This window comes from Lycium barbarum, chromosome 5 (genome assembly GCF_019175385.1).
Source record: "Lycium barbarum isolate Lr01 chromosome 5, ASM1917538v2, whole genome shotgun sequence".
Classification (NCBI taxonomy): Eukaryota; Viridiplantae; Streptophyta; class Magnoliopsida; order Solanales; family Solanaceae; genus Lycium; species Lycium barbarum.
The window spans coordinates 73708615-73780703 of record NC_083341.1 but is presented as its reverse complement, the minus strand read 5'-3'; the positions used below and the strand labels follow the sequence as shown (position 1 = coordinate 73780703).

Genomic DNA, 72089 nt, shown 5'->3' with positions numbered 1-72089 from the left:
AAAACTATTTTCCAAATTTCCAATTTTGCCCTTAGCCTTCCTCAATATTTCCGCATCAATATTTTCATGAACAACTTATGTATTAAATAAGATAAAAAATATTGCCTTATCTCTTACTAGTCACAATTATATCAAATTATCCGAATGTGCAAAAATACGGGATATAACAAACACAACACTTTATGACCCTTCCTCCATAACTATTTTCATTTTTAAAGCTTGCTAGACCTTCAAATAAACTCAATACAAGAGATGGGATGAATAACATACCTTATATTTGAAGAAACTCAGCCACATCAACCTTTTTCCAACACCAAGCGTAAGTAGAAGCAAGAATAATCACCTTTGACGGACTAGTTTGGCGTAATCTTGTTAAAATCTTGATTTACCGGACTATAATGTTTGGGAGATGTTTTGAGAGACTTCTAGGAACTTTTGGAATGTTATTATGCTGAAAATAATGAGTTGATGGGGGTATTTATAGCCCCCCTAGGTCGGTTCCACCCACTTACCCATGTGGGGCCCGCGGAGCCATTTTGGCAGCTTAGAGTCTTGATCTTAAAATGGCCATAACGTTTGATCCCTTTATGATGTGAGGACCCACGACCTACGGTTGGGAAGTTCTTTCAATTATCTACAACTTTCATTCTTTGTGTTTTTCGAAATTCCAAACGTATAATAGCGTTTTGGCCCCTCCAAGTCAGGTCGTCCGAAAACGTATCTTTAAATCATCCTTTTGGAGGGCTTATGCCCATATTTGGTTCAAGGGTTCTTCTTAGGACTAACTCAAATTCACATGTAATACTCATCTATCTCTTCATATGTCCTTTATAAAATCCCGACACATGGGCCCCACCTTAACTTATAGTTACGAGGGCTATCATCGAGTAATCGTGTTAACTGATTTACTCCATACGATCTCCAAATGTCATATGTATATTCTTATACTCAGATAATATAATATTCATCCCTAATCCTTGTATATCTCCCTTGAGCTCATACTAAGCCGTCGACAGTCTTGGTAACGCAAAATTTTCTGGGAGTCAAGAACTCTGGGGGGGGGGGGGGGGGGGGTCCTCCTTCCTGGGAGTCAAGAACTCTGGAGGAATCATCGCTGGGTCCTTCGAGGGATCAGTCTCAATAGAATCACTGAGGCTCCTTCTGCTCGGTCCTGGAGCCTGGGGTCCTGGATCAACTCTGGGGGTCTTCTTAGCACTCCCACTGTCTGAGGCTGATCTCTTCATCTTTCGTCAGTCTGCACTTTCCTACAGGAAAAGGGGTCAGAAACAATCTGTAACTGTGCTATACTGTCTCCCGAATAATCAACATAAAAGACACCGTACCGGGGACTCACAACCAACACATACATATAAACATAAACACCGAGAATAAAAGCGTGAGCCGATTTGGCCGCCACACATATATACTGTATAACAAAATACACGCCGACGAGGCTGCATAATATCACGACTACATATCACTGTCTACAGACCTCTATGGAGTACAAACTGTAGAAATGACAGGACAAGGCCCTGCCGTACCCATATATGTACGTAACAAGATGGCATACCAAACGGACTGAAGCTCCGGATCAATGGAGCGTACCGACTGCCACTGAGGGGAGGTCCTACTGCTGTGAATCATCCGACTGGCTACCTGATCCTGCGGGCATGAACGCAGCGTCTACAAGAAGGGACGTCAGTACGAGTAATGTACCGAGTATGTAAGGCATGAACAGTAACATAGTAAGGGATGTAAAGTATGAATAATAACAGAATGGAAATATAGAGCATATCGTGAGATAAAAGAGTAACCTGTACATGTGAGTGCCTCTTAGGGCGGATGCCATGCATGCTTAGCTTTCTTTGAAAAACATTTCTTGTTCATATATACAGAAAATAGGCTGAGGTGTCGGCTCCGATCCATTTATCCACATGTGTCCCATGTCCGGGATGATATCATGTCATATAATACCAACTGATCCGGTGGATACGCGTCTATAGCGCTCTGGCCCTCTTTCCCATATTCATATACATGTATCATGTTCATGTATCATATACATATATGATATAAGCAGCATGCAGGAGAGCCCAAGGAAAGTTATGTCTCTATCGGAGTGACGTAAGGTCGGTAACCTCCGATTATATTATGGAATAATCATCATCTCTCTATCTCACCTTGAAGGAACAATTATTTTAAGGTGAGACTATCAATGAAGAATAATATCAAGAGAAAACATAGAATAAGGTCATTAATCTCATAAGGCGTCAATTCATACACTTTGAAGTCTTTAGAAAATAGTCATTACCAAGGAATAAAATTGAGGATCAAGAAATAGCTCAATATTCTCATATTCATATTAAATCCACAACTTGAGACTTTCAAATATGAAACCATTCTCATCATAATCATCATAGACATATTCTCATCTTTGACATCTTCATTGTCACTACAAAACCATGTCCGTCGTTGTAGTCATAAAAGTATACAAAATCATAAACCTTTGTTTTGGAAAAATACTGACATTTTGGAAAACATTTACGGGTTATCAGGAAGAGAATCATGCCTTGGAGTCATAGACTTTTAACTTTTGATAACAAGGAAGATATGGAAACATTTATGAAATCATAACATAGGAATCATGCCTTTCAAAAAGAAAGGGGCAAGCCTTAACATACTTGTTCAGCCTCCTATTTTCTACGCTTATACGTCCGTACTCGTAAATCTACATTTGAGAGAATTCACACTATCGTTAGACTCATCATTGCATACGTGTACTAATCTTTCAATTTAAACTACTTTATATTCTACCGAAAATCGGGCAGCATCTCCCCTATTTATATGCCTAGCCCGAAATCATAATCCAACAACCAACAACACAAGAACAATACCAACATCAACAACATCATTTCCAGCACCAATATGTACCATAAAACAGCCCACACGCTGTTTTCCAACTTCCATAACTAACCAATTTACTACACAATTATTTAACGGCTTTATCTCCGTATATAAGCCTTAAATAATACCAAAAGAGAAAGGCCCATACCTTATTTTTGTTAAAACAGCGATATCTTTAATATCCACCTTGAATCCACCGCAAAACCATACTAGAATCACATCTAGGCGTTTATCCGAGCTTCGATTAATACTCCGTCACTTGAAAATTGTTTACTTTTCGTTTCCCTCTCTCTCTCTCTCTTCAAAAATATGGAAATTTCGGGGCTAAATCTGGTGAAAAAAAAAGCGTTATTACCCTTTTTATAAGGGTCAAATTCGGGTCAGGTACTGTAGAAGTACTGTAGCAAGTCGGTGCTGTAGCAGTACTGTAGCACGCATTTCTGCTCTGTCAGCCGAACTTGTAACGTCCATAATTCTCTACTCCAATCTCCTATCGATGAGCGGTTTGTTGAGTTGGAAACTAGAGTCGACGAACTTCATTTTAGGCTTTTGTTTCACATTAAAACACTTCATATGTAAGAGATATTCGCCCCCCAAGTTGGACCAAAATATTCACACAAAACATTACCCATCCTTTCTCCGAAGTCGTGCTACTTCATTTCTTCCACTCATTTCCTTATAAAACCTTCCGGTATATCTTATATACATCCTTCACTTATTAAATATACTTAATAATGCTTGCTCCTTATATTCCAAAGTGGTTTTACTTAACCCTAACTAAACGTACTTATGTTTCAAATTTGATAATTGCTCTTCGAAGATACGGGGTGTAACCGTTATTACCACCGGACTGCAGCCGTCGGGCAGTTACCACTGATCAGTTGGGCAGTTAGTATAGGATGATTAGTAAGATAAAGGCATAGTACTACTGTACATAGATATGGTTAAGCATGCGAGAGTATAGAGAAACATGTATCATATATGGATCGGGTTGCACGCCGCAACACATGTTCAGATAATGTTTGATGATAAGGTAACCAGGGCTATGGTAGGGTATACAGACCTAGTAAAGATTGCAAGAAGATGAAGAGGTATGTATACATATGCTAGATTTCCATCGGTAGTTCAGAAATGCCAGGTTGATTCTTATTCTTCTCATATTTAGTATATGGCTATTTTGTTGCACTTTCCGCCTTGCATACTCAGTACATTGCTCGTACTGACGTTCCTTTGCTGGGGCGCTGAATTTCATGCCCGCAGGTCTTGAGATATAGCTTGACGGAACTTTCAGTAAGGATACCAGCTCAGCAGGAAGAGTCGTGGCACTCCACTTGCTACGAAGTTGCCCTGTGAGTCAGCATGGCTGCATATGCATCTGCATGGGTATGGTGGGGCCCTGTTCCGGCCACTTTATGTCATGTACTCCTGTAGAGGCTCGTAGATAGATATGCACAGTTAGATATCTTATAACTATCTCGACTTATATTATGTTGTATCATTATTATGGATAGCCTTACCGGCATGTGCACTCGAGATTAGTTTGAAGACGTAAGTATGTTATCTTTTGGGCTTGTGCCCCTATGGCTTATAGTACCTTGGTCTTATGTTGCCCTTCGAGATATAGAAAACGTGAGTTACAGTTTGGTTCGCTCGGTTCCCGTAGGGTGCCGAGTGCCAGTCACACCTTACCAAGGTTGGGGTGTGACACAGCTGGTGCACTATGATGATGATATATGGATCGAGCTGCACGTTCCGCAGCAATGCATATGATGATGATGATGATGGCCGTAGTGAGGCCAATGGGATATGAAATAAGGGATCGAACTGAACGTTCCTCAGCACTATGACCTATATATATACATGAACATGATTATCATTGAGAGCATGCATGTTATGTGCCCACAGAGGCATTGTCAGTATACAGATTTATGCAAACACTTTCAGATACTCAGTCATACAGATTCATATAGGTAGTCAGTTGGTTTCTGAATTCAGATTCAGTTTATGATTCTTATGGTTATATTACTTCTATGCCTTACATACTCAGTACATTATCCGTACTGACTCCCCTATTGCTCGGGAGGCTACGTTCATGCCCGAAGGTTCAGGTAGACAGAAAGATGAACCAGCTCAGTAGGACTTCCCCTCAACTGTAGTCAGAACGCTCCACTCGATCCGGAGCTGCGGTCCATTTTGGTATGTTATTTTGGGATGCATATGCATATATGGGTATGACGGTAGCCCTGTCCCGTCCTCTCTACAGCTTGTAATCCATTAGAGGTCTGTAGATAGTTATACATAGTTGGGATGTTATGTAGCCTTGATGGCTCTCATCTTGTTGTACAACATATGTAGCGGCCTAATAGGCTTGCATCGTTCTTTCCATTTTATATATGTACAGATTATGCAGGGTTCATGATGACATCCTTTCATGAGTCAGTATAAGTTCGGGTTGAGCTATTTATGGGCCCTTGTTATTTAATGTTATTTAGATACAAGTATAGGGGTGTTTGGTCACTAAATATCTGGCACTCGTCACGACTCATCGATTTGGGTCGTGACAGAAGTGGTATCAGAGCAATTCTGTCCTAGGGTTGTCTATAGACCGTGTCTAGTAGAGTCTTGTTTATGGGTGTGTCATACACCACACTTAAAAATAAGAGGCTACAGGACATTTAGGATACTGCTATTCTTTCTATCCTAGATCGTGCGATAGAGTCGTGAGATAAGAAGTTCCTTCCTAATAATTTGTTCTGATTTCAGCGATGCCTCACAAAAAGGCTACAGTTCAGCGGGCTACTAGAGCTCGGGGTAGGTCTCAAAGTGAGAGGCCATCTCAGACTTCACATACCCCACCTCTAGCACCTACCCCAGTACCCCCAATTCCTCAGCCAAATGCACCGGGCCAGGATGTACAGGATGCTGTACAACTATTGATGTAGCTGCTCAGGCTCAGCGGCAGGGAGTTGGCGTTGACCAGGAAGACCGAGCTGGTAGTGCGAGGGTTAAGACTTTACTTAGGTTAGATTCTCCAGAGCTCTCTGTGTTAAAGCAAAATATGGATCATCAAGACTTTATTGATAGTATGCAGAGGACTTTGAGGTTTAAGCACGCATATGAGGTCTAGTCAGTGGAGTTGGCTTCGTATAGACTCCATGATGTTGCGGTGCAGTGGTACCAGGCATGTGAGATGTCTAAGGGAGAGAATGCCCCTCCAGCCGTTTTGTAAGAGTTTTCGGATGCTTTTATTTGCCATTATTTACCACCAGAAGTCCGACGGGCCCGAGCAGATAGTTTCTTGCGTATTGAACAGGGCAGTATGAGTGTTCAGGAGTATTGTGCACATTTCGATTCCTTGGCTAGATATGCCCCATCCATGGTGCCTGAGTTGCACGACCCAACTAGGGGCCATGACGGGTACCTGGGGCTAACCACCGAGCACCACTCATTCTATTACTTATCATATTCATTAAGCATACATTCATTAATTTATACTCAATCATAGGAAAATCATTTTTCATTTGGAAACATAATTACTTTTATATACATAAGCCCTTCGACTATAAAAATAATAATATAGATACAATAGTAACATCGTAAGACCATACTACCCACACATGCGTATCTACGAGCCTCTACTAGAGTACTAGACATATGGATGGGACAAGACCCCGTCGTGCCCAAAATACATACATACATATATATATATATACATATATACATACATACATATATATATATATATATATACACAAAAGAGTGAATCAAATAGCACCTCTGGAATAATGGGGTGCTCCTGTAAATCTGCTGATAGCTTCTATGGATCAGCACCCTCTCCCTGTCTACCTGTGGGCATGAACACAGCGTCCAAAGAAAACGGACGTCAGTACGAATATTGTACTGAGTATGTAAGGCATGAACAATAATGATATATCAATGAAATACGGAGACATCGAGTGAAGAGCGATCTGTAGCTGACTGTCACTTAAAACTGAAATAATGCATGCTAACTTACTTCATAATCATCATCATATCATGTATGCATATATGTATAAGCTGCCCGACCATATAGGTACGGTGTTATAATCATTAGCCTTCGTCTAGGCCTCCCGTGTCCGGGGTACCATCTCATGCCGCCCACTAGTGGTGTCTGCCCATGCCATCTAGACATGGTGTATACGCTGCCCGCTTTAGCGGTGTCTGCCCGGCCATGTAGGCGCGGTGTGATAGCATCATGTACATCTCATAGACTTATCATATTCTCATCATACTATTATCATAATGCATGACTGGGAACTTAAGACAATTATACTCTATCGGGGTGACATAAGGTCGTGAACCCCCGATTCTGTTATGTAGCATTCATAAGCATTCTGCCTCACCTTGAAGGAATTAGCATATAAGGTGAGTGTATACAATGAACAACATCAATGGATCATAATAAGAATCATTAGTTTGTAGAAACATAGTATCATGGGCCTTAGACTTTTTAGACTTAGACTCATCATTATCATGCTCGTAACATACCTCTTATCTTATCTCACATGAAGCTCTTTACTAAGATTGACTCATAATTTTCGGGATTTAGGAAAGTCATGAAGAGATAGGGAATATCATGTCACACGAATCATGCCTTAGAAAGAAGGGACTAGCCTTACATACTTTTTTATTTAGCTACTCTGTCGCTTGAACGTTCCTCTCCAATATTCACGTTTCTACCTTCAAGAGTGTTTATACTCATATTAGATAATCAATAACATAAGCGTGTTTGAAATAAACCTATAGAACATTGAGCAGCGTCTCCTTTATTCATACTACTTTCTCCATATCATATATCAACTCCCAAACGTCAATAACAACATCCATAATATTATTATCAATAACTTTTATCAAATTCATAATTATCCAATCCCTACAATTTCCTCTCAAGGTCATCCATAATCATGATCATAGTACAACATTACATTCATTCTCATGTAATGTTTCTATCATGCTCTTGACATCATTCATTACGTAATTACAATCACAACATATCAATATTCATGATTCATTCCAAACTACTACTCAAATTTTACACTATTCCCACTTTCTTGACCCATTTCCTATACCCTTCCACAATCCAAGTGTTTCAACTTTTCAACACCTTAAATAACATGTAAATACCATAAAACTTACCTTTGATAGTGTGGGAATGAGCTTTAAGTGGAAATACTTCACTTGAGAAAAACCCTAGTTCCACTTCCCATGGAATTTCTTGACTTGGATGAACTTTGATGTGTTTCTCACACTTAGTTTTGTTGATTTGATGAAGTTGATCATCAATTTCTCATGAGTTCTTGTATATGGAGTGTGTGGAAGATTCTAGAGAATTCTTGAGTTGTGGAGAATGAAAATGAAATGAAATAAATGAACTTGGGTCTCTTATTTAAAAACTTAAAATTTGTCTCGACGTAATTATACGGACACTTATACGGTCCGTATAAGTAACCGTGAAATTGCTTCAACAACCATCCCTTTCTATGTCAGTTATACGGCACATTATACGGTCCGTATAAGTGACCGTGAAATCACCCCGTCAACTTCTCGCTTTTGTGTTCATTATACGGCACATTATATGGTCCGTATAATTTTATATGGTCCGTATAAGTGACCGTATAATCCCATCAGTGAGGGACTTCACTGTGACGATTCTGAGGTCCATTATATGGACCGTATAATCGGCCGTAGAACCCACCTTTTCTCCGATCTTGTTCTCGTCACTTCGTTTGATCTCAAATCCTTATGGAACCTTCTTGACACTTGTTTAACTCCTTATCTAAGGGACATTATAATTCTTCTCCAAGGCACTATTAAATCATCATTAACTGGTTACTTGTAAATCCTTTCCGATACCTATCGTATGCCCTGCCTTTTCTTGGCAAACTTTCTTCTCTTACTCCGATTGTCTTCGAGACCTTAATTAGGGTCATGAAATGTCATTCCTTACTTATTCAATTATCGTATTCTTGTACTTTTCATTAGTCTATTCATTATGCATCAACGGGAAATTTTTCGAGGTGTAACACTGAAATGGAGGACAGAGTTCATCATTTCGTGGCTGGTCTAAGGCCACATTTGATAGATAAGTGTACGACTGCTGCATTACAGTCGGGCATGGATATTTCCTGTATACAGGCATATGCACAGAATTTGGAAGATCGTAAACATCAGCGGAGGATAGAGCGTGAGCGTGACCAGGGCCGTGGTAAGAGGGATAGATCTTTAGATGTCGGGGGTGATTTCAGAGGAGGACAGAGACATCAGTATTCTCGGTATGCATTCCATTCGGCAGGGAGTGCACCTCCGCGATTTTCAGGACCGAGATTTGACCGGTCTTTTATTCCGAAGTGGGCCAGAGTTCTAGAGCATTAAGTTCTCAGTACAGACCAGAGTCAAGACAGGTGAGACCACCTTTGCACCAGTGTGGTAAGTTACACGCTGGACAGTGTCGACTGGGATAAGACGCTTGTTATGCTTGTGGTCAGCCAGGCCATAAAATGAGGGAATGCCCGATGAGGAGTGGTGTAGGCATTGTTCAGCCTATGGGATCTATAGCTGGATCTTCTTCAACTATACGCCCTCTAGGGTAAGGTTTGCAGACCCCAGCTAGACGAGATAGAGGAAGGAGTGGAGCATCTAGCTCGAGTGGGCTTCAGCACCGTGTCTATGCACTAGCCGCTAGACAGGATCGTGAGTCGTCTCCTGATGTTGTCATAGGTATACTATCAGTTTCTTCCTATGATGTATACACACTGATTGACCCCGGATCTACTTTGTCATATATTACTCCATTTGTTGTTGGTAAATTTGGGGTAGAGCCTGAATTAATTAAACCTTTTGAGGTGTCTACGCCAGTTGGCAACCCAGTCATAGCTAGGCGGGTGTATCAAGGTTGTGTAGTTATAGTGTGTAATCATCATACCATAGCAGATTTGATTGAGCTAGATATGATCGATTTTGATGTCATTATGGGTATGGATTGGTTAGGTTCCTGCTATTGTCGATTGTAGAACGAAGGTTGTCCGATTCCAGTTTCCAGGTGAACCAGTTTTAGAGTGGAAAGGTAATGCTGCTTCGCCGAGGGGTAGGTTTATTACCTGCCTTAAAGCAAGCAAGATGATTAGGAAAGGGTATATCTATCACCTGGTTCGGGTGCAGGATGTACAAGTTGAGTCAACAACCCTTCAGTCTGTTCCTGTGGTTAATGAATTCTCAGAGGTGTTTCCAAATGAGCTTCCAGGAATTCCGCCAGAGTGGGAGACTGATTTTACTATCGATCTATTACCAGATACTCAGCCAATATCCATTCCTCCTTATAGAATGGAACCTGCCGAGTTGAAGGAATTGAAGGAGCAACTAAGGGATTTCCTTGAGAAGGGATTTATTAGGCCCAGTACATCGCCGTGGGGAGCACCAGTATTATTTGTAAGAAAGATGGATGGCTCCTTGCGAATGTGTATTGATTATAGGCAATTGAATAAAGTGACTATAAAGAATAAGTATCCACTTCCGAGGATTGATGATTTATTTGATCAGCTGCAGGGTGCCAAGTATTTTTCAAAAATAGACTTGAGATCGGGGCATCATCAGGTTAGAATGAAGGAGGAAGACATTCCAAAGACGACATTCAGGACTAGATATGGGCACTATGAGTTTCGTGTCATGTCATTCGGATAAACTAATGCCCCAGCTGTATTCATGGACTTGATGAACCGTATATTTAGACCTTTCCTAGATCTGTTCATGATCGTGTTCATAGATTTTATTCTGGTCTATTCATCGTCAGAGACTGAACATGCTGATCATCTACGTGCGGTGCTTAGAATTCTCCGAGATAGAGAGTTATATGCGAAGTTTATCAGATGTGAGTTCTGGTTGAACTCTGTGGCTTTTCTTGGTCACATTATTTCAGATGAAGGCATTAGAATGGATACTCAAAAGACTAATGCTGTAAAGAATTGGCCAAGAACCACGATCCCAACAGAAATATGTAGTTTCTTGGGTCTGGCAGGATATTATAGGAGGTTCGTAGAGGATTTTCTTCTCTTTCAGCTCCATTAACCAAGCTGACACAAAAATCAACTAAGTTTCAATGGACGGATGCATGTGAGTGGAGTTTTCAGATATTAAACGATAAATTGATCTCAGCACCCGTCTTGACTCTTCCGGAAGGAACAGATGGCTATGTGGTATATTGTGATGCTTCAGGTATTGGATTAGGTTGTGTATTAATGCAACACGGTAAGGTTGTTGCTTATGCCTCCAAACAGCTGAAGAAGCACGAAAAGAACTATCCAACTCATGATCTTAAGTTAGCTATGGTGATCCATGCCTTGAAATTGTAGCAGCACTACTTATATGGTGTTCATGTTGATATCTATACCGACCATAAGAATCTTCAGTACATCCTTAAGCAGAAGGACTTGAACTTACGTCAAATGCGATGGTTAGAGCTGTTAAAAGATTATGATGTTGATATTCTATATCATCCTGGAAAGGCTAATGTAGTAGCTGATGCTGTTAGTCGTAAATCCATGGGTAGCCCGTCATATGTACAGCCAGAGAAGAGGGAGATGGTCCGCGAATGTCACGACCCAAAACAATAAGTCGTGATGAGTGTCTGACCGCTAGTGACAAAACACCCCTATAAATATATCTGAATATCAAGGGCTTATAAGTGACTTAAAATGATCTCATAAATGGGGGGGGGGGGGGGGGGGGGGCGGTGACATCATAAACTCTGTACAATATGAATTTATATACATATACATGCTGAAGGAATAGTGCAAGCCATCTAGGCTGCTCCATATATTGTACACCAAAGTATAGAAGCTGACAAGGCCACATCATCTGACTAATACATACAACTGTCTATAGACCTCTACTGGAAGAACAGCTGTAGAAAGGACGGGACAAGGCCCGTCATACCCATATACATATACATCTCAAAGGAATGGCATACCAAAATAGACTGCAGCTCTGGATCAAATGAAGCGCACTGACCACTGCTGTATATAGAGGTCCTACTAAGCTGGACCGCCTGTCCGTCTACCTAAACCTGCGGGCATGAACGCAGCCCCCCGAGCAATGGGGAGTCAGTACGGATAATGTACTGGGTATTTAAATCATAAGAGCAATATATAAGTAAGAATCATGAATGAAATCTGAAACTCATAAGCTGAAGTGACAATTTGCTTGCATTTGTATGAGCTAGTATCTTTATGTATCTGCATAAATCTGTATAACTGACAATGCCACTGTGCGCGCATAATCTGCATGCTCTTAATGATAATCATTCCCATGTATATAAATATAGGTCATAATGCTGAGGAACGTTCAGTCCGATCCATATCCCATTTAATAGTGTCGAGCAACGTACGGCCCGACCCATATATCATATAATAATAATGCCGAGGAACGTACGGCCCAATCCATATATCATCATCAAGGTGCACCAGCTGATCAGGTGGTAATGCGTATATAACGCCTATTCCTTCCCCCCATACCCCACATACATATAATACACGCGTATATAATGCTTTCTAGTCATGGGTCAATATGTATATGTCTACGAATGCAATGCATAACTGAAATGTATACATAGAACTCTCAGAGTGACCTAAGGTCATATTACCTTTGATGGACAACCTTTGAGCTAACATTATCAACATAAGTAATCTCAAGACCCATGAACAGAAGGAAAAATCATATGGGGTATAGGAGCATCAAAGACTGAAGTACTCCTAGTGCTTCTAAGAGTAGAGTAATATGAAAGCTCGTTTACTCACTTGTTGGTTCATATCATAAGATCATGCCAAAAGAAGGAAAGGATAGCTTTAACATACATTGAAGTGTATCCAATCGTCCAAACTTCTACTTCTCGAACTCGTAGGTCTACAATCAAGATAACATAGGCCTTAATTAGACTATTTACCTTGCTTACTAACCATTTTAAAACACAAATAGAGCTTAACAAATTGTGGACAACATTTTCCTTGTAAACTTAACAATCCTTCAACTTCCGGCTCAATCCAACATCAACCACAATACCAACAAAACAATGACAACACTTACACATCAAAGTACACTCAAATCCATCCCCAATCATCTCTTAAAACAACCCCAAAATCACTATTTTTACCCTTCATCTACTTACCACTTTCATAGTTATCTTCTCTTTACTTAAAACTGCAAAAACTCTTAGTAATAACTCAAGTACAAAGGTAGAAATCATTTACATGCCTTAAGGGATCTAAGATTCCAAGGATCATCTTCAACTCCAACTTCCTAAGCTTCACAACCTTGAAGAAACCCTAGAAACAACCTTTTTCTTCACAAGCTCGGGTTTACGTTGCTCGGACCTTACCAAATCACCACTATAATGATGGAAAATGTTGGGAGTAAATATACTTGGGTTTTCTCTGATTTGGAAGAGAGAAAATGAGAAATAAAGTCGTGGGATCATATATTTATACTCGGAACTAAAATGTTCCAGCGGTGCTGTTCGACGAGCGGGTCGACGACCCGTCGACTTGCTCCGTCAACCTGCACCTGTAGATTCATAGCTGCGTAAACTTATCGACGCCGCACAACAACGGTCCGTCGACGATGACTGGTGTCTGCAGATTTTCCTGAATCAATTCAGGTTGCGTCGATTCGATTCATTCAACTTCTAACCCTGTAAATTACCAAGAATACCAGCTGGTACCTTTGTACATGGGGTAAGACACGTTCTATCTCCAAAACTCGGGCAGGGGTCTCTATGCCAAAGGCATACCCGATTAAGAAACCATAAGTTGTTATACGACGAAAACGAGAGGCGTAACATTCTCCCCCCCCCCCCCCCCCCCCCCCTTTAGGAACATTAATCCTCGAATGTTTAAACAAATCATGAGCTATAAAAATTTCAACAGAGTTTCCCCTGTAAATATACAATCCAACTTGCACACAACAACCCAAAATACTGCCACACGGGGCCATATACTACAACATACAATACCATGGCCTCACACGACCAATCACGATAACTGAAAAAGAAATAATACCCGGGGGAGTTGATGCCTTAGACTAAACCTCCTGAAAAGCCAGAAATAAATACAGGTTCTTAATCTTCATTGCCTCTTCCGCTTCCCAATTCACTTTCTCAACATTATTATTCCTCCATAAAACTTTAACGGAAGCTATATTCTTGGTTCGCAACTGACGGACCTGTCTGTCCAATATAGCCACTGGGATTTCCTAATAGGCTAACTGCTCATTCACTTGGATATCATCTACTGGTACAACTTTTGAAGGATCTCCGATGTACTTACGAAGCATAGATACATGAAATACCGGGTGTACAAACTCCAACTCAGAAGGCAATTGTAACTCATATACCACCTTACCCACAATACGAATGATATTATATGGCCCAATATATTAAGGGCTCAACTTACCCTTCTTGCCAAACCTCAACACTCCTTTCATAGGCGAGACCTTCAGGAAAACCCAATCGCCCACATCAAACTATAACTTGCGCTGTCGATTATCTGCATAGGACTTCTGTCGACTCTGCACCGCTAGTAGCCTTTCTTGAATCATTTTCACCTTATCAACTGCTTGTTGAATTAAGTCTGGGACTACTAACTGATTTTCCCCGACATCAAACCATCCTATAGGCGATCTATATCTCCGCCCATATAAAGCCTCATACGGAGCCATCTGAATACTAGAATGGTAACTGTTATTATATGCAAACTCAATAAGAGATAAATAATCATCCCAGCTACCTTGGTAGTCAATCACATAAGATCTCAACATATCCTTAAGTGTCTATATAGTACGCTCCGCTTGACCATTTGTTTGCGGGTGAAATGTAGTACTAAGACTCACCTGAGTCCCCAATCCATTCTGAAAAGACTTCTAGAAATTGGTTGTGAACTGTGTTCCCCTATCTTAAATAATGGTTATAGGAACTTCATGAAGTCGCACAATCTCTTTAAAATAAAGCTTCGCATAATCCTCGGCTGCATAATTAGTTCTGACAGGTAGAAAGTGGGCTGACTTTGTAAGCCTATCAACTATGACCCATATCGAATCACACTTCCGCTGAGTACGGGGCAAACCTATAATGAAATCTATATTAATTACCTCCCATTTCCATGTCAGAATCTCCATAGCCTGCAATAAACCTTCGGGCTTCTGGTGCTCTATCTTGACTTGTTGACAATTCGGACACTGAGCGACAAACTCCGTTATATCTTTATTCATACCATCCCACCAATACACTTCCTTGAGATCATGATACATCTTTGTTAAGACTGGATGAATAGAATAGCGAGAATAATAGGCTTCCCCCATAATCTGCTAACGGAGGCCTGCAACATTAGGAGCGCACAATCTACCTCGATATCTGAGTACCCCATCCCCCATAATCACAAAGGGTGTCTTTTCTTTCTGAGATGTCGTATCTCGGTAATGAAGTAAAACATGATCCTTATACTGACGCTCCTTTATCTCTACTACCAGAGATGACATTGTTGTATCCTGAACTGTAACTCCTGCATCACCTGAGTCTATTAGCCGAACTCCGAGGTTAGCTAATTGACGAACTTCATGGACTATCTCCTTTTTCTCTGGTTGCACATATGACAGGCTGCCCATGGATTTACGACTAAGGGCATCGGCTACTACATTAGCTTTTCCAGGATGGTACAAAATATCCATATCATAATCCTTTAACAACTCCAGCCATCGCCTTTGACATAAGTTCAAGTCCTTCTGCTTAAAGATGAATTGGAGGCTCTTGTGGTCTGTATAAATATTAACATGAACACCATATAAATAATGCTTCCACATTTTAAAATCATGGATTACCGCCGCTAACTCAAGATCATGGGTTGGATAATTCTTCTCGTGCTGCTTCAACTATCTAGAAGCATAAACGATAACCTTACCGTGCTGCATTAACACACAACCCAAACCAACACCTGAGGCATCACAATATACCACATAGCCTTCTATTCCCTCTGGAAGAGTCAAAACGGGTGCTGAAGTCAACTTCTCTTCAATGTCTGAAAACTCTTCTCACAAGCATCTGTCTATTGGAACTTAGCTAATTTTTGAGTCAACTTACACTCAATACTCCTGGACACTCACACTGCCCTGCTCAATGCACAGAAACCTATCTGCTCGGGCTCATCGGACTTTTGGAGGCAAATAATGGCGAATAAATGCATCTGAAAACTCTCGCCAAATAGCTGGAGGGGCATTCTCTCCCCTAGATAACTCCCAAGTCTGATACCACTGTACTGCACTATCATAAAGCCTATACGAAGCCAAATCCACAGACTCGACCTCATCTACCTGCATAACCCTCAAGGTCCTCTACATACCATCAATAAAATTTTGGGGGTCCATATTTTTTTTTATCACAGAAAACTCTGGAGGATCTAACCCGAGGAAAGTATTAACCATCGAACTATCAGCCCTGTCTGCCTGATCAACACCAACTCCCTATCGCTGAGCCTGAGCGGCTACCAATCTGGTAAATAACTGCACCGCATCCCGCACATCCTGGCCCGATGCATCTGGCTGAGGAACTGCGGTAGGTGCTGGAGGCCGGTTGTGCGATGTCTCATACGGGCTCTCACTCTGAATCTCATCCTGAGCCCTAGTAGCCTGTCGAGTACGACTAGTGGCCTCACCTGTCTCTTTCTTGCCCTTCTGGGTAGCTGTAGCTTTCTTGCAGGGTATCGCTGAAATCAGAACAATTCATTAGAAGGCGAACGCTTAACACATAGCTCTATCGCACGATCTAGGAGTGAAAGAATGACATTATCCTAAATTTCTTGTAGCTTCCTGTTTATAAGTGTGGTGCACATCACACCCATAAACAAGAATTTACTACACACGGTCTGTAGATAACACTAGGATGGAACTGCTCTGATACCACTTCGGTCACGACCCAAACCGATAAGTCGTGACGAATGTCTGACCGCTAGTGACCAAACACCCCTATACACATATCTGAACATTAAGGTCCCATAAGTGACTTAAACTGATCTCATAAATTGGGGGGGGGGGGGGGGGTGACATCATAAACTCTATACAATCTGGATATATATACATATACATGCTGAAGGAACAGTGCAAGCCAGCTAGGCTGCTTCATATACTGTACACAAAAGAATAGAATCCGACAAGGCCACATCGTTTAACTAATACATACAACTATCTACAGACCTCTACTGGAATAAAAGCTGTAGAAAGGATGGGATAGGGCCCTGTCATACCCATATACATCACAAAGGAATGGCATATCAAAATAGACTGCAGCTCCGGATCAAATGAAGCCCACAGACCACTGCTGGATATAGAGGTCATACTAAGTTGGACCACCTGTCCGTTAACCTGAACCTGCAGGCATGAACGCAGCCTCCCGATCAATGGGGAGTCAGTATGGACAATGTACTGAGTATGCAAAGCATAAGAGCAATATATAAGTAAGAATCATGAATGAAATCTAAAACTCATAAGCTAAAGTGACTATTTGCTTGCATTTGTATGAGCTAGTATCTGTATAAATCTGTATAACTGACAATGCCGTTGTGGGCGCATAATATGCATGCTCTCAATTATAATCATATCCATGTATATAAATATAGGTCATAATGCTGAGGAACGTTCAGCCCGATCCATATCCTATATAATAGTGCCGAAGAATGTACGACCCGATCCATATATCATCATCAAGGTGTACCAGTTGATCAGGTGGTAATGCGTATATAACGCCTATCCCTTTCCCCCATATCGCACATACATATAATACACACGTATATAACGCCTTCTGGTCATGGGTCAATATGTATATGTCTATGAATGCAATGTATAACTGAAATGTATATATTGAACTCTCGTAGTGACATAAGGTCATATTACCTTCGATGGACAACCTTTGAGCTAACATTATCACCATAAGTAATCTCAAGACCCATGAATAGAAGGAACAATCATACGGGGAATGGGAGCATCAAAAACTAAAGTACTCCTAGTGCTTCTAAGAGTAGAGTAATATAAAAGCTCGTTTACTCACTTGTTGGTTCGTATCATAAGATCACGCAAAAAGAAGGAAAGGATAGTCTTAACATACATTGAAGTGTATCCAATCGCCCAACTTCTACTTCTCGGACTCGTAGGTCTCCAATCAAGATAACATAGGCCTTAATTAGACCATTTATCTCGCTTACTAACCATTTTAAAACACAAATGGAGCTTAACAAATTGTGGATAACATTTCCCTTGTAAACTTAACAATCCTTCAACTTCCCGTTCAATCCAACATCAACCACAATACCAACAACAATAATGACAACACTTACACATCAAAGTACACTCAAATCCATCCCCAATCATCTCTTAAAACAACCCCAAAATCACTATTTTTACCCTTCATCTACTTACCACTTTCATAGTTATCTTCTCTTTACTTAAAACCACAAAAACTCTTAGTAATAACTCAAGTACAAAGGTAGAAATCATTTACATAACTTAACGGATATAAGATTCCAAGGATCAACTTCAACTCCAACTTCTTAAGCTTCACAACCTTGAAGAAAGCCTAGAAACAACCTTCTTCTTTACAAGCTCAGGTTTACGACGCTCGGACCTTACCAAATCACCACTACAATGATGGAAAATATTGGGAGTAAATATACTAGGGTTTTCTTTGGAAGAGATAAAATGAGAAATAAAGTCGTGGGATCATATATTTATACTTTGAACTAAAAAGTTCCAGCGGTGCGGTTCGACGAGCGGGTCAACGAACCGTTGACGTGTCGACGATCCGTCGACTTGCTCCGTCGACTTACACCTGCAGATTCATAGCTGCGGAAACTTATCGATGCCACACAACGACGGTCCGTCGACATGTCGACGGCCCATCGACGATGACTGGTGTCTTCAGATTTTCCTGAATCAGTTCAGGTTGCGTCGATTCGATTCGTTCAGCTTCTAACCCTATAAATTACCAGAAACACCTGTTGGTACCTTTGTACATGGGGTAAGACACACTTTAGCTTAAAAACTTGGGCACGAGTCTCTATCTCAAAGGCATAACCGACTAAGAAACCATACATTCTCATACGATGAAAACGAGAGGTGTAACGGCGAAGTTTTTTGATTCTCTAGTCTTGGTGTTCGGCTGTTAGATTCGGGTGATGCAGGAATTATGGTTCAAGACACAGTGGTGTCATCTTTGGTAGGTGAGATAAAGGAACGCTAGTACGAAGATTCTGTTTTAGTTCATTATCGGGATACAACTCCTCAGAAAGAAAAGACACCTTTCGTGATCACAGGAGATGGAGTACTCAGGTGTTGAGGTAGATTATGCGTTCCTAAAGTTGCAAGCCTCCGTCAGCATATTATGGGGGAAGCCTACTATTCTCGCTATTCTATTCACCCGAGTACAACAAAAATGTACCATGATCTCAAGGAAGTTTATTGGTGGAATTGAATGAAAAGAGATATAGCATAATTTGTCGCTCAGTGACTGAATTGTTAGCAAGTTAAGATAGAGCACCAGAAGCTTGGAAGTTTGTTACAGGCTATAGAGATTTCGACATTGAAATGGGAGGTAATTAATATGAATTTTATTACAAGTTTTCCCCGTACTCAGCGGAAGTATGATTCAATATGGGTCATACTTGATAGGCTTACAAGTCAGCCCATTTCTTACCTATCAAAACTACTTATTCAGCTGAGGATTATGCAAGGCTCTATCTTAGAGAGATTGTACGACTTCATGGTGTTCCTACAGCCATTATTTCAAATAGAGGAGCGCAATTTACAGCTAACTGCTGGAAATCTTTCCAGAATGGATTAGTGACTCAGGTGAGTCTTAGTACCGCATTTCATCCGCAGACAGACGGACAAGCAGAGTGTACTATACAGACACTTGAGGACTTGCTAAGAGCTTGTGTGATCAATTTTCGAGGTAGCTGGGATGATCATTTGCCTCTTACTGAGTTTACATATAATAACAGTTACCATTCCAGTATCCAGATGGCTCCTTGTGAGGCTTTATACGGGCCGAGATGTAGATCACCTATAGGATGGTATGAGGTTGGAGAGAATCAATTAGTAGGCCCAGACTGAATACAACAAGCGGTTGACAAGGTGAAAGTGATTCAAGAAAGACTATTAGCGATGCAGAGTCGACATAAATCCTATGCAGATAATCGGCTGCACAAGTTAGAGTTTGAGGTAGGTGATTGGATTTTCTTAAATATCTCTCCTATGAAGGAAGTAATGAGATTTATTAAGAAGGGTAAGTTGAGCCCTCGATATATTGGGCCATATAGAATTATTCGTACAGTGGGTAAGGTAGCATATGAGCTAGAGCGACCTTCTGATCTGGAGTCTCTACATCAAGTGTTCCATGTTTCCATGCTCCGTAAGTGTATAGGAGATCCCTCAAGAGTCATACCATTAGATGATATTCAGGTGACTGAGATATTATCATATGAGGAAATCCCTGTGGCGATATTAGATAGGAAAGTCCGTCGGCTACGAACCAATGATGTGGTTTTTGTTAAAGTACTCTGGAGAAATAATAACGTCGAAGAGATAACTTAGGAGGCGGAAGAGGAGATGAAGACTAAGTACCCGCACTTGTTTCCGTTGTCCCAGGAGGCCCAGTTTGAGACATCATCATCCCCAGGTATTGGATTTATTTATAGCTATTGTGATTGGTCGTGTGAGGCTATATTGTTATATATTTTAGCATGTGGCCCTGTGCAGCATTATTTCGGGTTGCTGTGCAGGATTGTAGTGGTATAGTTACAGAGGAAACTCTAGCAAAATTTTCGTAGAATTCGTAAGAGTTTTAACATTCGAGGATGAATGTTTCTATGGGGGGAGGATGTTATACCTCGTAGTTCTTGTACGTTGAGATTCGCTAGGTGCTAGTTGTTCAATTGTGGGCACTAGAGTCATTGTCGAAGATATATGAGATTATACGTGATTATCTTGTGGTTATGAAGGTTTAAGATCATGCAATAGGTTATGGAAGGATTGGAGAACAAGTGAATCAAGGAGATTAAGTTTTTGGAACCGTGGAGAAAAGATGGGCAAGATTTCGTACGATAATGTTGGTCTAACTTGGGGAAAGAATATTTTATATCATATGAAGAGTTTTGAGGTAAAGTAAAAGCCTAAAATGAAATTCATGAAGTCTAGTTTCCAATGCATCAAACTGCACATCAATCCTACATCAGAATCAAATGTTATGGGCATTTTAAGACAGGCTGCCAGAGCTGGGATTAACGCTGTGCGAACGCGCCTAGAGGTGGCGCGAACGCGCAGTGGACCAAGGGATAACCCAGCACGAACGTGCCCCACGGTGGCGCGAACGCGCTGAGCAATTTCTAGGTCGGTGCAGGCAGACTCTAGATGTTATAAAAGGAGGGGGGGCTACCCCCTTATTCTTCATCCAAACACCCCAAAACTTCCCCAAAATCTCTGAAATCTCTCCCAACTTCCACCCATAAAATTTTAACGCAAATCAAGTGGAATCTCCGAATTTAGGTTCGGACAGCGTGTAGTTACGATTATAATATCGTATTGTGGGAAATCTGGGCTTGAAATCAAGGTGAATATTGAAGATATTGTGATTCTAGCGAGAGCAAGGTATGAATCCTTCCTTATTGATATTGAATTAGGTTTATTTATGGAGGTAAAGTTATTAAATAATCGTACAACAAATTTGTGGATTGAGAAATTGGATAAACATCGTGTGAGATGTTATATAGAATATTTTGGTATGGATGATGATGTTGTTGATGTTAGAGTTGTTATTGTTGTGTTGGTTGTTGGTATTGTGATTTCGGGCTAGGGATATAAACAAGGGAGATGTTGCCCGAATTTTGACAGATTCTAAAAGAATTTAATTTGAAGGCTTGAGACAAGCATATGATGATAAGCCTAACAATAGTATAATTTTCTTGAATATAGATTTACGAGCTTGGGAGGAAAAGCGTTAAATAGTTAGGGTTAAGGCTGTCACGACCTCACTAGAGGCCATAACGGATACCCGGTGCTAGTATACCGCGCACCTCTGATCTGACATTCTATTCTCACTACTAGGTGGGCCACATCTCACTTAATAGAGTCATCAATAGCAATACCTGTAAGCATATTTCAATAAGCTTTACCAAAATATTATTCAATAACAAGGACAGACAATGTTACGAAACATCTATCCATATACGTATGTATACGAGCCTCTAAGTAAGATACATAACACCACGAGGACGGGGCAGGATTTCACCATGCCCACATGTATACACAAGAGTAGTACCAATGAGTTGTAGCTCCGGAACAACTGGAGCGCTTTCAAGATGCTGCTGATGGAGCTCCTAAGGATCAATTGCGTCTACCTGTTTAACTGCGGGCATGAACGCAGCGTCCACAGATAGAAAGGATGTCAGTACGAATAATGTACTGAGTATGTAAGGCATATATGATAACATAATAAGGAAATATGGAAGACATAAGAAGAAGGTATAACTGTAACTGCTTGCCTCTTAAGGTAGAATCATGCATGCTCACCTTTACCTTTTCAATATATTACACCTACACACATGAATTGTCTGAATCAAATAACATCATTAGCCCGCGTCCGGGGTAATCATCTCATGCCGCCCACTAGTGGGGCTGCCCGTGCCATATAGACACGGTGTTATTATCATTATCCATAAGCCGCCCACTACGCCCACCATAGTGGTGCTTCCCGGCCGTATAGGCACGGTGTAATCAACCATAAGCCGCCAATTACGCCTATGGTAGTGGTGCTGCCCGACCATATAGGTGCGGTATAATCTTCCTCACATAAGCATGCATAAGAGCCCAATCAAAAGCTATGACTCTATCGGAGTGACGTAAGGTCGGTAGCATCCGATTGTATTATGGAATAATCATTATCATCATGTCTCACTTTGAAGGAACTAGCATTATGAGATGAGACAATCAATGAAGAATAACATCAAGGGAAAACATAGAATAAGATCATAAATCTCATAAAGTGTCAATTCATACACTCTGCAATCTTTAGAAATAGAGTCGTCATCCATGAATAAAATTGAGAAAATCAAGAAATAGCTCAACATTCTCATATTCACATTGAAACCATAAGCTTGGAACCTTTAAACAAGAAATCATCATCATCATCATAATTATCATAGAAAACATCTCTTCTTTGGTATCATAAGAAACTTATTAAAAATCATAAACGTCTAACTTTTGGAGGTAAGAAGGGGGATGAAAACATATATGGAATAATAACTTAGGAATCATGCCTTTTTTGAAAGAAAGGGACAAGCCTTAACATACCTGTTCGACCTCCTATTAGTTACGCTTATCCGTCCGAGCTCGTAAATCTACATTCGAGAGGATTTACACTAACGTTAGACTCACTATCGCACACTTGTTCCAACTTTTCAAATCAAACTATTTTATATTCTGCCGAAAATCGGGAAGCATATCTCCTCTGTTTATATGCCTAGCCCGAAATCTCAATTCAGCAACCAACAACAACAACAATAATACAAACATTAACCATCATATTCTCAATACCAAAATACTTCCTAAACATCCCATATGGTGTTTATCCCATATTTCCACCAACAAAGTTATGTAATAACTATTTAACAGCTCTATCTCCATAAATAAACCAAGATTAACATTAATAATAAGAGATTCATACCTTTCTCTCGATAATATTGCTATATCTTCACTTCTCCACCTTGAGCTTAAGCCACAACGCGTCGCTATATGATTTTGTAATCGCAACTATACGCCGTCTAGACGGAAATTCGGGAATTATACCTGATTTAGGCTTGAAAGTTGGTGTTGGGAGTTGGACAGAAGTCTCCAGATTTTTGGAGAATATTTGGTGTCTGAATAAGGAAAATAAGAGGGATAACCCTTTTATGTAACGGTCCAGGTTCTGCCTGGGCCGACTTAAAATTTTCTCAGCGCAATCGCGCTGCCACGTGGCGCATTCGCGCTGAGTTGCAGGGTCTTGGCCTGTGCGTTCGCGCCACCTTCTAGCGCGTTCGCACAGGGTTAATTCCCTGCCCTGACAGCCTCTCTTAGAACGCGCATAACTTTAGATTTCGATGTCCAATCGACGCACTGTTTGTTGCGTTGTAAACTAGACTTCCCGAACTTCACTTTAGGCTTTTGTTTCACTTCAAAACTCTTAAAATACTAAAATATCCTTGTCTTACTTTCCTCCAGGGTTTCGAAAACTTAATCTCTCTGATTTCCTTGTCCTCCAACCCTTCCATGATCTATTATATGAACTTAACCCTAATAATCATAGGATGAACATATATAACCTTGTACATCCTCAACTATAACCCCACATCCGCAGTAGTACAACTACCACCTAGCGAATCTTAACGTACCAAGCTGCGAGGTGTAACATTCCTCCCCCCTTAGGAACATTCATCCTCGAATGTTAAGCTCTTACGGATTTCTACAAAAATTTGCCAGATTTCCCTTGTCATTGCACCACTAGTGTCCTATCACAATAGCTCAAAATATACAATGCCTACCCGGGCATCAACATCTATATTGAACTGGCCACACACGACCAAGAAATTATTTTAAAGAAACATTACGTACCTGAGAGTACGGATGGCTCTGTTTGCACGTCTTCTGGGGGTGGAAATAAATGCGGGTACCTAGATTTCATATCTTCCTCGGCTTCCCAAGTCATTTCCTCTATGTTATTATTACTCCATAGGACTTTGACTGAAGCTACGTCCTTGGTTCTAAGCCGTCGGACTTGCCTATCCAGAATAGCAACAGGTACTTCCTCATAGGATAGCTTCTCAGTGACTTGTACATCGTCTACAGGTACAATCCTAGAGGGATCTCCAACATACTTGCGTAACATGGATACGTGAAACACTGGGTGGACTGATTCTAATTCTGGAGGCAAATCCAACTCATAAGCTACTTAGCCTACTTTGCGCATAATCTCATAAGGTCTAATATACCGAGGACTAAGTTTCCCTTTCTTGCCAAATCTCATCACGCCTTTCATCGGTGATACTTTCAAGAATATCCAATCATTAACTTTTAATTCTAAGTTGCGCCGACTTTTGTCTACATAGGATTTCTGACGACTTTGAGCGGTTAGTAGTTGTTCTTGAATAAGCTTGACCTTTTCTACCGGTTGCTGAATCAAATCTGGGCCCACTAACTTTGTCTCTCCCACTTCGAACCATCCAATAGGCGATCTACACTTCCTCCCGTACAGAGCCTCATATGGCGCCATCTGAATACTAGAATGATAACTATTGTTGTACGCAAATTCAATAAGTGGCAAGTGATCGTCCCAATTGCCTCCAAAATCTAGCACGCATGCTCTCAGCATATTTTTAAGGGTTTAGATAGTGCGCTCAGCCTGTCCGTCGGTCTGTGGTTGGAACGTTGTACTAAGTCTCACCTGCATTCCCAAACCTTCTTGGAAGGATCTCCAAAAATTGGCTGTAAACTATGATCCTCTATCCGTAATAATGGACACTGGAACACCGTGAAGTCGCACTATCGCTTTGATATATAACTTTGCTTAATCTTCAGCGGAATACATCATTCTGATTGGCAGAAAATGGGCTGACTTCGTGAGTCTATCCACTATCACCCATATAGAATCATACTTACTCCAGGAATGAGGTAAGCTTATAATGAAGTCCATATTAATTGCCTCCCATTTCTTAGTTGGGATCTCTATAGCTTGCAGTAATCCTCCCGACTTCTGATGCTTCATATTGACTTGTTGGCAATTAGGACATTAGGCCACGAACTCCGTTATATCCTTTTTCATGCCATCCCACCAATACACAGACTTAAGATCACGGTACATCTTTGTTGCTCCTGGATGGACGGAATATCGAGAGTAATTGGCTTCCTCCAGGATCTGTCGACATAGCCCTGCCAAATTAGGAACACATAATCTTCCTCGATATTTGAGGGTTCCATCCGCAGGGACATCAAATTGTGACTTCTCCTTCTGGGAAAGCACACCTCTATAATGCACTAACACAGGGTCTTCCTGTTGGCGCTTCTTTACTTCCTCCATTAAGGATGAAACAGCCAAGTCCTGAACAGTGACTCTCGCACTGCCTGAGTCCGTCAAGCGAACTCCTAGGCTGGCTAGATGTTGAAGTTCCCGAGCCAGCTCCCTCTTTTCTGATTGAACATCGTACAAACTACCCATGGATTTGCGGCTGAGAGCGTCAGCTACCACATTAGCCTTTCCCGGATGGTATAAAATGCTTAGATCATAATCCATCAATAGCTCCAACCATCGCCATTGTCGTCAGTTCAATTCCTTCTGTTTGAAGATATATTGGAGACTCTTATGACTGTATAAATGTCCACATGAACACCATACAAATAGTATCTCCACATCTTTAATGCATGGATAACCACAGCCAGCTCTAGGTCATGAGTCAAGTAGTTCTTCTCGTGTTTCCGCAACTGCCTTGAGGCATAAGCTATTACTTTGCCATGCTGCATTAACACACAATCTAGTCCAACACCTGAAATATCACAATAAATAACGTAACCCTCCGATCCTTCAGGAAGTGTCAGAACTAGGGCCGAAGTCAACCTATCCTTTAGCTCCTGAAAGCTGCTCACACGCATCTGTCCACTAAAACTTAGCCAATTTCTGAGTCAGCTACATCAGTGGTGCAGCGATTGAAGAAACTCCTTCTACAAATCTCCTATAGTAACCGGCGAAACCTAGGAAACTACAAACCTCTGTAGGCGTTGTAGGCCTTGGCCAATCCTTCACAACTTCGATCTTCTGAGTATCTACTCGAATACCATCAGCGGAAATAATATGACCCAGAAAAGTCACAAAATTCAGCCAAAATTCACATTTTGAAAATTTGGCATATAACTCCCGAGCTTGAAGGGTTCCAAGAACAGTACGCAACTAGTCTGCATGCTCATCCTCCGATTGAGAATACACCAGAATATCATCGATGAATACATTTACAAATAGATCTAAGAAAGGCCTAAACACATTATTCATCAAATTAATGAATACCGCTGGAGCGTTAGTCAACCCAAATGACATCACACAAAACTCATAATGACCATATCTAGTTCGGAAGTCTATTTCTGGGATGTCCTGTTCCTTAACCCTCACTTGGTGGTATCCCAATCTCAGATCTATTTTTGAGAACCACTTGGCGCCCTGCAACTGATCGAATAAATCATCAATCCATGGAAGTGGGTATTTGTTCTTTATCGTCTCCTTGTTCAGTTGTCTATAGTCAATACACATATATAAAGAACCATATTTCTTCCTTACGAACAACACAGATGCTCCCCATTGCGATGAATTGTGTCTAATGAAGCTTTTTCAAGCAAATCCTTCAATTGCGCCTTTAATTCCTTTAATTTCGCAGGGGCCATTCGATAAGGAGGAATAGATATGGGCTTAGTATCCGGCAACACATCGATAGTAAACTCAATCTCCCGTTCTGGTGGAAGACCTGGAAGCTCGTCTGGGAACACATCCAGGAGCTCATTTACCACTGGGACAGATTGAAGAGTCGGTGGTTTTGCTTCTGTGTCTTGAACCCGAACCAAATGATAAATATATCCTTTGGCAATCATCTTTCTCGCTTTGAGGTAAGAAATAAATCGACCCCTCAGAGACACCGCATTGCCTTTCTGGAATCGAACCACCTTCTTTCTACAATCGATGTTAGCGTAACGGGAGGCTAGTCAATCCATACCCAGACGTCAAAATCTAACATCTCCAGCTCATGTAGATCAGCAGTAGTATGACGATCGCAAACTATGATCACACAATCCCTATATACCCGCCTAGCTACTACTGGGTCTCCTACAGGTGTAGCGACCTCCAAACTGAGAACCCAAAACTCTCGAGCTCTGGCCCTATCCTGAATAAATGGGACAGTCAAATTTTCTGCTCGTAAATCGAGGAGGCGCTCTAGTCGCAGACTGGCCTGAATATTTGAGATATGTTTGTCCCTAACTCCCTCTATACTCATTACTGGCACCAACAGTTATGGATCTCTTACCATGCCCTCTATCAGAATCACGTTCACCTCTCTTTGGCTGCTGCTGCTCCTCCAGGTTCTGGGCATGGGCCTGAATACGGGAGATATCCATCCCCTCCTGTAGTGAAGCTGTCAAGAAATCTTTGATCAAATGTGGCCCTAAGCCACTCACGAACCGATGCATCCGGTCTCCTATGTCGGCCACCATGGTCGGAGCATACCGGGCCAATGAATTGAAGCGAAAACTATACTTCCTAGCACTCATATTTTCTTGCTTTAAATTCAAAAACCTGTCAGTTCGGGCCCGACGGACCTCGAGTGGCAAATAGTGGCGAATGAAAGCATCTACGAATTTCTGCCAAACCGGGGGAGGTGCATTTTCCTTCCTTGAAGATATCCAATTATTGTACCATAAAACGACAACATCCCGCAACCTATAGCACGCCAACTCCACTGACTCTACATCTAAATCATGTATTATCCATAGCGTCCTTAGCATCTCGTCTATAAAACCTTGCGGGTCTTCATCTGGTTTCGACCCATAGAATTCTGGAGGATTCAGACTGATAAAATCGCAGGCTCTTGCACTCACCGCCCTATCACCTTGGCCCGCACCTTACCGCTGAGCCTGCGCGACAACCAACTAGGTCAGCAACTGAATAGCTTCCGTCATCTGCTGGCCCGAAGCTTCTAGCGGTTGAACTGGAGGTATTAGGGCTGGAGCTGAAGCTCTTTCCTGCTCCGCTGACGAGGGTGAAGCATGAGAGGTCTGGGAGGGAACCTCATTATAAGACTCACCCTCTTCTACTTCTGCCAGTGGCTCCCGTGCAACTCTTTTTTGGGTCACCGTCTTCCCTTCTGGGCCGCCGTAGCTTTCCTCTTTACAAGCACTGCTGAAATTATAACACACGATTAGGAAAGAGGGAGAACCTGATAACATGGATCTATCGCACGATCTAAGATAAGAAAGAAGGTCATTTATTCCTGAATGCCCCGCAGCCTCCTGTTTATAAGTGTGGCGTGCTTCACACCCATAAACAGAACTCTACAGGACACGGCTCGTCGACATATCCTAGGACGAACTGCTCTGATACCACTTTTGTCACGACCCCACTAGAGGCCATGACGGGTACCCGGTGCTAGTATACTGCGCACCTCTGATCTGACATTCTATTCACACTACTAGGTGGGCCACTTTATGAATATCTCACTTAATATATTCATTAATAGCAATACCCGTAAGCATATGTCAATAAGCTTTACAAAATATTGTACAATAACAAAGACAGACAATGTTACGAAACATCTATCCACATGCGTATGTCTACGAGTCTCTAAATAAGATACATAACTCCACGAGGTCGGGGCAGGATTTCACCATGCCAAAATGTATACACAAGAGTAGTACCAATGAGTTGTAGCTCCGGAACAATTGGAGCATTTTCCAGATGCTGCTGATGGAGCTCCTAAGGATCAGGTGCGTGTACCTGTTTACCTGCGGGCATGAACGCAATGTCCATAAAAGAAAGGACGTCAATACGAACAATGTACTGAGTATGTAAGGCATATATGATAACATAATAAGGAAATATAGAAGACATAAAAAGAAGGTATAACTGTAACTGCTTGCCTCCTAAGGCGGAATCATGCATGCAAACCTTTACCTTTTCAATAAATTACACATACACACATGAACTGTCTGAATCAAATAACATCATTAGCCTGCCTCCGAGGTAATCATCTCACGCCGCCCACTAATGGGGCTGCCCGTGCCATATAGACACAGTGTTACTATCATTATCCACAAGCCGTCCACTACACACACCGTAGTGGTGCTACCCGACCGTATAGGCAAGGTGTAATCATCCATAAGCCACCCACTACGCCCACTGTAGTGGTGCTGCCCGGCCGTATAGGCGTAGTGTAATCTTCCTCACATAAGCATGCATAAGAGCCCAATCAAAAGCTATGACTCTATCAGAGTGACGTAAGGTCGGTAGCCTCCGATTGTATCATGGAATAATCATTATCGTCATGTCTCACCTTAAAGGAACTAGCATTATGCGATGAGACTATCAATGAAGAATAATATCAAGGAAAAACATAGAATAAGATCATGAATCTCATAAAGCGGCAATTCATACACTTTGGAATCTTTAGAAATAGAGTCATCATCCATGAATAAAATTGAGAAAATCAAGAAATAGCTCAACATTCTCATATTCACACTGAAACCATAAGGTTGGAACCTTTAAACATGAAATCATCCTCATCATCATAATCATCATAGAAAACATCTCTTCTTTGGTATCATAAAAAACTTATTAAGAATCATGAACGTCTAACTTTTGGAGGTAAGAAAGGGGTTGAAAACATATATGGAATCATAACTTTGAAATCATGCCTTTGAAAGAAAGGGACGAGCCTTAACATACATGTTCGACCTCCTATTAGTTACGCTTATCCGTCCGAGCTCGTAAATCTACATTCGAGAGGATTTACACTAACGTTAGACTCACTATCGCACACTTGTTCCAAGTTTTCAAATCAAACTATTTTATATTCAGCCGAAAATTGGGCAGCATATCTCCTCTGTTTATATGCCTAGCCCGAAATCTCAATTCAGCAACCAATAACAACAACAACAATACCAACATCAACCATCATATTCTCAATACCAAAATACTTCCTAAACATCCCATATGGTGTAAATCCCATATTTCCACCAACAAAGTTATTTAATAACTATTTAACAGCTCTCTCTCCATAAATAAACCAAGATTAACATTAATAATAAGATATTCATACCTTTCTCTCGATAATATTGTTGTATCTTCACTTCTCCCTCTTGAGCTTAAGCCACAATGCGTCGCTATATGATTTTGTATTCGCAACTATACGCCGTTTGGACGAAAATTCGAGAATTATACCTGATTTAGGCTTAAAAGTTGGTTTTGGGAGTTGGAGAGAAGTCTCCAGATTTTGGGAGAATATTTGGGGTCTGAATGAGGAAAATAAGAGGGATAACCCCTTTATATAACGGTCCAGGTTCTGCCTAGACCAGCTTAAAATTTGCACGTGGAGCATTCACGTTGAATTGCAGGGTCTTGGCTTGCGCGTTTGCGCTACCTTTTGGCGCGTTCGCATAAGGTTAATTCCCTGCCCTGACAGCCTCTCTTAAAACGCGCATAACTTTGGATTTCGATGTCCAATGGACGCACGGTTTGTTGCGTTGGAAACTAGACTTCCCGAACTTCACTTTAGGCTTTTGTTTCTCTTCAAAACTCTTAAAATACTAAATATATCCTTGTCTAACTTTCCTCTAGGGTTTTGGAAGCTTAATCTCTCTGATTTCCTTGTCCTCCAACCCTTCCATGACCTATTATATTAACTTAACCCTGATAATCATAGGATGAACATATATAACCTCGTACATCCTCAACTATAACACCGCATCCGCAATAGTACAACTACTACCTAGCGAATCTTAACGTCCCAAGCTGTGAGGTTTAACAAAGGTGGCTGAAAAGGTATATTAAGGCTATCCTTTGTTTCATTTTATCATGATCTTATGATATGAACGAACAAGCAAGCAAATGAGCTTCCGTATTACTCTACTCTTAGAAGCACTAGGAGTACTTCAGTCCTTGATGATCCTGTAACCCTGTTATTATGTTCCTTCTGTTTATGGGTCTTGAGATTTCATGTATTAGTAATGTTAGCTCAACAGTTGTCCACCAGAGTTAGTGTGACATCATATTATTCTGAGAGTTTTATAATTTTGTCTTACTTATGCATTGCATTCATTATACATATGCACATTGACCTGTGATCAAAAGGCGTTATATACGCGTATATTATATGTATATAGGGTATGGGGAAAGGGATAGGCATTATATACGCATTACCACCTGATCAGCTGGTGCACCATGATGATGATATATGGATCGGGCTGCACGTTCCGCAGGAATACATATGATGATGATGGCTACAGAGAGGCCGATGGGATATGAAATGGTCGTCATCATAAACATAATCGTTATAGTCATGACGAGCTTGGTAACCTCCTCGTCTTCCAACTTGAGGGGTAGGGCCATTCCTACTGCCTCTACCTCGTTATGAACCTTACATTTGCCCTCGTTGTCCCCTAATTTGATTAGCATAAGGATCAACCACATCATCTTCATACACCTCTTCTTGATAGTCAGCATTCAACGGTTGGACATTTCGGACGGCTTGTCGTGGATTTGGAAGGTTTTGATGGGGTAAGTTGACATTTGGTTGTGGTTCAGGTTCATTTGGATTTCGTTCATTTCATTGAGGGGTTGGGGTGGTGATTTGAGGAGTGGGGTTGTATAGTTTATGGAGAGTTTCGGGTGACAGGTAGGCAAATTTTCTTGACGTGTCCCACTTGTGGTTCCTTGAAAGTGGACTTGAGGTGAGTATGACAATTCCCTCATACTTCCCTTTAGTGCCCCTATCTCTCCTTCCACACATAGATGTCAACATCCTCATCAAATCAACAAATGTTGGCTCCCCGGTGGGAACTTGTGTTTCATCTCCCGTCACCATGGTACCTATTAAAGACACTCAACAAAACAAGCAAACACGTTAAGTCAGTGAAAACAAACTCGCAAACTCTCAAGTAAGCGCACCTTTTAATTGCCTCAAAAATTATTTGCCCAACATTTGTGTTCGTGTTAATGTCGATTAGTCACAAGGGATTTCAGTTCTACTCTTGGCCGGAATAGATTCTTGTTTAACTTAGAAAAATGGATGACTCAATTCAAACTGGCGGACTTGAATCAAGAAGTTTTAACTAAGTTAAAAAGAGAAAAGGACGAACAAAATTGGTACGAAATGAAATGGGATGCAAGAACTAGTTAACAATCAAGTAAGAAATATTACTCATTGTTAATTAGTTTAGAGAATTCAAAGAAATTGAAAAAGAGAAGAAAAACCTTTGGATCAACGTGGGTGGAGTTTGGAGCTATGTAGGTGGCGTTTAGATGCTACATGGGTGATGTTGGAGAGTCGCGTAGATGGGCGTTGAGTGAAGGGTACGTGGGTGGTTGGTTGGGGTACGTGGGTGGCATTTAATGGGCTACTTGGGTGGTACGTGGGTGGCCTTGATTGGGCTACGTGGGTGGCTGCATGGCCCACATCTTGGTGCGTGGCCGAAACCAGTAGCTAAATTACTTTTTCCCAGCTGCGTGCGTGGTCCACGTGGCATGCGTGGGTGGCCATGTGGCCTCTCTTGTCTTTTTTTTTTTTTTACTTTTGTTGACTTATTTGGCCACACACAACCTAGTATATGCTCTTTTTAGGGGTAGAAAAACACCTTTTCACTATATACCCAAAAATTAGTTGGATCAAAACCTTCTTTTTGGTGTCCTCTTCACTCTAAAGATTTGAAGATCTTCTAAAACACCAAAAACATTCAAACTTCCAAACACCATCAAACCAACTCCAAATTCTCTGAAATTTCGGATTTAAACTCCCCTAAGGAAAACAAAGCTCAATAGTTTTCAAGCCCCAATTTCTCCTTCTTCTACAAGACCCACTTTCAAGTTCTTCAACCTTCAAGGTCCTTTAATGGTGGATTACTCAAAACAACCCTGAATAACTTGAAACTTTGGATTTTTACTCAAATAACACTGGGGGACAAGAATCTAGTGTCTAAACAACAAAACAAACCCAAGTTTTTTCGCGTTTTTTTTTGGATAGATTTTCATATTTTAATTTTTTGTAGGAATCAAATCCTAAGACTAGTTTTTTCTAGGGCAAACCTATTATTGGGTCTGATACTAATTGATACAATAATGGATATGAAAATACCAGAAAATAACAAGTAAATAAAAGGGATAGATAGATTGACACAAAAAAAAAGACACAATTTGGCAACCAAAGTTCTAGATTAACTAAGACCTCCAAATTGCATACAACTAAGCACCTAATATCTTAGGATGACCTCAAGGGAATCTAAGTTCCCAAGCAACCAAGCCTCTCAACAATCACACAAACAAAAGCTTCCACAAGCTCATAGCTCTCAAAGAGTATGTTTAACATCAATATTCATCAAAATAGTCTAAGTCTAGGGAAATGTTTAAGTCTACTACTTATACTAGGGAAATAAGGAAGACAATTACAATTATACCCTTAATGAAGTAAGGGCCTTGTTTGGTTGGGCTTCCTTGGAAATGAAACTTGAAAAGGCTTGCATTTAAGTATTAGCCTCTTTGAATACATAGCCATCTTCTTCACTCTTCTCCATTCCGCCCTCCCAAGCAATCTTCCACACTTGGGATGCACGGCATGGCACTAATGCATACTCACGAGCGCCTCTCTTCTTGTACAACCCTTGTGATGTATGGAGCTCCCTCACTTGACTCCACGTAGACGACCTTGGGGCTACTAGGGTTGCATCAGGATGTGTCGTAATGATGCTCTTTTTCAAAATGAATATGTTTCGATGGACACCTTGTTAGCATGGTTAGAGATTGTGCTACTTCTTGGCTTTCATTGAAGAATATTCGGGAAGTGTCTAACAACAAGCATATAGTTTCATTCGGCTGGTCACCTCCTAGCATTGTGTAGGTAGCTTTGAACACAGATGGGGCTCTTCGAAGGAGTATTTTGATGGGAACTACAAGCAGTGTATTTTGTGATTCTGATAGCAAGTGGCTTGGAGGTTTTTCAGTCAAAATTGGAGTTTTTACATCATTTAGAGCAGAGTTATGGGGAGTCCTCACTGGCCTTCAAGAAGCTTGGGATAGGGAGTGGCGCTGAGTTGCCTTGCAAATTGATAATGCTAGTGTAGTTTAGGGGTTGCGGACTGGAAGATATGTGCCTCACCAGAATGGTGATATTGTCAACCACATTCGTCACCTCTTGGATAGGAACTGCGTGGTCTCTGTTGCCCATATTTACAGGGAGGCTAATTCGGTTGCTGATGGTTTAATCAATTTGACATTTAGTCAAAAGTCTCGCTTTAAATGGCATTCACACGTGCCTTCTAGCATTTCTTCATGTGCTGCAGGAGATGTTGTTGGGTCTCATTCCCTCGCTTAGTTTCGGGCTAGTTTCTTATTGTTTTAGTTCTCTTTAAAAAAATGGAGTATACTAATTTTCAATTCAAAAGAATCCATGTATGGAAGAGAATAAATAGAAATTATAATTTATTAGCAAATTACGATTATTCAGCGATAAATAAGAAATAAATTATACAGGTAGAAGTAATAGAATATTTATATAAACAAAATAGGAAGTGATTGATTTGGATTGATATAATTTCTTTTTTTCATTTAAAAAAAATAATTCTTTCAAAAACTAATATATATTCATTTCAATTATGGTACTTTTATCTTTCAATTCAAAGTTAAATTCAAATTGACTTTTAACCCTGATTTTTGAGAACTAATTATCTTTCAAATCAAACCTCAACTATTTTCTATATTTTACAATAAAACGTGGCATACTAATTTTAAAAAGATATGTATCTATAAGGCAAATCTAATATTAGAGATATTTTATTCACAAATTAATAGTATGAATATTGCAATATTTATGAAAAACGCATGTTGGAGTATGTTATATATAGTAAATTTTAGATATTCTAAATATTAAGAGATTTATATAATCAAAAGTTTTTAATAAAAAGTGATTGCCAAGCAGCTAAATTAATGTTTAATAAAGATTGTAAGCATAATGTTTCTAAACAAATGTTTGCAAGATGGCAGACATTATTCGCCCCATTTGATTTCAAAATTCATTATAAAAAAGGGTCAAATAATAGTCTCCTTGATTTTCTTACTAGAGAATATTTGAGTTCATAACTCTTATTCATCTTATTTGCAGGATGAGGCCGCAATTTAGCCCTAACTCTAATAGAGGAAGGGGAGGTAGAGGAACACCATCCAAAGGAACAGGCAGAGCCACTGTTCTTGTCCAAATGGGTAACAAAAGGCTAATAGCTGATAAAATTGCAAGATCTTCCTGTAATACTCAGGGAGAGATTCCATATGGGAAATATTTGGATTTTATAAAATCCCAGAAGCAGAAAGACAATATGCCACCCTCATATTCCAGTGCCCTTACAGATGATGATCATGAGGACACTGATTCATATGAACAAAATGACAATAGAGAGTTAATAATTCTCATAGAAAATGAAGACCACCAATGGAGAGATGAAAAGATTTATTGTACCATACATAGAATATTGGTGTATAGTACGATAAGTAAGGTTAATAAAAATAATGAGCGAACTATCGCAGATATGATTATTGCTTGTTTTACTGGCCAATTAAAAGTTTGGTGGGATAATTATTTAACCCACGAACAACGTAATAATATCTTGAATGTTGTAAAACAGGAGCAAGGAGCTGACCGAGAATCAGTTATAGTTCCTAATGCTATTTATTCATTGGTTAATAATATAAAAGAGCATTTTTCAGGAAGATGGTCGGATAATAATGAGACCATTAGAACCATGCTTCAGAATTTAAGATTCAAAACCCTTACCTCATTTAGGTGATATAAGGATGTATTCCTTTGTCGAGTTATGGATTTACCTGAGTGCAATGACACTCACTGGAAATCCAAATTTATAGATGGATTACCCGCCCTTTTTGCAGAAAGAGTTAGAAAAGCTCTTAGGAATGGGAAAGCTAGTATCAATTATGATAATTATACTTATGGAAAGTTAATAGGAACGTGTATGCAGGAAGGTTTAGCCTTATGCAATGAGATCAAGCTGAATCAGCAAATTAAGAGACATGGTCTAAATGAGAGACAACAATTAGGAGAATTCTGTGGACAATTTGTTATGGATATTCCACAGACTAAAGCACCTCATAGGCGAAAGAAAAAAAATAAATATTACCAAGGATGGAAAGAAAAACACTTGCAAAAGAAAGCAAGGTGGAAAAAAGAATTCAAGAAAAGAAAGGATCATGTTAAATCCAAAAATCCAAAAGCCTGCTATAAATGTGGCAGAGTTGGTCATTTTTACAAAAATTGTAAAGTCAAGGAAAAGATTAAGAACCTTGATATTGATGATGACCTAAAAGACTCTTTATACAATATTTTATTAAATTCAAAACCGGAAGATTCTAGTTTTGAGTCTGAAAATTCGGAGGACACTTCATCAAATGAAGATCTTAGAGTGCTTGAAAATGAGAGTTATACCTCTACCAATTTAGATGAAGGATGTGCACCATATCAAATGGGATAGCCATGTACTAGTAAGGGTAATAAAGAAGAGGATGAGTTTTATAATCTCTTCTCCCAATTTCAAGATACTAATATCAATGTTTTAGACGGTAATAACCTTGTGGATTTGTTAAAGATTATTAAAGATCCAGAGCTTAGGTCTCAAATTATTGATAAAGTGAATGAAGCACCCAAGAAGCCAGAAATTCAGACTGCTATTCAGATACAAGAATCACCAGGTCCATACACCATATCATAAGTTAAAAAACTTCTTCAACAACGGAAAAATATTATAACTACTCCAACCACAACCCAAGATTTGAAAAAAGAGATTGATAATCTCAAACAGGATATTTCCACCCTTCAACAACATAATATGATTTTAGATGAGAGAATTTCTAGAATCGAGGATAGGGGGAATCAAGTTAAGGAAATTCCAGCAGATAAATTTATAGAAGATAAATCTGTGGAAGAAAGTACCAGTAAAGAAAGAGAATTGACCATCAGTCCATGGTTTAGGAATCTCTTTTAATCTATCATATAGAATTGATGTATCTTTTGCCAAATCTTTATCAAATGGTGAAATATAATTTAAGCTTCCAAGAAATCTTTAAAGCTGGGTTTTATGAGTAAACTTTTAAAGGGTTCCAGTAAAATGTTTATGGTTGGACCATAATGGATCCACCATTGACAAAACCAATTTGGAATGTCCTGTTTATAAATTTGCACATACTTTTATAAATCATGAATGTTTGCTATTAGGATTTTCAAATAAAAATACTTTATTAAAGGCTTCAACATAATCCCAATAGTTAAATTTAATTGGGATTTTTTGTTCTGGATGGATATAATCTTTTTCCTTTAAAGTACTTATTTCCCATTCAATTGGAGAGAGAATCATTTTTATAATAATTTTTGAAAAGTTATAAACTTTTTTGCTACTACCAGGGTAAAAATATTGAAATTCTGCTGATCTTAAAGATGAAAGAACCAGCTCATAATTCATGCGATATTATAAGTAGTTGTAGCATATGACGCTTGATCAAAATACCTTTGGATGATTTTCCAAGGCTCATTTCTCCATTGGAGATCTTCATTTTCTATGAGAATTATTAACTCTCTATTGTCATTTTGTTTATATGAATCAGTGTCCTCATGATCATCATCAGTAAGGACACAAGAATATTAAGGTGGCAAATCATCCTTCTTCTGCAGGGCTTCTATAAAAGCCAAATATTCTTCATATGTAATTTGCTTCCTGCTATTACTGGAAGATCCTGCAATATTATCAGCTAATAGCTTTTTGTTTCCCATTTAGGCTAGAACAGTGCCTCTGCCTGTTCCTTTGGATAGTGTTCCTCTACCTCCCCTTCCTCTATTAGAGTTAGGGCTAAATTGCGGCCTCATCCTGCAAATGAGATAAATTAGAGTTATGAACTCAAATATTCTCTGGTAAGAAAATCAGGGAGACTATTATCTAACCCTTTTTTATAATGAATTTCAAAATCAAATGGGGCTAACAATGTCTGCCATCTTGCAAACGTTTGTTTAGAAACATCATGCTTACAATCTTTATTAAACATAAATTTAGCTGCTTGGCAATCAGTTTTGATTAAAAACTTTTGATTATATAAATCTCCTTGAAATATAAGAACAGATTTTACTATTGCAAGAATTTCTCTAGCCACAGTAGCATAATTTTTCTTGCTGTTATTGCATTTACCAGAATAAAATTGGACCAAATACTCTTGTTTATCATCTTGGAGAATATTGTTTTAAAATCCCTCCATACCCAATATCAGAGGCATCTATTTCAATGATCTTTTGCCAATTAGGATTGGCTAAAGAGAGACAAGGAAGGCTATTAACCTTTTCTTTAATTTTGCGAACTGACTGGGTGTTATAGCCCGTATTTTGTACGTTCGGATAATTCAAGATAATTGCGAGAAGTTAAAGGCAAGACTATTTTCCAAGATTATTTTAATGAAAAAGTTGTTCATGAAAATGTTTGATGCGGAAATATTAAGAAAGGCTAGGGGTAAGAAGGGAAATTCGCAAGATGACTCATAGAAATATGGAGGAAGGCTAAGGGAAAATTTGGAATTTGGAAAATAAATTTTCATGAATTACAAAACATAAAAAAAAAAAAAAATTGGGCTTGGTAAAAATTGGGCCAAGTGGCCGGCCATGTGGGGTGGTCCAAGAACCACATGGAGGCCTAATATACATTCATAAAAGATGACCATTTAGTCACATTTTTCATTCTTAACATTTGGAAGATAGAAGAAACTTGGAGAAGACCCCAAACAAAGGGACTATTCGGCCAAGTGAAGAAAAAAATTGAGCCTTCAATTTTGATCCAAAAAAATATTTTCTTCTAGCAATCCCACTAATTCAAAGGTCCTCTTTAACGTGGTATAATTGTTGGAGCAAGAAGATCTCTATTTGTTGCAAGTTCATGATTCTAGACAAAAGAGAAATCAAGGGAAAAAGGTAAGAATTAATCTTCTTCTATATGTTATGAATGGTTTGGGTATGTTGTAGTATGTAGAAATGAATGAAAATCATGAATTTAGTCTGTTGGAGTGATGGCCGTGTGGTGTGGAGTTTGGCCGTGTGTGTGTGTTGTGTTTTATAGGGATGATGAACTAATTTTATCTAGTATTTTGGTTGTTGTTGTAATGAATTATATGATGAAAATGAAGGTGTAATGATTCTAGTGAAGTTGTAATGGTTGGAGGGTTATTTTAGAAGTTAATGTGATTTGAATATAGTCTTCTTGTATTTATGGAAAATAATGTTGTTAGTGTGTGAATTGTAGGTATAATTCATGAACTTGAAAGAAGGAAATGTGTCACTATTGTTCTTGTTGAATTTGGAAGGTTTCGCGTGAAATAATATGTTGATTGGGTTGTTGGAATATTATGTGAATTGTTAGAAGTATTCTTGAATAATGTTAGAAAGATTTTGGGTTAACACTTGAATGTGGGATCATTGGTGTTAGCTTGAATATATGTGATTAAATTGGATATAAATGAAATGCCGTGAATTGTGTGACAAGAGTTGTTGATGTTAGAATATGTTTTGGGATTGATTGTTGAAGTTGTTAGTATGATTGTTGGTAATGTTGTTAATAATTTGGCCGAGTTGAATTCTCGGATTGTTGATTGTTGATTTGGCCGAGTTAGATTCTCGGGGATGGTGTATTTACAGGGGAAATGCTGCCGAAATTTCGGCAGATTATAAGTGAATTTACTTGAAAGATTAAGACAAGTGTGTGACAATATGTCTGATGATTATTTAAATCTCCTTGAATGTAGACTAACGAGCTTGGGCGAATAAACGTAGCTAATAGGACGTGGAGCAGGTATGTAAGGCTTACCTTTTCTTTCTTTTGGCATGATCTTTATGAAACGAACAAATAACGTATATGTATGATTTCAAAGAAATTCCTATTCTTAGAGCCACTAGGATGGCTAATATCCTTGATTTCCATAAGCTGTTTCATATGATTTTGATGCGTATCTATGATGTCCGAAGATCTATTTGATATGTTACCGGATTGGCATTCGAAAGATAAGTGGTATGATTAATCTCTTGATTTTTAAATGATAGCACGTCTGATTATTCTGTTAAGTCTTTGATACATTTTGATATGTACATATGATTCCAAAAGTTCTATTTGATTTGATCCATAACGATATCCGAAATATACTTGACATGATTATGGCTTTGATTTTCCAAAAATGACTTCTGAAACGCTTGTAGAGCGTTCTGTACTTCAAACGCTCATAACTTTCTTATACTAAGTCGGATTGACCCGAAACTTGTTTCCGAGCCTTCAGGGGTCGGTAAGTATACTTATTCATCGGGTCTTGATTTGTGTGCATATGGTTTCTCACTACTCTGCTCGTTCATACTACTATTATATCGTTCGCCGAGTCCCGGGCCAGTATATATCGTACGCATGGTTCGCCGGGTCCCTTGCTTGAGGGCCGGGTGCCATATATGTATTCCGGAGTATGATGTGTTACGGTGTTATGATGTGTTCATGGTTCGCCGAACCATATATGTGTATATGTATATTTTGATCTTATGATGCGATATTATGATGTGTGACGGAGATTACGGAGCAAATCTTCTAGAGTGTGATGTGTGTGGCGCCAAAGGCAGGGTGGCGCCACGTTCCCCGGGTCCCGCAAGGGGCCGGTTACCGTTCCTGGCATGCATGATTCGTGTTTCCAGTAAGCTGTTTTATTATTCTGCACATCGTGCTTATTGTCTGTACTAACCTTCTGCACGTGCCACAGCAATATGATATATGTATATGGATCGGGCTGCACGTTCCGCAGCAAACACATTTGTGGATCGGGCCGAACGTTCCTCGGCACCAATATGTTTTATATATGGATCGGGCCGTACGTTCCTCGGCACTATTATGTTACATATGAATCAGTTATGTGTATATGTATATGATGACATACGATGTTGGCACGCACGGTCTGTGTTTGGAAAGTACGCATTTTGGCACTCTGAATGATCTACTTATTTTCTGTACTTCTTCTGACACATGACATCGGTATACATGATTTGCATTCTGAAAAAAATAGGTATTTTGGTATTCTGAAAATGTACTTACTTTTGTACAGTTTGTTTCGATTATGGTTCTGTTTTCTGTATTCCGTGCTTGACATACTCAGTACATATTCCTTACTGACCCCCGTTTCTTCGGGGGATGCTTTTCATGCCACGCAGGTACTCCCAGATGAGTAAAGGACATTGCTAGAAGATGCTTCAGCTGGATTGGCAACTCCATTATCTCCTGGAGTGTTGCCGAGTCAGAGTATATGTGCTATGATGTTTTGTTCGAAGTTAGAGACTTTGCAGACAGGGTCGTGGGTATAGGATGTCAGTTTTGTAAGCGGCTCCATCAGCCGATGTGTCATTTTATGTTATGTTACAAATTCCGTGTGATTACAGATTTGACTTGTTTCTGAAAGTTTCTAAAAGCATTTGTTATGTTTGTCATTTTCACTGATTAATAGAATCAAACGATAAAAGAAAGATTTTGAAAGCTTACTATGTATTTCACTTTTATTTGATTTCAGAGTCCGAAGAGATTATGTATGTAATAATAGTTTGTGGGTTCGCTCGGCTCCGGATATGGGGTTGGGTGCCCATCACACCCTAGGGAGATTAGGGTGTGACAAAGTGATATCAGAGCAGGTTGTCCTAAAGGTTGTCTGCAAAGTCGTGTCCAAAGGAATCCTGTTTATGGGTGTGAAGCCGGCCACATTTATAAACAGGAGGTTGCGGGGCATCTAGGGATTGTTGACTTTTTTTCTGTCTTAGATCGTGCGATAGAGCCAAGTCATAGAAAATGAGACTTTCTTATATAAGCTTTACGTACGACGGAAGGAGGTAAGTGATGATGTGGAAAGTTATAGAAATAAGCCTTGATATATTTGTTCTGTTACTTGAAATTAGAAGCTCTGGATGGCTGGAATGTGATATATAGCCGTATGCTCTGTAAGGCATTGTTGATATTTATTGCGTACAGATTTTGAATAGTAAGGATTGTAAAAGAGACTCCGTCGAAATTTTTCGAAAATCAGGTCATTTAGTTAAGTACGCCTAACAGGAAGAAGTGTGGAAAGGGAATATCGTAAACAGACCACAAGTGGGATGTGATATTTTAGAAAAGCTATGGATTTGGCATGACATGAAGAATAATAGCGAGAAAGACGATTAGCAGTCCAGAGGATTAAAATGGGTTGTATTCGAGATTCTCGAGAAAGTTGACAATCAGTTTGCTGTAGATTCTGATAAAAGAATGGTGAATGGAATCTGAACAGACTGATACTTGAGTACTTATAAGTAACAGCGACGAAGGTGTGTTCACTATCATCGGGAATCTAGGAATCTGGGATGAAGGATAGTTATACACTTAAGTGAAAGGTGAACACTGGGAATTAAAAGGGGCGAAACAGTAATTGTAAAAGAAAGGATGTGTTACGAAAATGTCTCGGAATCTGTAAGGCTTCGACTTGCTCTAGAGCATGTAACGAAGGTCATGCGGAGAAGTGGACACGATTATATCAGCGTTAAGGCACTGTATTTCATCAAAGTTTCGAGGTTAAGCGTGCTAAGGTGAGGAAAATCTTAGGATGGGTGACCCCCTGGGAAGTGTATTAGAAATTCTATATATTCCGACATAAGAGACAAATGAGAAACTAGAGTGGCCTAAGGTAAACTAGAGTATACGGGATGGTCGAAGACCATAAAAGGCCACGTAGGACGAGACAGGCTAGACTGGAGAAGAGACACAAAGTGCGTCACAGCTCTGGAGTTAAGATAGGCCTGAATAGCGTTTGGAAGTATTTTGTGAACTGTTGATAGTAATTATATATATATATATATATATATATATATATATATATATATATATATATATATGAATGCGCGTGATATTTCATATGTGATTGTATCGGTGGGCATGTGAGTTCCAGCAACCGGCGCTACGGTAAAGAAGGCATTAATCAAGTAAAGGTACCGAAGTTCGAGTGACAGCAAAAATAGATGGTACGAGTGTTACAAGATAATCTGCTATTATTTTTACTACAGGTTAAGATTGAAAATTTTAATACAACGATATTGGAAAAGAAAGTGAGTGAGTAGCTAGAAAATAAACAGATCAAAGTGTCGGAAGAAAATGAAAGGTAAGAAACCTCAGTGAGTGAAGCCCCCGAGAGAAATTATTGGCAAAGTACGAGACTATTTGGATAAAAATTTAAAGGTAGGTACCTAAAAAGGGTAAAGTGTGGTAATATGGAACAATAGGAATGTGTGAGGTTCGAGAACCAATTTTAATAAGTGAGGCTAAAGAAATAGTGACTACCACAAGGAATGTGAAGTAAGAAAAAGAATGATAAAGCCTTGTGACGATGTTAGAAAATTTCGGCCCTTGAAATGTATATAAAGGAATAAGTGTGCAGCCATATTAATGTGGATGCCTCAGATATGGAAGTGCCTTTCTGAAAAGATGACTTAAGAGTGAAGCGGAATTGCGCGTATAAAGTAATATTTCATGAACTTCAGAGTCGATGCCACAAATGGCAAAAGGAGAAAAGTGTTCAAGGAGGAAGGTTAAGAATGAAAGTAGAAAAGGTATACTAACGGATTAGTCGAAGGAAGAGGAGAACATTTGGGAATAAAACAAATGGAAATCCTTAATCATAGGAGTAAGAAGGATACTTTGACAAGTTAACGATAGGAACCCGATTACGCACCAAGGAAAGAATAAGGACAATGGGTCAACACCGTTGATTTGGAAATTAAGGGCGTGGAGCGAGAATTCATGTGAAGTCTGAAAGATTTGATCCTAGAGAGAATGGAATGAAATATAAAGAATGTGCATGGAAGAACGCTCGGTCATAGTACCATAAGTATAGTTAAAGGTACGATGAGCGAGGATAGAGAGAGTATAAGCCGTAAGGATTCTGTGTTGTAAGCAAAAGTAGCGAGACGTTCGAAAATATGGGCGCATAGCTGCAACGCGAATGCGTAATTAAGAAGAACTACGAGTAAGTAAGCTAAAATAGGTGAAAGGATTAATAGTGGATGGAAAAGTATGGGAATGTTGACAAGAATGATAATGTAGACAGAAAATGAAAAGGAAAACTTATGGTAAGAAGTTTCGATATGTTATGCACAGAGTTGGAAAAGATCTCACAAAAGGACTATTGGCATATGAGGAGCCCCTAAAAGGGGAGGAGAACATATTATGTTAGGCTTAAAAGGAATCGTAACATTTTCAAGCGCTGGAAAAGGAAAATTTATTAACTCGGGGTCAGAGTTCGAACATGTCGGCATATCAAAACGATACATGAAAGAAGTAGAAATGAATTGACAATGAGTGTACCCTGAGGCCGACATAAAGGGAAGGGTTGAAAGATACCTTAAGTGAATGCTTCATGCTAACATGAATTATGCTATGTTTATGCCATGATTTGAATCTCTCTTATCGGACAAATTTGCGCCGTACCTAAGTACGCAGCGACATGTTGTAAGAGTAATAAAAGAGCAATAAAATGGCTACAAGCTAAGTGCAGAAAGGATAAGGGAGAAAATGATACGATCCAAAAGATGTTTCGGATGGGAACGACTATTATAACGGAAGTATCGACAATTGGTAGTCTGAAATTTTGACCGAAAGAAAGAACGCAATGCCTATGAGTAAAATAAAAGAGTCCGTCGGATACTAGGAAATGGTTCATGGACCATTAATTGTACGGATCATGAGAATACACGCTATGAAAATTATATGAATCATTAATGTGGAGCGATGCTCGATCATATTTGTAAGGAATCCCCGCGGAGAGCCAACAAGAAATAACGAAGGACGAACTGAGCGCCAATACAAAGAAATCAAAGACAAGTATACTTGTGTCGAGAAATGTGAGGGAAGGAAATAAAGAAAAGTTGTAGTAAGAACTCAAACATGTGCGAACTAAGATGTTAGGTGAATTCGAATCATAAGTCACCATAAGCGCAACTGGACTGCGAAGGATAACGAATGGCAAAGAAAAAGTACGTACATATATTTTTGGATAAATATTTAGAATGAAAGATTAAAAGGGATAGTGACGAAGACATAAAGAAACAGGTAGCGAAGGAAAGAGAACACCAAAAGCCGATGAATATTTATAGCATGATAAGCGAGACTGCAATACTGTAGATTAGATAAAAACAAGGAACAGCCTGTGGCCATATCGGATCGTCAAGTGGAGATTACGTACCAAAGATGTGGCTTTTGTTAAGGTATTGCGACGAAACAATAACAGAGAAGAGATGACTTGGGAAGGACAAGGATGCTAACTTGGTATGGTGGGCTAGAAAAACCATGACACGAAATGAGGATTCATGTAAAGACCGAGAAATCGATTATAAAGGAAAATAGGGTAAAAGATAAGGAATGGGCATGAAGAAAAGGATAACTATGAGAGGGACCCCCCCCCCCCCCGAAGTGTTATAAGATCCCATAAAGGCAGCTGAACATTCGAGGACGAATGTTCTAAAGGGGGGGAGGATGTTATAGCCCGTATTTTGTACGTTCGGATAATTCTAGATAATTGCGAGAAGTTAAAGGCAAGACTATTTTCCAAGATTATTTTAATGAACAAGTTGTTCATGAAAATGTTTGATGCGGAAATATTAAGAAAGGCTAGGGGTAAGAAGGAAATTCGCAAGATGACTCATAGAAATACGGAGGAAGGCTAAGGGCAAATTTGAAATTTGGAAAATAATTTTTCATGAATTATAAAAGACAAAAACAAAAAAAATTGGCTTGGTAAAAATTGGGCCAAGTGGCCGACCATGTGGGGTGGTCCAAGGCCCACATGGAGGCCTAATATACATTCATAAAAGATGACCATTTAGTCACATTTTTCATTCTTAACATTTGGAAGATAGAAAAAACTTGGAGAAGACCCCAAACAAAGGGACTATTCGGCCAAGTGAAGAAAAAAATTGAGCCTTCAATTTTGATCCAAAAAAATATTTTCTTCTAGCAATCCCACTAATTCAAAGGTCCTCTTTAAAGTGGTATAATTGTTGGAGCAAGAAGATCTCTATTTGTTGCAAGTTCATGATTCTAGACAAAAGAGAAATCAAGGGAAAAAGGTAAGAATTAATCTTCTTTTATATGTTATGAATGGTTTGGGTATGTTGTAGTATGTAGAAATGAATGAAAATCATGAATTTAGTGTGTTGGAGTGATGGCCGTGTGGTGTGGAGTTTGACCATGTGTGTGTGTTGTGTTGTATAGGGATGATGAACTAATTTTATCTAGTATTTTGGTTGTTGTTGTAATGAATTCTATGATGAAAAATGAAGGTGTAATGATTCTAGTGAAGTTGTAATGGTTGGAGGGTTGTTTTAGAAGTTAATGTGATTTGAATATAGTCTTCTTGTATTTATGGAAAATAATGTTGTTAGTGTGTGAATTGTAGGTATAATTCATGCACTTGAAAGAAGGAAATGTGTCGCTATTGTTCTTGTTGAATTTGGAAGGTTTCGGGTGAAATAATATGTTGATTGGGTTGTTGGAATATTATGTGAATTTTTAGAAGTATTCTTGAATCATGTTAGAAAGATTTTGGATTAATACTTGAATGTGGGATCATTGGTGTTAGCTTGAATATATGTGATTAAATTGGATATAAATGAAATGTCGTGAATTGTGTGATAAGAGTTGTTGATGTTAGAATATGTTTTGGGATTGATTGTTGAAGTTGTTAGTATGATTGTTGGTAATGTTGTTAATAATTTGGCCGAGTTGAATTCTCGGATTGTTGATTGTTGATTTGGCCGAGTTAGATTCTCGGGGATGATGTATTTACAGGGGAAATGCTGCCGAAATTGCGGCAGATTATAAGTGAATTTACTTGAAAGATTAAGACAAGTGTGTGACAATATGTCTGATGATTATGTAAATCTCCTTGAATGTAGACTAACGAGCTTGGGCGAACAAACGTAGCTAATAGGACGTGGAGCAGGTATGTGAGGCTTACCTTTTCATTCTTTTGGCATGATCTTTATGAAATGAACAAATGACGTATATGTATGATTTCAAAGAAATTCCTATTCTTAGAGCCACTAGGATGGCTAATATCCTTGATTTCCATAAGCTATTTCATATGATTTTGATGCGTATCTATGATGTCCGAAGATCTATTTGATATGTTTCCGGATTGGCATTCGAAAGATAAGTGGTATGATTAATGTCTTGATTTTTAAATGATAGCACGTCTGATTATTCCGTTAAGTCTTTGATACATTTTGATATGTACATATGATTCCAAAAGCTCTATTTGATTTGATCCATAACGATATCCGAAAGATACTTGACATGATTATGGCTTTGATTTTCCAAAAATGACTTCTGAAACGCTTGTAGAGTGTTCTGTACTTCAAAGGCTCATAACTTTCTTATACTAAGTCGGATTGACCCGAAACTTGTTTCCGAGCCTTCAGGGGTCGGTAAGTATACTTATTCATCGAGTCGTGATTTGTGTGCATATGGTTTCTCACTACTCTGCTCGTGCATACTACTATTATATCGTTCGCCGAGTCCCGGGCCGGTATATATCGTGCGCATGGTTCGCCGGGTCCCTTGCTTGAAGGCCGGGTGCCATATATGTATTCCGGAGTATGATGTGTTACGGTGTTATGATGTGTTCATGGTTCGCCGAACCATATATGTGTATATGTATATTTTGTTATGATGCGATATTATGATGTGTGACGGAGATTACGGAGCAAATCTTCTGGAGTATGATGTGTGTGGCGCCAAAGACAGGGTGGCGCCACGTTCCCCGGGTCCCGCTAGGGGCCGGATACAGTTCCTGGCAGGCATGATTCGTGTTTCCAGTAAGTTGTTTTGTTATTCTGCACATCATGCTTATTGTCTGTACTAACCTTCTGCACGTGCCACAGCAATATGATATATGTATATGGATCGGGCTGCACGTTCCGCAGCAAATACATTTGTGGATCGGGCCGAACGTTCCTCGGCACCAATATGTTATATATATGGATCGGGTCGTACGTTCCTCGGCACTATTATGTTACATATGAATCAGTTATGTGTATATGTATATGATGACATACGATGTTGGCACGCACGGTCTGTGTTTGGAAAGTACGCATTTTGGCACTCTGAATGATCTACTTATTTTCTGTACTTCTTCTGACACATGACATCGGTATACACGATTTGCATTCTGAAAAAAATAGGTATTTTGGTATTCTGAAAATGTACTTACTAGAAGATGCTTCAGCTGGATTGGCAACTCCATTTGCTCCTGGAGTGTTGCCGAGTCAGAGTATATGTGCTATGATGTTTTGTTCGAAGTTAGAGACTTTGCAGACAGGGTCGTGGGTATAGGATGTCAGTTTTGTAAGCGGCTCCATCAGCCGATGTGTCATTTTATGTTATGTTACAAATTCCGTGTGATTACAGATTTGACTTGTTTCTGAAAGTTTCTAAAAGCATTTGTTATGTTTGTCATTTTCACTGATTAACAGAATCAAACGATAAAAGAAAGATTTTGAAAGCTTACTATGTATTTCACTTTTATTTGATTTCAGAGTCCGAAGAAATTATGTATGTAATAAGAGTCTGTGGGTTCGCTAGACTCCGGATATGGGGTTGGGTGCCCATCACACCCTAGGGAGATTAGGGTGTGACATTGGGTATGCCCATCAGTCCATGATTTAGGAATCTTTTTTAATCCATCATATAAAATAGATGTATCTTTTGCCAAATCTTTATAAAATGGTGAAATATAATTTAAGCTTCTAAGAAATCTTTGAAGTTGGGTTTTATCAGTAATAATATCAGGAAATTTAGAAACAAATTCAATACTTCTATTAATAGGAATAATTCTTCCCTTTTCCATGTTATGACCCAGAAATCTGTCTTTTGTTTGAAAAAGAGACATTTTTGGTTTTGATATAACTAGACCATTTTGAATATTAATTTTCTTAAATATATCAAGATGTTTAAAATGCATTTCTATAGTATTTGAAAATACTAAAATATCATCTATATAAACAATAATAAAATTGCTATAAGGCATAAAAATATCATTCATAATTTTTTGAAATCTGAAGGGGCATTTTTTAATCCAAATGGCATAACATTCCATTCAAATTGCCCAATAGGGACATTAAAAGCAGTTTTATATTTATCTGCTTCGGCAATTCGAATTTGCCAATATCCCGATTTTAATTCAAATTTAGAAAATATAATAGCATTATGGAGAAGATCCATTAAATCCTCTTTATTAGGAATCGGATATCGAATCCATTTTAAAACTTTATTAAGAGGTTTATAATTAATAAACAATCTAAGAACTCCACGTTCCTGTTCAGCATGTTTATTAACATACAAAGCTATGCATGACCATGGAGATTTTGAAGATCTTATAAGACCCTTTTGTAAAAGAGAGGAAATCTCATTTTTACATAATTCAAAATATTTAGAATTCATTTGACATGGTCTTGCTTTTGTAGCAATATTATTTTCAGAAAAAGATTCTTTATATGGAAGAGAAACAATATGTTTTTTTCTATCCCAAAAAGCATTAGGATGATCACTACAAATTTGTAATGAAAATTGATTTTCTAGAAAATCTATTTTTTGCTGTAATTTAGGATTTGCAAAATCTCTTCAATATTAAGAGTATAAATTTCTTGTTTTAAGATATTGACTTGTTGATGTTTATTCATCAACCTATCATTGATTTCATTTATAATCCTTGAAAATGGTTCAGTTATAAACTGAAATTCAACATCTTTTCCTTCAAAGTTTCCTATCATACCTTTAGTATCCCACTTTTGGATATTAAACACTTTTTTAAAAAATGGGGTTTCCAAAATTATTTGATTGGAAATATCTTTTACCAGCACAAAACTTTCTGGTATGCAGACTTTTCCTTGGCAGATATAAGCTTTGGGTAATTTAAAAGTAATTCCCATTTTCTTCCCATTAGTAGATCTAAGACTATGGGTAGTTTTACAAAAATATTTTGAAGGAATTAATCCTTGTTGAATACAATTTAAATCAGCTCCGCTATCAATTAGAGCAGTAATTTTTTTTTTTTTTGAAATTATAATCAATCAAAAGAGTAAATTTTATATAAAAAAAAAAAACTTTTGGGAAGTAATAATATCTAGAGTTTTCAGAAATTCTCCTTCTTTACTAGCATTTCTTTGCACAGATGTATCTTCTATAATTTTATTTGCTGGAATTTCCATAACTTGTTTCCCCTTATCCTCGATTCTAGAAATTCTCTCATCTAAAATCATATTATGTTGTTTAAGGGTGGAAATCTCCTTTTTGAGATTATCAATCTCTTTTTCCAAATTTTGGGTTGTGGCTGGAGTAGTTATAATATTTCTCTGTTGTTGAAGAAGTTTTTTAACTTCTAACATGGTGTATGGACCTGGTGATTCTTGTATCTGAATCGCAGTCAAAATTTCTGGCTTCTTGGGTGCTTCATTCACCTTATCAATAATTTGAGACCTAAGCTCTAGATCTTTAATAATCTTTAACAAATCCACAAGGTTTTTACCGTCTATAACATTGATATTAGTATCTTGAAATTGGGAGAAGATATTATAAAATTGATCCTCTTCTTTATTACCCTTGCTAGTACATGGCTGTCCCATTTGACATGGTGCACATCCTTCATCTGAACTGGTAGAGGTATAACTCTCATTTTCAAGCACTCTAAGATCTTCATTTGATGAAGAGTCCTCCAAATTTTCAGACTCAAAACCAGAATCTCCTGGTTCTGAATTTAATAAAATCTTGTATAAAGATTCTTTTAGGTCATCATCAATATCAAGGTTCTTAATCTTTTCCTTGAATTTACATTTTTTGTAAAAATAACCAACTCTGCCACATTTATAACAGGCTTTTTGATTTGTGGATTTAACATAATTCTTTTTTCCGCCTTTCTTTCTTTTGCAAGCATTATTCTTTCCATGCTTGGAAATCTTTCTTCTTTCTCTTGCGCCTATGAGGTGCTTTAGTCTGTGGAATATCCATACCAAATTGTCCACATAATTCTCCTAATTGTTGTCTCTCATTTAGACCATGTCCCTTAATTTGTTGATTCAACTTGATCTCATTGGATAAGGCTAAACCTTCCTGCATACATGTTCCAATTAACTTTCCATAAGTATAATTATCATAATGGATACTAGCTTCCCATTTTCTAAGAGCTTTTCTAACTCTTTCCGCAAAAAGGGTGGGTAATTCATCTATAAATTTGGATTTCCAATGAGTGTCATTGCACTCAGGTAATTCCATAACCCAACAAAGGAATACATGCTTATACCACCTAAATGAGGTAAGGGTTTTGAATCTTAAGTTCTGAAGCATGGTTCTAATGGTCTCATTATTATCCGACCATCTTCCTAAAAAATGCTCTATAATATTAATAACCAATGAATAAACAGCATTAGAAACTATAACTAATTCTCGGTCAGCTCCTTGTTCCCGTTTTACAGCATTCAAGATATAATTACGTTGTTCCTGGGTTAAATAATTATCCCACCAACCTTTTAATTGGTTAGTAAAACCAGCAGTAATCATAACTGCGATAGTTCGCTCATTATTTTTATTAACCTTACTTATCGTACTATACATCAACATTCTATGTATGGTCCAATAAATCTTTCTTTTACTATAACCATCTATGTTCCATTCATAGATCTCTTTACCACTATAACTATTGGTAATAATATGCTCATGCTCCTCTAATAAAACATCTTTAGGAGTAGGCCTAGGATAGTAGTACATCCTTTGAGCAGTTTTATCAGCATAATATTCATCTATTTTATTAATATCTGCTGCAATCTTGACCTTGTAATTCATATTAGGAAAACTATCATCATCCTCTGCTATTAAAGGACTACTATTTATAGTTTTGAATTTCTCATCAAGCAGTTGCTCTAATTCTGACAAAGGTTTTAATTTAAAATCTTTGATTTCAGGTGCAGGTTGTATACTTGGAGTAGCAATAACTTTCTGCTTTTTCCATTTATTAAGGGTAGAATCATGTAATTTTTCTATATGAGAAAGTAGCTTGTCAATTCTATCATGTAGTGAAAGAATTTTTTTCACCCAAGATATTCATGTAAATATTAGCATAGTTTTGTTGTTTCAGCTTATTATTAATATGCTTAGCAGTAACTTGTAAAGTATCGCTTTCAAATAATTTTGAAAAGCTGCAAAATGAAGGACTTTGTCATCCTTTCCAATTTGAAAAGATTGTTGTGGAGGAAATATAGTATTAATAATCTCTCCATTAGTCAATTTATATTCACGTTCTAAAACCGAAATATAATTTCCTACGTATTTAGTCATGAACCAAAGAACAAAAGATATGATTTTGTTGACTTTGGAAAGATCCTTATAAAAATCTTCTTGGAAAAATGTTTTTTCATTATCATTAAAATTTTGAAAAAACCACATTCTAAATGGTTCCCATCTGGGCATATAAAATTCATTACTAATTTTTTCTGTTGCGGGTGATCCCCGACTAAATTAATTTATTGAACTTGATCCATTAAACACCATCAAAATCCATATCAGACGCGGTTAATTCCATATCATGTAAAACAATAACAATATTATCTTGATCAATTTTAAGGCTACTGATTCTATTATCATCCGTTTCTCTAACTTGAGAAGTAGTAGCTTCAGATGGAGTTTTGACAATATAATCGACTGGTGAAATATTAGAATAACATGAAGAATTTGATCTAGTTAGTCTAGATCTTGGGTTGATACTGTGACTTTCAAATTTATCTAATAAAGAAGGAGGTTCATAAAATCTTAATTTAATAATCTCATCTGGGGTTTGCTCAATTTTTGAAATATCAGTATTAATATTATTTCGAGGAGGTGTTGCTCCTTCTATGACCCACTCTTTGGGAAAATTAATTTCATCCCATTTGATAGGTCCTCGAGTAACAATTTATGATTTACCAAAATTAGTTTCTATTAAAATAGTTTCATTTTTGAAATTCATAATTTTACACATAGGATTCATAGTATATAATGGTTTAAAATATATTCTATAACAAATACATATTACTGCAGTACATATAATCATAACCGTGTAATTTAACACTTAATATTAAAGCATCTAAAGGATTATTATCCTGTAAAGATACTTGCAAATTAGGATAAACATTAAAATATACATGGCCATAAGCCAAACCGGTTTGAACTATCCCTATGAGGGATTTTTTCCAATCTAGGCTCCTACCATCTCTTAAAGCTGCTATAAAGCTTTCTGGTAAACCTCTTAATGTAAGTGGCTTAAATGCAACCTGTACTAACTCAATATGCATAAATCTATGGGTTTCCATATAAAGGGCTAAATCACTTCCAGATAATAATCTAAAAGTGGCATGGTCACTATCAACTATAATGGTTTCTTCAGTGGTTTTTACCACTTGCTTGAGACCTAATTTCTTTAAAGTACCCATATGATAAATTAATCTAGGCTGAATTTTAAGAATACTCCACTTATTAAGCAGATCTAATTGCTAAAGCATATCATATTCCTCTTTTTAACTATTTTTAATAGTATTTTTTCTTCTAATGATATCCATTAGCAGATGTGTGTTGGACATATATCACCTATTACTACTCCTGTACCATGGCTCTAATACCATACCATCAATCGACACGGATCGTACAGGGAGATGATACTGCAGAGGGACTTTTACTAGGTTAATAACCCTAGCGATGGGGTTGTCTAACTCAGAACAAGTCCAAAACAGCCGTAGACGCCACCTCGGCTAAGCGGGCAAAACAACAGGATCACCGCCTGAGTCTGAACAGTGCTGTCACGACCCGACTAGGGACCGTGACGGGTACCCGGGGCTAGCCACCGAGCACCACTCTTTCTACTACTCATCATACTCATTAAACATTCTTTTATCAAATTCATACTCAAAATTATAAAAAAAAAATCATCTTTCATTTGAAAACATAAATACTTTTATATACATAAGCCTTTCGGTTATCAAAATAATATATATATACATAATAGCAACCTCGTGAGACCATATAACCCACACTGCGTATCTACGAGCCTCTACTAGAGTGCTAGTCATAGGGACGGGACAAGACCCCGTCGTGCCCAAAATATACATATGTACACAAAAGAATAATCAAAAGCACCTTCGGAATAATGGAGTGCTCTCAAATCGCTACTGGCTCCTACGAGTCTGGATCAAGCTCACCTCCCTGTCTACCTGTGGGCATGAACACATCGTCCAAAGAAAACGGACGTCAGTATGAACATTGTACTGAGTATGAGAGGCATAAATATCAACAATACATCAATGAGATAAAGGAAGCATCAATAAGGAATATCTGTATGTGACTATCATTTATAAGAGGAATAATACATGTCTTACTCATAATCATCATCATATCATATATGCATAAATGTATAAGTTGCCCGTCCATATCGGATCGGTGTGATAATCATTATATACATATCATAGACTTGTCATATTCTCATCATACTATTACCATAATGAATGACTGAAAACTTAAGACAATTATACTCTATCGGGGTGACATAAGGTCGTGAACCCCTGATTCCATTATGGAACATCTATGAGTATTCTGCCTCACCTTGAAGGAAATAATGTATAAGGTGAGTGTATATAACAAACGACATCATAACTTTATAGAAACATCATGTCATAAACTCTAGAATCTTTAGGCTCAAGCTCATCATCATCATTATTAGGCTCATAACGTATCTCTTATCTCATATAGCTATTCATGAATATAGACTCATCGTTTTCCGGAATGTAGAAGAATCATGAAGAAGAAAGAAAAGTCATGTTATAGGATTCATGCCATAGAAAGAAAGGACTAGCCTCACATACCTTTTACGCTTAACTAATCTATTGCTTGCTTGTTCTCCTTCAATGCCCTCGTTTCTACCTTCAAGAGAATTCGCATCACATTAGTTAATAGGCTATAAGAACGTGTTACTATTTCTAGGGGAAATTGGGCAGAATTTCCTTTGGTTATACAACTTTTCCATATTCTATATCAATTCCCAAACATTCATAACAACACTCACAATATAATAGACAACAATCATCATTCATCTACATTATCCGCATTTCACAATTCCCCTTCAATTTCTCCATAATTGTGGTTATAGCTCACTATCGCGCTTTCTCATATCTAATACTTATTCCATGTTCTAAATGTCATTCATAACATATTTACAATCACAACATATCAATATTCGTAATTCACTCCAAACTACTATTCAACAATGGCACTATTCACATCTTCATGATTCATTTCCTATACCTTTCTACAATCCAAGTATTTTCAACTTTTAACAGCTTAAACAACAAGGAATGTTCATAAAACTCACCTTAGCTAATGGAAGAATAAGCCTTGAGTGGGAATTCTCTTCTTGCACAAAAACCCTAGCTCACTTCCTTTGAGATTTCTTGGCTTAGATAGACCCTAGTGAGCTTTATGCACTTGATTCACTAGAATTCTTGATATTGATCTTTGTTTTCCATTGTATTATTGTATATGAAGTTTTTGGAACCTTCTAGAGGTCTTGAGAGATGAAGAAGTGTGTGGGAAATGAAATTAATGAAGTGGGATCACATATATATAATTGGACTTATTCAGCCTGTCGGGATTTCCACGGACACTTGTACGGTCCGTGGAACATTGTACGGCTCGTACAACTAGTCGTGGTTTACCACAGGAAACCATCATTTCTACTGGGTATTATACGGACCAGTATACGGTCCGTGGAAAGTTTCACGGTCCGTGCAACATGGTCGTGGAACTCACAGCATTTTCCGAAGTTGTCCGCGTCGTTTCGTTTGATCTCCAATCCTTATACAACCTTCTTAACACTTGTTTAATACTTCATTAATGATATAAACATCCCTATAACTCATCCTCAAGACCTTACCAAACAATTCTTAACGCAATAATTTATGAAACCTTTCCTAAACCTCACTTATACTCCACTTATCTTTATCAATCCTTATTCCATCAATTCATATAGCTTTAAGATCTTAGCGTACGCATTCTAAGACCACCAAGTATTCGTCTGATAGTCTTAAGAACTTCCTGTTACCCTCAAGCTCGCATTGGTTCATTCATTATGCGACGACATGAAATTTCCAAGGTGTAACGTTCTTCCCCCCTTTTGGAGCTACTAATCCTGTGGGCTGAACCCCAACTCTACCACTCATCGACGGGCAATCTCGCATCATATTCCCAACCTGACCGCAGGCATAGCAAGCATCTGAACCTTGGCGACACTGTCCGGAATGTAGTCTACCACACTGGTTGCATCGCGGTACTAGGGGTCTCCTCTGACTATAATTTTCCCTGAACTGAGAATCTGAGGCCCTCGAACTCTGACCCTGTCCTGAACGAAAGGAGCGATCAAATCTCCTACCTGTAAATCGTGGAGGTGCACTAGTCACCGACTAGCCTGAGTGTCTAGAATATGTCTGCCTTGATCCCCCTCTATAATCACTACCTGCCCCCACAGATCTGGCCCTCTTGCTTTGCCTTCTATCGATATCACGATCACCTCTTTGTGGTTGCTGTCGTCCCTCTAAGTTCTGGGCATGGGCTTGTATTCAGAAAATATCCATCCCGTCTTGCAACGAAGCCGTCAAAAAATCCTTGAATAGATGTGGCCCTAGGCCACTCACAAACCTGTATACCCTATCTCCCATCTCGGCCACTATAGTCGGGGCATATCTAGCCAAGGAATTAAATTGAAGGCTATATTCCCGGGCGCTCATATTTCCTTGCTTCAGATTTAAGAACCTATCTGCTCTAGCTCGGCGGACCTCGGGTGGCAAATAGCGACGGATAAAAGCATCTATAAATTCTTGCCACACGGGAGGAGGCGCATTTTCATTTCTTGATGCTAGCCAATTATTGTACCACAATACCGCCACATTTCAGAGTCTATACGATGCCAACTCCTCAGATTCAGGTTCAGAGGCATGAATAATCCTCAATGTTCTCAGTATCTCATCAATAAAACCTTGCAGGTCTTTATACGGCTCTGACCCGATAAACTCCGGAGGATTCAAACTCATAAAATCACGGGCTCTGGTACTATCTGTCCGATCACTTGAACTCACATTCTGCCACTATGCCTGGGCGGCAACTAACTGTGTCAATAGATGAATAGCCTCGATCACCTGTTGACCCGAAGCACCCGGTGGAGGAATTGGAGCTGAACCTCCTCCTTGTTCTTCTACATTGGGCGGAGTGGAGGAAGTATTAGATGGGGCCTCATTATGTGACTCGCCCTCTTCTACATTCACCGGAGGCTCTCTTTCTACCCGCCTTTTCATTGTAGTCTTGCCCTTCTGGGTGGCGGAAGCTTTTCCTTTTGCCGGAATTTCTGAAATCATAGCACACTATTAGGAAGGGAAAATCTTATAACATAGCTCTATTGCACGATTTCTTAAGATGAAAGATGGTCATTCTTCCTAAATGCCCTGTAGCTTCCTGTTTATTAGTGTGGTGCGCAACACACCATAAACAAAACTCTACTAGACACGGCTCGTAGACACTTCCTAGGACAGAACTTCTCTGATACCACTTTTGTCACGACCCGGCTAGGGGCCGTGACGGGTACCCGGGGCTAGCCACCGAGCACCACTCTTTCTACTACTCATCATACTCATTAAACGTTCTTTTATCAAATTCATACTCAAATTATAAAAAACAAAATCATCTTTCATTTGAAAACATAAATACTTTTATATACATAAGCCTTTCGGCCATCAAAATAATATATATACATAATAGCAACCTCGTGAGACCATATAACCCACACTGCGTATCTACGAGCCTCTACTAGAGTGCTAGACATAGGGACGGGACAGGACCCCGTCGTGCCCAAAATATACATATGTACACAAAAGAATAATCAAAAGCACCTCCGGAATAATGGAGTGCTCTCAAATCGGTTACTGGCTCCTACGAGTCTTGATCAAGCTCACCTCCCTGTCTACCTGTGGGCATGAACATAGCGTCCAAAGAAAACGGACATCAGTACGAACATTGTACTGAGTATGAGAGGCATAAATATCAACAATACATCAATGATATAAAAGAAGCATCAATAAGGAACATATGTATCTGACTGTCATTTATAAGAGGAATAATACATGTTGTCTTACTCATAATCATCATCATATCATATATGCATAAATGTACAAGCTGCCCGTCCATATCGGATCGGTGTGATAATCATTATATACATATCATAGACACATCATACTATTACCATAATTCATGACCGAAAACTTAAGACAATTATACTCTATCAGGGTGACATAAGGTCGTGAACCCCCGATTCCATTATGGAGCATCTATGAGTATTCTGCATCACCTTGAAGGAAATAGTGTATAAGGTGAGTGTATATAACAAAAGACATCATTAACTTTATAGAAACATCATATCATAAACGCTAGAATCGTTAGGCTCAAGCTCATCATTATCATTATTAGGCTCATAACGTATCTCTTATCTCATATAGCTATTCATGAATATAGACTCATCGTTTTCCGGAATGTAGGAGAATCATGAAGAAGAAAGAAAAGTCATGTTATAGGATTCATGCCATAGAAAGAAAGGACTAGCCTCACATACATTTTACGCTTAACTAATCTATTGCTTGCTTGTTCTCCTTCAATGCCCTCGTTTCTACCTTCAAGAGAATTCGCATCACATTAGTTAATAGGCTATAAGAACGTGTTACTATTTCTAGGGAAAATTGGGCAGCATTTCCTTTGGTTATACAACTTTTCCATATTCTATATCAATTCCCAAACATTCATAACAACACTCACAATATAATAGACAACAATCATCATTCATCTACATTATCCGCATTTCACAATTCCCCTTCAATTTCTCCATAATTGTGGTTATAGCTCACTATCGCGTTTTCTCACATCTAATACTTATTCCATGTTTTAAATGTCATTCATAACATATTTACAATCACAACATATCAATATTCGTAATTCACTCCAAACTACTATTCAACAATGGCACTATTCACATCTTCATGATTCATTTCCTATACAAATCTACAATCCAAATGTTTTCAACTTTCAACAGCTTAAACAACAAGGAATGTTCATAAAACTCACCTTAGTTAATGGAAGAATAAGCCTTGAGTGGGAATTCTCTTCTTTCACAAAAACCCTAGCTCACTTCCTTTGAGATTTCTTGGCTTAGATAGACCCTAGTGAGCTTTATGCACTTGATTCACTTAAATTCTTGATATTGATCTTTGTTTTCCATTGTATTATTGTAGATGAAGTTTGTGGAACCTTCTAGAGGTCTTGAGAGATGAAGAAGTATGTGGGAAATGAAATTAATGAAGTGGGATCACATATATATAATTGGACTTATTCAGCCTGTCGGGATTTCCACGGACACTTGTACGGTCCGTGGATTGTACGGCTCGTACAACTAGTCATGGTTTACCACAGGAAACCATCATTTCTACTGGGTATTATACGGACCAGTATACGGTCCGTGGAAAGTTTCACGGTCCGTGCAACATGGTCGTGGAACTCACAGCTTTTTCCAAAGTTGTCGGCGTCGTTTCGTTTGATCTCCAATCCTTATACAACCTTCTTAACACTTGTTTAATACTTCATTAATGATCTAACCATCCCTATAACTCATCCTCAAGACCTTACCAAACAATTCTTAACGCAATAATTTACGAAACCTTTCCTAAACCTCACTTATACTCCACTTATCTTTATCAATCCTTATTCCATCACTTCATATAGCTTCAAGATCTTAACGTATGCATTCTAAGACCACCAAGTATTCGTCTTATAGTCTTAAGAACTTCCTGTTACCCTCAAGCTCGCATTGGTTCATTCACTATGCGACGACATGAAATTTCCAAGGTGTAACAAGTGCGCCTGGGTTATTCTCTGCCTGACCTCAGTATCATCTTTGGTGAATCATTGCAAATTAAAGTATTTTCACCATAATACCTAGTAGTCTGGTGTGATATAGTCCAACACTGGATTTTTAGCCTGCCATTTAGGCTAAATATGAACAAGTAGTATAAATGTAAAACAAAATAAAACAAAGTAAAATTACCTAGAGATTAAAAGTTGTGCCCAGAAAAGATGGAGCTAATAAACAACAAACTTTTTTATGTAGAGAGTATTTTTATAGAGAGAGAAGGGGGTCTGTGAAAATCTGTCTCATTTCTTTACAAAATGATCCTTTTATAACGGATCAAAAGGAAAACACACAAAAAGAGGGCGGTCGACAAGTGGCCAACAAAGTCTAAAGTTAAAAGGAAAAGTCTTCAAAAAGTCGGAAGACTAAAAACGTGCTCAGAACTAAGAAAGGCAAAGTTTGAAAATTTTACACTTAATAAATGCTATAATGACACCTAACAACCTAACAACTTTACTTTATCAGTAAAGTTCATTAACTTATAAAAACAAACTACTTTTATAACATTCTAATAATTATAAAAGACAAACTACTTTTATAAAAAGTTATGCTTCATAAAAGCAGATTCTTGTGGCGGGGTCCACCTTATCACTTCACTTTTATATGTGTGTATATCTGGGCGATGTGTATTCCGCCAGCCTACTGGATTTGATGTGATGTTTCTGTACGGGCGACCTCTTAAGATGATATTTGTTTTCAGTATTTGTTTAAAATAATGTTGTGTTAAGTTTGAATAGATCTTTGATATGTTGATCTGGTGCGTAAGTCTGTTTGGGTGTCCATATAGGGCACCAGTCGCGGCCCACAGGGCTGGGTCGTGACAAAAGTGGTATCAGAGCGGTTTGTCCTTGGAATGTCTACAGGTTGTGTCTAGTAGAGTCTTGTTTATCGGTGTGTTGTGCACCACATCTATAAACAGGAGGCTACAGGACATTTAGGGTGTTACCTTTCTTTGGCTCTTAGATCGTGTGGTAAAACTGTATTTATTAGGATGGTTCCCTTCTAAAGAATTGTTGTATCTACAGCGAGGCTCCAAAAAGAGCGATAGCATCAGTATTTTGGGAAATTGCCTCTGATCTTCCCCCTGCAGGTGATTGTAGATTGACGAAAGATGAAGAGGACAGCTTTTGATAGTGGGGGTGCTAAGAAGGCCCCTAGGATGTCTCCAGGACTGAGTAAGAGGAGCCTCAGCTATTCGATTGAGACTGATCCTTCGGAGGATCCAGCAACAATTCCTCCAGAGTTTTTGACCCCCAGGGAAGGGGACCCTACAGAGGGCAGTTACGATACAGATCCCTCGGAGGACCCGGCGACGATACCTCCAGAGTTTCTTACCCCTAAGGAGGAGGATAGATATGATACAGATCCATCAGAGAATTCTTCTGGGACACCAGAGGAGGAGACTTCTGGGGCCATGCCAGCTGCTCCTGTGGTGGAGCACTATGTTAGACAGGCCTCCCCGGTGAGTGTTACGGACTATTCCAATCCCTTATCCTGGCCATCAGTAAACCAGGAATTGCCTGGTCATCCATACTCCTCTGATTCGGATGCGAGCAACGATGGAAATCAGACGAGCGGATGGCAGACGGACAATGATGAGGAGCACACTTCACACGGCAGCTCCCTAGATCAGACCCGAGACCGATCGGCTACAGGTATATGAGTTTTCTTGGAATTTCCTATGTATACATAATTTCTGTAGAGTATCATTTGATGACGGCGAATGGAAATTAAATAGGGCCGATAACCCAGTGGTTATAAGTAACGGCGACTGAGATGTCCCCGCCACCAGTGGAAATCTAGAAACCCCGGATGAAAGGTAATTATATATATATAGATGAAGGTGAATGCTGAGGATTTAAAAGGGGAACACGGTAATTGTATAGTCAGAAAAGTAAAAGAATGCTCTCTAGATCGGGGTGGGACCCGCTACGAGAACGTTTTGGAAGTTGTTGAGACCCCGACTTGCCTTAAATTACGTGATAAAGGTCGTGCGGGGCAGTTGATGCAATTATACCGGCACTAACGCATCCAAATGTATTAAAGTTCCGAGGTTAAGCGTGCTAGGGCCAGAGCAATTTTGGGATGGGTGACCCCCTGGGAAATGTACAAAAAATAAAATTCACAAATATAGATATAAGAGACAAATAGGAAATTTGGGGTAACCTAAAGGGAATTAGAAAATGAGGAGTGATTAGAAACCTTAAAGGGGTCGCGTATGCTAAAGCAGACCAGATTGGTGAAGAGAAGAACGCACAATGCAGCGCTGGAATCAGAATAAGTTTGAATCGTGTCTGAGAATATTTTGTAAGCAAAATGGTAGTAAACATATATGTACGTATATGACATCTCATTTATGACTGTCTCGATCGATAGGTGAAACCTAGCCACCAGTGTTACAACGTATGGAAGACATTAACTGGACAGAATCCAAGAGATAAGCGAAGGGTGTGGTACAGAGGTTTTGAAATAAACTGATATTGATGTCACGACAAGTGAGATTGGAAAACTTTGATACGACGATGTTTGGAAAAAAAAAGGTAAGTAAATGGAAGACAAGGAGATCAAAATGTCGGAAAAAGTGAAAAAGTAAAAAGTAAGAAATATGATTAAGCAAAGCCTCAAAAAGAGCCGACGGGCAAAGCACGAAATTATTTGCGTAGAAATTTGAAGGACAGGTCCGTAAAGGAACTAAAATATGATAGTATAGGACAAAGGAGGAACAAACTTGAAAAAGGGCTAACAGTGCAAATAGGACAAGCATATGGGAGTACGGGGGATACCTTAATAAGTTGGTGATAGCAAATAGATTACTTGCCAAGGAAGGGACAATGATAGTGAGTTGGTTCAACTAATAAGAAAACCTATGGCATGGAATGAGGATTCATAGGGAGACTGAGGAATTCGATTATCGAGAAAACAAAATGAAAGATAAGGAATGGGCATGAAAGAAAGGATAACTTGGCCGAACCTTTCATTGAGGAAGGATATAATTACTAAAGGACAAATGTGTAGTCGTATTAATATGGTTGCTTTGAACATAGAGAAACCTTCCTGGAGGGTGACTTAGGAATGAAGCCGATTTGTGTATATGAAAGAATACCTTGCGAGCTTCGGAGTCGATGCCACCAAACAACAAGAGAAAAAGGCCATTCCCTAAGAAAGATTTAGGATACTAATGGCTAATATTTTGATCTCCATAAACCACTTCATATGGCTTCGATACGTATCCATGATTCCAAAGCTCTATTTGATAAGTTCCCGAGGTTGTCTACGATTCTTATTGGCCTATTGATATGAGTATACTTACTATGGTTAAGATTATTGCATAATCGGATAATGAGCCAAGTAGAAGAGTTTATGTTTTTAAAATGGTTCTGTAAGTGTTAATGTTTCTAACTTTTGCATATAGTCTTGGATCGGGCCGAACATTCCTCGGCAGTAAAATATTATATTTATGGATCGGGCTGCACGTACCGCAGTAATACACTGTTTGATGTTCTATGAGTATGCATGTATGAATCTGTTATATGTATATATGATATATGGCATCGGTATGTTGATATTTATACGGATCATAAAAGTCTTCAGTACATTTTAAGCAAAAGGAGCTAAATTTGCGGCAGAGAAGATGGCTCGAATTATTAAAAGGCTATGACGTCGACATTTTGTATCATCCTGAAAAAGCCAATGTTGTAGCAGGTGCACTTAGCCGCAAGTCTATGGGCAGTTTGACCGATGTGCAGCCAGAAAGGAACGAATTAGTTCGTGAGATTCATCAGCTAGCCAGTTTTGGGGTCCGTTTGGCCGACTCTGGAAATATTGAGGTTTCTGTCCGAGAAGTTGTGGAATCGTCCATTATGGAAGAAGTGAAACAACGCTAGTTCAAGGATCCTATACTAGTACAGTACAGAAACACAGTCCTTGATAAGGAAAAGACCCAATTCGAGATTTCACCTGACTGGATATTACTATATGGAGGCAGGTTATGTGTGCCTGACGTTGCAGGGCTGCGGCGGCAAATTATGGGAGAGGCACATTATGCTCGGTTTTCTGTTCATCCTGGATCCACTAAAATCTACCATGATCTCAGATGTTTATATTGGTGGGTTTGTATGAAAAGAGATATTGCAGAGTTCGTTGCTCAGTGCCCAAATTGCCAGATTGTATATTAAAGAGATAATTATTTCAGGACGGGTTAGGTACTCAGGTGAGTCTTTGTACAGCATTTCATCCTCAGTCCGACGGACAGGCCGAGCGTACTATTTAGACATTGGAAGTTATGCTACGGGCCTGTGTTATTGATTGCAGAGGTAGTTGGGATGATCATTTGCCGCTTATTGAATTTGCTTATAAAAATAGTTATCATTCCAGCATCCAGATGGCACCGTATGAGGCCCTATCTGGTAGGAAATGCAGATCTCTGATTGGTTGGTTCGACGTGGGTGAAACTAAATTAGTTGGTCCAGATATGATTCAACAAGCAGTCGATAAGGTCAAACTTATTCGGGAGCAGTTGTTAGCAGCCCAGAGTCGACAGAAATCATATGTAGATAAACGACGTCGACCTTTAGAGTTCCAGATTGGTGACTGGGTATTTCTGAAAGTGTCACCTATGAAAGGTGTAATGAGATTCGGCAGAAAAGAAAAGCTTAGTCCGCGATATATTGGGCCTTATCAGATTATTCGAAAGATAGGCGAGGTCGCCTACGAGCTAGACTTACCATATGATCTGGAGGCAGTACATCCGGTATTTCATGTGTCAATATTCCGTAAATGTATTGGTGATCCTTCCAGAATATTTCCCATAGAAGATATTCAGGTAACAGAGGAACTGTCCTATGAAGAACAGCCTGTAGCTATTTTGGATCGTCAGGTAAGGAGACTGCGCACCAAGGATGTACCTTCTGTTAAGATTTTGTGGCGAAACAATAACAGAGAGGAAATGACCTGGGAAGCGGAGGACGAGATGATGAAGAAGCACCCTCACTTGTTTCCCGTGTCTGCAGGTAATCCAAATTCTGTAACTAGTTATATTGATTAATGAATGATTTACATGTGCTGTCCATATAAAGAACCTCCCCCACAATGCTTGTAAGATCTATAAGACTAGTTTAACATTCGAGGACGAATGTTCTAAAGGGGGGGAAGATGTTATATCCCGTATTTGTGCATATTTGGGAAATTCGAAATAATTTTGACTTGTAAGAAATAAGGCGATATTTTGAATTTATTTAATATAGGAGTTGTTCATGAAAATTGTTGATGTGGAAATATGGAGGAAGGCCAAGGGCAAAATTGGAAATTTGGAAATTAGTTTCGGGAATTACAAAATAAGACCCATAACTAAATGGGCTTGGAAAGTAAAAAAAAAAATTAAAATAGAGGCCCAATTGAGTAGGTGTGGCCGGCCATGGAGGAATAAAATGGCTCAAGCCCACAACAAGAATTAAACCTATGTATTAAAGGAAAAAGGGGCCACAAGTTCATCATATTTCAAGAAGTTTCAAGAACACCAAAACTTAGAGCAAGAGGAGGTAGGAGTTCGGCCATGTGGAAAAAAATAAAGAAAATTTCAAGCCTTCCAACCTTGATTAAAAAATTCATCTCTCTTTGAATTACTACTAAGCTCGAGACCCTCTTCAACGTGGTATAAGCTTTGAGGCAAGAAAGTACTTTTTTTACCAAGTGGAGAATTTGGAAAAGGTAAGAATTCTACTTCTTTTTATCTTGGAAGAATTTTATATATATGTTGTAGTATGTGGGAATAAATGTAGAGTATGAAGATTTTGTGTCATGGGTATGTGTGTGTGTGTGGCCGAAAATGGGTGGATGGAGAGGAATGATCAAAATTTTATTTATTTTGTTAATTGTGTTGTAATGGCCTTTTAATGCAAATGGAAGAATTCTAGTTCTATTTGGCATGAAAAATTTGTTGTTAAGTTGTTGTCGGAAAGTATGTGATTTTATTATAATTTATGTAATTGTGGGAATGGAGTTGTGAGATGCAAATTGTTGTTGTTGTTGATGAAATTGGAAGATGGAAAATGTGTTGTGAATGTTGTGTCGAAGGTTGGAGGTTTCGGGTGAATTATGGTTTTTGGTGGGATTGTTGTATATTTTGTAAAATGATATGAAATGCTTTTGAATTGCACTTGAATGATCTTGAATTGGTAGTGAATATGTAAGAGTCGATATCGGCTTGAAAATTCGTAGTTGAATTAAAGGTTGATGAATTGTGTTGAAAAGGAAAGTTACTAGTGGTAGAATGTGTTTTGAATTGATTAGTGATGTTATTGGTATGGTTGTTGGTATTGTTGGTATGGTTGTTGATGAATTTTGCTGAGTTAATTCTCGGGGATGGTGAATTTACAGGGGAGATGCTGCTGAAATCTTTGTAGACAAATACTAATTAGAATTAAAATTCTAAGATTCTAAGTACTTGTAGCTAATTTTTGGGGTAATTGATAATATTATTGTAGCTATTGGAGAGCCCGAGACTTGAGTCGGGATTTGTTTGGCGAGGGATCGAGATTTGGTAGTGAGCGATCGAGGTATGTAAAGCTTACCTTTCTTCCTTTTTGGCATGAGCCTTATGAAATAAACGAATGACATATATGTATGCTCTAAAGAAAATTCTACTCCTAGAGCCACTAGGATGTCCTATGTCTTAGATTTCCATGAATTATTCTATATAACATGACACATGCCTATTATGTTTGAAGTACTAGCCGATACGTTTCCGGATGTGGTTCGAAAAATATTTGATATGGCCAAAGTTTGGATATGTATATTTCGGATATGTGCATATGAGTTTAAGGCTCCGTTTGAAGTACTCCATAATGTTATTTGAAAGCTCCTTAAAAATGAATGATACTTAATTTTTAAGAAAGTGACCTATGAAATGTTTTTCGAAAGCTTTGTAATTTAAAAGCCCGCAACTTTTGTATACTAATTCCGATGGACTTGATACTTACTTTGAGCCTCTTGATATCAGTATATATATGTATTTATTCGTCGAGTCTCGGAATTTAATTATGTATATGCATATGGTTTCCGCACTACTCCGCTCGTGCCTACTATTATGATATCGTTCGCCGGATCCTGGGCCGGTTTTGTGTTCGTGCGCACTATGTATATTCGGCAGTATGATGTGTTACGGTTCCCGAGACCTCGCCGTAGGGCCGGGTACCTCTTATATACGGCGTTATGATGTGACATGACATATGATGTGTTCTGATGATATGATATGTTCGGGGATTGTACGGAGATTTGAAACCTTCTGGAGTATGATGTGTTGTGGCGCCAGCGTCGGAGTGGCGACCACGTTCCTGAGCCCTATGCATGATTTTTTTATTTGCATTATACATATCCTCAGCACAAGTTTTGACATACTAATTCTGTATCCATTTTCTGTACTCCTCACTTCAGTTATGATTTGGATTTCTGTATTTCATGCTGTGCATACTCAGTACATATTTCGTACTGACCCCCTTTCTTCGGGGGCTGCGTTTCATGCCCGCAGGTGCAGACGTTCGTTCAGGTGACCCCCCCAGTGTACGATACTTATTCTGCTATTTGGAGTTCTCCTTTTGATTCGGAGCTCATACTTTTGGTACATATCTTCTGTTATATATGTTCGGTATATATATGGCTATTTGGGTACGGCGGGGCCCTGTCCCGTCATATGTTTCTATTGTGGTTTGTAGAGGCCTGTAGTCATATATGTGGGTCATGGGTCACGTTTGTCTGATTACGTTTGTGATTTGTGCCTTAAGCGGCCCCATTTGCTATTACGGCCAAAACGGCCCGTATGTTTGTATATGTGTGTATATCTGGGCGATGTGTATTCCACCAGCCTACTGGATTTGATGTGAAGTTTCTGTACGGGCGACCGCTTAAGATGATATTTGTTTTCAGTATTTGTTTAAAATAACGTATGTTAAGTTTGAATAAATCTTTGATATGTTGATCTGGTGCGTAAGTCTGTTTGGGTGTCCATATAGGGTACCAGTCGCGGCCCACGGGGCTGGGTCGTGACACTAACCCCCACTTTCAAAATATGCCATACTATACACATTAGGGATAAAATACTTAATAACATAACCCTAAGAGGGAACTGTCATATCTTTTTATCTCATATAAATATTTGCTTCTTGTAGTAAATTACTAACGTCATACTTTCTAGGTCTGATTTGAATAAGCTTAAATAATCTAAAAACTATCCCTAGAAATTTAATATCATCTGCTCGTGGTTAACTTCATGACATGTTACCTTATAGGGTCTTAAATCTGAACTATCATCCTTATACTATAGCTCCATGGTCAAAGAACCCAAATAAACTTACTATGTAAGGTAAATAGCCTACATGTACTACCATACCGAAACTTGTCAAAAAAAATAGTATTACCGTCTGTTAAACACACCAGGCCCATTTGGCGAGTCTTGGTCTTAAATTTCCTTCTCATTGCTTATGCATTCGATACGTCCAGAATTCGATAGAAAAAAAATGTCACTTACTACTCTAAGCTTCATGGCACGAGTTAGAATAATTCCTGATGACTCCATCTGAAAGCAGCATATCGATAATGATTAGATTTACATCTCCCTCATCCGTTGAGACAAGGCGTATTTGGTAGAATGGGAAACAATGTACGAGTTCAATTGATTTCTGATAACATAGCTCTATTGCACGATCTAGAGTTAAAAGAAGTGAGACAATCCTAGATGTCTTGGTGGTCAACTATTTATATGTGTGGCGCGCACACACATATAAAAGTAACCCCACTGGACACGATTTCATAGACTCCCTAAGACACTTGAACCTAGGGCTTTGATACCAAGCTTTGTCATGCCCCGAACCATGGCCTGGGCGAAACACAGCACTCGGTGCCTTACTGCTTATGACCGAGCGAACCACATGGCTTGCTGAATCATCATGAGGCATAACATGAGCGGAATATAACGTGAATGCATGATGAGCCTTTATAAACGTAGTAAGTCATAATACTTAATAAACATACTTGTTTAAACATGAGTGCGGAAATAACATGAATGAGCCAAAATGGCTATACGACTCCGAATGTCTGACATAACATAACTGACTTGTCTAGTCTATGAAACCTCTATCATGAGTCTGACTGGAAAACATACTTACTGGGACAAGTCCCCCAGCATACCTTAGATGCATAACTAATCATAAAACAAAAGTTGACTAAACCTCAAATGAGATGGGGCTCACCAATAAGCTGATACGAATGCTGTCCTACTGAGCAGATGTGTCGTCCTATATATTAGTACTTGCATCGTGAAATGCAGGCCCCTGGGCAATAAAAGGGGACGTCAGCACATTGAATGTACTGGTATGTAAAGCAACTGAAAGAAATAACATGGGACATGGAATAACATGATAAGAACTGAAACTGAAAACCTGAGCATGAGCATGGGTACATCTATATATAACATAAGTAAAACATGATAAGTAGGGAGAGCATTTCATAAACCGACATGTGATATCACCACGTGGGTACGTAGAGTATGGTACCTCGCCGGACCAGCAAAGCCCTCATACCTTGCCAGGGTATAAGGTGGTAACGTGCCTGATGGATCCATTCAGTGTAAAATTAAGGTATCGTCCGAACTGGGCGGAGCGATCCTTGTCCTACGGTGGCTACGTAGGTTCAGGCTATCTGAGCCTTCTCGGTAATTCGTGCAACTCCCAAAAACATGAACATAATATAGTTGGCTAAGAAGCCCATGATTTTCGTGAATTAACTTGTACTTGTCTTGTAATCATGATTTCACGAAATAACTTGTAAACATGGTTTCATGAAATAACTTGTAAACATAGTTTCATGAAATAACTTGTATTTAGTATGCATGTATCTTGTATCATAGCATGAAAGTAATTATATAATATAGTTGCATGAAAACTTGTAGACATGTAGGATATTCATGAAATAATCATTTTTATTTAAAAACATGCATGCAAGAACCCATGGAATATAAGATATGGGTTTTCATGGATTACGGACTGATTCTCAATAATCATATGGAGTTATTAAGAACACAATGATAGAATAATAGCAATTCATACATAATATAATCATGGACATGGACCTAGGGTTGTCATGAACATGGTGTAGAAACCCTAGTTTTAGTAAAGAATCATAATTTATGGATTATGAGGCGTGGGGAAGAACAATGATGTTCCCACACGTAGATAGTAACTCTACATACCCTAATCGCTCCAAAACTTGAAGAAAATTCTAAATCTTTGAAGAAGAATTCCAAAAGCTTTGAATTTGGAAACCTTGAGAGGATTTTCACTGATTTTCGTAGCTACTGTTCGTGGCTCAAAGGGTACTACTCTGGACGTCCAAATCCAATCTTCACCGTTTATATTTTAGACTTACGTGTTATGAATAGGCAGCTAAAATTTGGGCTTGATCCAACGGTTAGTTTATTGGAAAACACCAAACTAATATGGCTGGTCGGAATGAAACTCAACAGAAAAATACTAGAGTTTTCTCGAACTTTTTACTACTCTTGATTTTTATAGGGTAACGGGATGGATGGATTTATTCTAGTCTTTATAAATGATAAATCTTGTAGAATACAAAGGTTCTTGATTAAAATATTTACCTTGGAGGAAACCTTAGGAAACTAGATTGCCAAACCAAATTCTTGAAGGTTTCTTGATTTTTCTTGATTGCAAGAATGAGTTTCTTGCAAGATTGAAGTGTCTAGGTTCTTTAGGGATGGAGGTAGAGAGAAAAATAATAGTCTCTTAGGGTTTAGAATAGTTTTAGGGACGTTTTTACTTCATACAATAATAAAATAAGGAGTCCCAATTCGAGTAGGAAAAGGCTAAAAACGTAAACCAAAATCTGAAAATTGTGCTCCAACCAGTGATAGTAAAACGGGCATAACTCTTAGCACAGGGATCCGTTTGAGCTCCATAAGATACCATTGGAAATCTATTCCAAAGGGATACAACTTTCATGTTTTAAGTTTTCTTAAATTATCAACTAATCAAGGAGTTACGGCTGCTCGAATTAGGCTGGTCAACCACTTTCGTAATACGTACAAACTTTCAAATTTTTCTCTAAAACTCTAACCTTACGAGTCTAACATGAGTTCTAAGATACGAGGTGTTACATGAGGTCTGACAGAGAATAATCCAGGTGGACTATTCAGACTCAGGCGGTGGTC

The 72089-nt window shown here is 38.8% G+C and overlaps 1 protein-coding gene across 1 annotated transcript; it reads left to right on the top strand.

The window, feature by feature from the left end:
- The first annotated feature begins 36597 nt into the window (after positions 1–36597).
- LOC132639475 (uncharacterized) lies at positions 36598–37506 on the top strand. The gene is made up of 2 exons (XM_060355920.1): positions 36598–37246; positions 37334–37506. Exons 1-2 carry the CDS (start codon positions 36598–36600, stop codon positions 37504–37506), a joined length of 822 nt encoding a protein of 273 aa, XP_060211903.1.
- Positions 37507–72089: the final 34583 nt, after the last annotated feature.

Coding starts and splice junctions, on each gene's coding strand:
- LOC132639475 (XM_060355920.1), top strand. CDS start 36,598: ATGGATTTACCTGAGTGCAATGACACTCACTGGAAATCCAAATTTATA. Junction 37,247..37,333: donor TACCAATTTAGATGAAGGAT/GTGCACCATATC, acceptor CCCAATTTCAAG/ATACTAATATCAATGTTTTA.